The following is a 72,089-nucleotide window of genomic DNA, read 5'->3' on the forward strand; positions in this document are numbered from 1 at the left end:
TATACTTTATCCATGGATCTTCATCCAGAAGAGCTTTTCGCAATTCGTTCCACCAGCACATGCGGGTTTGTAAATGTTCTTGCGGTAAATAACTTCTAAAAGGCCCTACCCTTTCGAGCTTGTGAGTGCTAGAGTCCCAATAAGAATTTCTTGCTTGCTGCTTTTAAAAATGTCATCTTTTTAATAAAAGCATGCCTCCTGTTTGGAGCAGCCGCAGTTCGGTTTTAATATGCACAGTTTTGATCAGCCAACCACAGCCACGCCTTTCGTAATTGCTCAGCCACCCACAGCTCGCACCTTTCGTACATCGCTGCTGCCCTTGCAGGTAGCCGGGTAGTCCGGATAGCCATCGCCGCCATCGCGACTGATCGCGACCGCTTTGTTGGCGGAGTCCACTTCCGCGAGTTTTCGCATACCACCGCATTCCTCTTTTGCGTGCGTGCTGTGCAGAGGCACTGTGGATTGCTTGAATTTTTGACTTCTCGTGTAGCAATGGCCAGCGTCAAGAAGCGCAAGAACCTTGACTTTGCGACGAAGTTGAAAGCCCAGTGGTGGGAAACCTGCGCCAATCTGCGCCAACTGGCAATTGCTGCTCCACACTGCTCCAACAGGGTCTTTTTTGCCTAATTTGCGCCATTGCTGCGCCACAGCGTGGTTTTAGGAACCGAAACTAATGTTTCGTGGGCAGCGCGCTTCGTGAGTGGATGCACGTCGGGGTCGCCATCTTGAGCTGCTGCATTTGTTAATGGCGCCACTAGCGTCCCAGCCGTCGTGACAGCCGACGCAATAATATCAGTGGCAATGGTACAGGAGCACTAGCACCCTAGCTACCCTAGCAGCACTGCAACCTTGCTGCAACCTTCGCTTTCTGCAAGTGATGCGCACTCCTTCGTGCTGATGCTCTAGCGGTCCTGGCAGTGGACGGAGGTGCGTTTGTGTTGTCGCCTAATAAAAGCGTGCAGTATGGTTATGACAGAGCTACGCTTGCTGTGCCGTATGCGTGCGTTTATTGTAATGGCATGAGTGTAGCGTGGTTTCTGTGTGCGCGATCCGCAACGATCAACTCCGCAACAGCGAGCTGCTTTTGTTTCTACAAAGCGGTGCGCGCGTGAACGCGGTCTGGCACAACGAGCAGCAACGATCGGCGGCTAAATGCGTGCAGTAGGCTTAAAGCAGCGCGACGCACAGGCATGCCCGAGAAGTTAGGTGAATATACTTACTGCGACAGGGTTGTCAGCGATACGTCATAGCGGCACGGTCGTCGGTGGCCGCCACCTCACATTCGTTATTTCCCTATGCTTACATCGCTGCAATCGCGCGGAAGTAGGAATCACTTATCGACCGATTTCCGCACTTCTCTAAAAGGCGGAAGACACTGTGGCGTCAGCAAGTTCAGTGGCGCAGTAAAAATTTTATTGCGTAAAACGTTATCGCGGCACGCAGTGTGTGTGTGTGTGTGTGTGTGTGTGTGTGTGTGTGTGTGTGTGTGTGTGTGTGTGTGTGTGTGTGTGTGTGTGTGTGTGTGTGTGTGTCGGGTGTCCCAGCTAACTTGTTCCAAGGGTTAAAAAATGCAATATTAAAGGCAGTTGAGTGAAAGCATTTACATATTGCTGACAGCCACCTTGCGCATTACAGATATTTTTTTTTTGTTTTGTAAATAATTTCTTAATTAGGATTATTTAACTCAATTGCTAAATATTGACTTTAGGCAAGAAGTGGGATTTGCAAAGTTCAAGAGAGTCTTCACAAACCCCCATTGCATTATTTGCGAGAAAGGAAGTCTCACGTGTACCATTTCTTCAGAGCTGCAAAGAAGCCCGAGAAGTATGAAGAAAAAACACGTGACTAGCGGTTTTGCGCGCCGCTATTGTGCTGCTTTCAGCCGTGGTTCGAGCGAATGAAATCAGCTGCCACCGCCACTCGACGGCTTCATCACAGCTAGTTGCAGCGGTAGGCCGATAAGTTCGCGGTTGTTTCTTGGCCCGTGTCAGAGTTGGCGCGCGTGACGGTGCAAGTTTTAGCGAGCGTGGGCCAAGCAACAACCGCCAACTTATCGGCCTACTGCTGCAACGGAGCTGGCGAGTCGCGGTCGCAGCTGATTTCGTTCGGTCAAACGACCGCTATGGTGGCTACCACGGCTGAGAGCAGCACTATCACGGCACGCGAGTGCGCTAGTCACGTGGATTTTTTTTTGTATTATTGCACCTTGAAGAAGAACAAGGCGGATATCGAGGCAAAGGCGGCGGTGCAGCGAATGTCGGTAGCCTGTCGTGTGCGCATTCCTGCCCACGGAAAAATAGAAAAGGCACTCTATGCCTGGTGGTCTCATCCCGGCTGCCGTACCACCCGAAGTGTCTGCGCACGATTTCGTGGAAGCGGACTGCAATGTTCAGGCTGTTGCGAGCCTCGCTGACAAGGACATTGTAGCTGCGGTCGCAGGGACCCAGGATGCCCAGGCCGACAGTTCCAGTGACGAGGCCTCAAGATCATCCGAACGCGGCGGCGGCTACACGCGCGTACTCCGCTGTTGAAGTGGCGGCAGTGTTTGGCTTGATTCGCTGTTGTTGTGGCGACATGGAGGGAACCGGGCTGTCACACCTGGACAGCCTCGATAAGATAAGAGGCCAGCATCTTCAACTTCAGTTCGAAGACTAAGAAGCAGGCCAAGATAAGCGATTTTTTTTTTTTTTGATGCAAATAAGTCGCTCTCTTGCATTGTGTGTGCGGAACTAGTTTTCAATTCTTGAACGCGCCTATTGTAGGTGATCGTCCGCCACTGGTAAGGTCTCGGGGCCTGTATTTTTTTATATAGAATTTTTCATATATGAAACTAATTTGCAATTCCTTTCGAGTTTGATATATCCATGTTCGACTGTATCGCAACGTTGCCGTTGATAATTCAGGTGGCATACTTAACATCCTGATAACAAAGGAGCTGAGGGCCCCTGTTTCATCCACAAGGCATCGTTACCATGCATATTTGGAAGCACAGAAGAGGAAGCAACAAGAAGCGAATGATTCAAGAAAGGCACCTTGTCGAGGAAGAAATTGATAATTTCAGGAGAAAGGGAAACTGGAAGCAACAGTTGCTGATCCAACAACTTCAGCAGATGAATTGGCTTTGAAAGCACGAGAGACAGGTGATGTCATCTACATCGTGATGCCAAACAGAATCAGGAAAATGGCAAAAAGCAAGACAGAAGAACGGCTAACATCATCCAAGGAATAATGGCAAAACATCTGGAGCTTTTGTGAACGCTTACCACCTGTCTCAGTGGTAGTCCTAAACTCGTCTTAGTCCATTCATAATGCGAGTCGTTTTCTCGGTGTTCAGTGAATGTGTTGTTTTTTATGACTGGTACCAGGTCACTTACTGAGATGTGTCCTTGAAAAAAACTTTTGGGCCTTGAAATTCCTTAAAAACCCTGGAATTTCTGCCTTCAAAATCAATACAAATCCTGAGTACGTCAATGATGTGTGAAAATTTTGGAGTACTTTTTTTAACACCTTGAATGAATACCTGCAAAGGAAACAACTTGATGTTCACGTCACATTGTGGAACAACTGTAGGGTGTCAAGCAGATATCGGACATGTCACATTCTTGAGTCACAGCACAGCGGACGACCTCTTGCAGAAGTTGACGGAAACACCCACTTTTTTTTTTCCCTGAGCAAGATCGTGCTGCTCTGATGGGCAACCCGATTGCCCACTGGAGTCTTTTCAACAAGTTACAGCAGCACATGAAAAATCACTTGTTCAGTGCTTGGATATTGGTTCATGTGGCTTGCGCACAGTGCATAATGCTTACAAAGCAGGAATGCAGGCGACGAGCTGGTCAGTCGATAGCTACCTAGGGTTGCCATTACGTGCTAGGGTTGCCACCTGTCAGTTTATTTTTATCCCTTCAAGTGTAGTGATCGTTAGAATAGAGCATATTGTTGCATGTGCAAGTATATATGAATATCCTATATTTCTGTGGCATATGCACAGTATACATTTTAAGGTTCGTTTGTGTCTGTGAAGACACTGACCTGGTGTATTCAGACGCAAAGAAGGGCTCTTTATGGACGAAGTATGTGCGGATCCTTTTCAGTGCAGCACATTCAGAGCTGTGACCAAGACCTGACTTTTGTACAAGTGTCATTTTGATCATGTGTATTTGTATGCCTGCAATTAGGCTGGTCAGTTAGCTCAGTGTTGCGCTTTTGTGAACATGTACGTTAGGTAAATTTATTTTGCTTAAGGGAAGCAAATAATGTTACATTAAATGGCACTGCATGCCAAAGATTTAACGTGATGTCTGTTGTAGGACATTAATTTCATCTCTTAAGAACCGCCCCCTCCCTCTGCTTCGAAGGGCCGGTTTTATTTTTGGGGAAAGGTGGCAACGCCAGTACTGGAGAGAGAGCCCTGGTGTGGGAGCATTTGAAGCACCACACCAAAGCAGTGGGTCGCCACAGGCTACCCGTGCCGCAATGTAGAGCGTATGAGAATGTCGGTGCTTTTCTAAAGGACCCAGCTTGCACTTGCGAAACTGAGCTATTCCCTAAACATTGCAATGGTTGTGCAGCCTTTCTTGACTGTTTTTCAGAGAGATTCTCCCAAGATATTTGTTCTTTTTTAAATAGAGCTTGAAAGTGTTTTGAGGAGCCTCCTTGCAAGGTTCCACCGGCCGCCGTAGGCTCTAATGTGACGTCAGGTTAAGACAAGTTGTGAACGCGGCGTTATCTCGCTTTTGCCTTAAAATATTAGATTTATAGGAATTCAGGAAAGAAAACAATAACACAGCAGTTATTGCGCTCTGACTTTTATACTGTGCTTGTACAGCACGTGATCTGCTTGGTTCCGCTTTCAAGCACATCCGGCTCCGTGCTCAGTCGCGTGCAATTCCATGTTGTCTTCGCTCACACGGTGCAGTCAGTGTCCAAGTTTTTTCGTGCTGATTGCGTGAAGCCGTGTTTTACGGCTTTTTCGGGTTGCTTAGTCCTCGCTATGCCAACCGCGTGCGTCGTCAGACAGTGCCGTACAACTTATCAAAGTGGAAACGACATTCGCTTTCACAAGCTGCCCAGCGAGCCACAGCGCAGAGCAGTGTGGCTTCGAGCCATCAATCGCGATGACCCCGATGATATGGGAACACAAGTTGGTTTCGTTTGTTCCGACCACTTTGTGCGGGAACACTATGAAACCAACCTCAAGATCCTTCGAAGTCTCGGTTTTGACACGAAAAACGCTCGTCTCAAACGTGACGCCGTCCAGACGCAGAACCTCTCGCTCGGTGCACCACCAAGAAAGCGGGGGAGATCTGAGGCAAGTTTGTAGTATGAAAATTGTTATAGTTACCACACGCACGCTTCCAAGCACGCGCATAGCTCGCACGCGCCTCGCGAGGAATGGAGTCAAAGCAGGCCGGCGTACGGCTCAAAGCCCAAGAGCCGACTCCGCTTGAGCAGACGACGCTGTAGTGCAGGGAGGTCGGTTATGTTGAAACGGCGCGGTTTGTATGCGCGCATTTATGGTGACGTCGTACAGCGCCGCAATCACGTGCCGCATCGGAACAGTATGATTCTACGAACCTCGGTCAACTATAGCTAAGTAAACATCGCTGTCGTCGCCATGTTTTGTCGACAACGGAGACTTTTCATTGGCTACTTAAAGTGACGTCGGCTGTACAGTTGAGGGGAACGTGAGCAGGGAAATCGAAATTGTGTTTTTATAGTTATTAAATGAACGGTTACGATGAAACGACTGAATGTTTATTATTGAATGGATGGCCAGGATTACGAATACACATGCAGTTGAAAATTTTCGGAAAACGTTTCACGACCCCTTTAATTGAAATATGTCGTGTGAGTCACATATTTCATAATAACGTCCTTACTAGATTGAAACTCCTGAAATCTAGTATTTGAAGGTACAAGACCCAAAGGCATATCATAGAGCTCCCATTATTTTAGATTTTGGCATTCAAGAGCATTTACACCATGATCGGAATACTAGCTCACTTAATTAATGCCAGCAGACTCGCGAGTTGACTCACTCAGGCTCACTCAGGTTCAGGCCAAACGGCTAGTCTGAGTCCGAGTGAGTCCGGCTGAGCAAAATGTTGGCGAGTTTGAGTCAGAGTGAGTTCGGTTGAGAAAAAGTTGAGTCTGAAGCTTTCACAGCAAAATTATATTCTTGAGTGAGTCTGAGTGAGTTGGGAAATTTTTGCCGACCTATGCTGAATTCAATTCCTAGAGGAATCTATTTCAGAAGGAAATTGCCTCAAGTTGTTTTAGGTGACTGTAAGGTAACAAAAAAATCATTTGAGTTGTTACATACACATGGTTTATTCGTGAGTAACAGCAAGATAAATAAAAATTATGCGTTGGAAATAAGTTTGTGTAGTTCAGACATACAAAAATAAGTGTGCTAAGTGGCATTAAGGCCCGTATTCACAAACCAACCTTATCCTTATCTATCGCCCTCTTTTCCATTTCGGCGCCTTAAGAAGATATGTGGGCCTTTGAAAAATATTTTTCAAAATTTGAGTTAGAATGATGAAAATTTCAAGGTTTATGTAGTTTTGTATGCTGATCTTAAATACACAGCTTGTTTTAATGTATGTTATACCATTCTTCCTTAACAGAGACATTTTGGTAAAAATCTTTTGTCATCTTTCCAAAAAAATGTACTGCATAGTTTTTGCTAAACTCCATGTCATTATAACCTACTGTAACCAAGGAGTGCCAAACAACAAGTTTCGTCATTCTAGCTTGTCTAGAACAAAGGTTGTAGGCATTTGAAGTTCATGTTTGCAGTACCAGCTCGATTACTTTGATCAAAAGTGACATTTGTTTTAATAAATAACATTATCTTGCATTACTTGGTAGTAATACGGCACTTACCAAACACTTAGGTTCTAAACAAAAGAAGAATGATTAAAATTGGACTTGTGGAAGCTGAGAAAACTTGATCAGAAGATTGCACACTGGCTGAAAAAATGAAACTGAGAAAATCAGAAAAAACGCAAAGCATTGTTTTTAAGGGGGGAAGAGGCACTTTGACATGAAGCATCTTTTTATTTAAGTTAGGATGATGAAAACTTCGGTGATCATGTATTTACATGTGTAAATATCAAATATGAACTCAGTTTTTATGTAGCCCTTATGACAATTTTTTAAATTAATCATTCATTAAGATTTCGTTTAATCACCTTTTTGATATATTGGCTACTCGGATCCTGTTGAATTAAATGTTATTGGATTCTACAGTTATCAAAGAGTGCAAATAGCAAATTTTATGGTTCTAGCTTTCCTACAACGTAAGTTATGAAGCTTCAAAGTTCGCCATTCGATTACCGAGAAAATATATTTTTGTTATTTTCTCTCTTGTAAAAACTTACGCTTTTCTATAGTAACATATGACACTTTGTTGCACTCACTAAACATCCAGCTTTTCAGTAATACAAAAATGATCAAAATCAAGTGCACCAAAGCTGAGAAACGCTCGCTAAAAAATGAAAGGTGGCCAAAAAATTGAAACAGAAAAAAGCAAAAAACAAAGCTCTGTATCTTCAAGGAGCGCTACACAAGTGAAAATGCTTTACTTTGCAAATAAATGCCTTAGAAGACACCAGGAGAGTAGTTTATCACATTTTCCAATCGAAACGGCCCCAGTGCATGTCCTTTCAAGCAGTTTGTTGATTGCGGAGAAGTCGACGATGCCGTAGTTAGCCGCCGACGGGTCAGAGCCCTCGCACGCTGTTGCGAGCGTGCGCAGCTTGTGCTCGCTAGCGGAAGTTGCCGATAAGCCGGAGATCTTATCTTCAGTCTTTTTCTGCTGTTGGGGCGCACGATCGGCGCTAGTCAAGAACGTCGTGTCGATCCTCTACCACGCTGCCTATCACTGTCGTCGTCGAGGCGGCCGCCGACACAGGTGAAGTCGGCATTTCGACCGATGAATCGCGTTCCCCCGCCACGCCGTCCTCCGCTGGATGCGCTTCTGATGCACCCGAGCCGTGATCTCGCTTTTTTTTTTTTCGAATTTATGAGCGCTGCGCAACTTTCGATGTGGCTTCGCCACGATCAAAGTTCCAAAACGCGGCCGAGAGCGTAGGCCTAATTCACTCCCGGCGGCTGCGGCGCACTTTGTCTAGCTCGCTTGGCGCCGTGCCAGTAAGCCGCCGCAACGTGCAGTCTTTGTTGAGGATGATAAAAACGCCTGCTCCAGTTTCTTGCCAGTTTGCGTGGGTTGGAACTTTACGGACGAAAATCGACGAGAACAACACAGTTATACTACGGTGACATCACTTGCCGCTTTGCGTGCACTGTAGGAGACAGCGCGAGAGGCCCGACGAATCGGAACGCGTTATTTAGTCATGTGGGCTCACTGTGCCAATGGGCTCACGCGGAGGGACCTTTTTTTGGCGCGGATTTTCTACATGAATTCTGAGTGGACGGAAACAAGGGCGGCGGGATATTCAAGAAAAAGCGCGGCTCTTTCGAATGCGACCAAGATGGCTGCCGTAGGGAACGTAGAACGGCAACAGCGCAGCGCTGAATAAGCCCGTTTTTTACGCGTTCATCGCTAAAAATTTAGCTCGCTGATGGCACATAAAATGCTGTCACCGCTAAAATACTGATCTAAGACGAATGAAAATTGGCGAGGTTATGCATCAGTAGCGGCAGAATCCAAATAAAACATTTTCAAAAATTCGATTTTTTTTAATGATTTTCGGTCTCAAAGACCCGCTTCCCCCCCGTTTCATAAACAAACCTTATGCCTCAATTCAACCTTTTGCTTAACATTATCGCCGTGATAAGGCGGCCATTCGATAAGGTAGCCCGGCAGTACCTTAAAGGGGTCATGAAGCACCCCTTGGGCTGATAGAAAAAACACATCCTGCGGAAAGCTGACACGGCTATGAACTGCTCTGCCAAATATTACAGTCGTGCGCGCCGCGTAATGGCCACAAGCGGAGCGCGAAGTTGCCGTTTCCCCAGGCACCCTCTTTTCAAACAGAGGCCGGTTCTCACTCTCGTCGGTGGGCGGGGCGTCTGTCCGCTGTACGTCGCAAGAGACATAGCATGCTTATTGGCCGATAGCCGACGTAAATCGAGAGCGGCGTTCGGATCACATGCGCTTCTTGCCGGCGCCGCACTCCTCAGTACACGGTAGCCGCACTCGCGCAAGCGAATCACAGCGGGAGAGCGATCGCGTTTCATGACGCGCGCTGGCGTAACTTCTTTCCCCCATGCCATCCCTCCCTGTCTAGCTTCCAGTGCGCTCGTCGGCACGAGAAAAGAGAGAAAGCGCTGGGAGCGTGCGCCAAACCCCCGTAACTCCGCTGATTCTTGACGGATTCGAGAAATTTTTGTGGCAATCGATTCGGGAGGCAGTACACTCCGATACTGAGGCCATTAGATCATTACTTGGAAAAGTGGTTCATGACCCCTTTAAGGCACCACTTATGCGGCATGGTATGGCTGATTACGCAAGAAGCTTTACAGTGTCATTAAAGAAAAGGTGACGTACGTGATTGGCGTCCATATGTGCAATTAACGCTGCGAGTGTTCGGCAACCATCAAAATTCTATGGATGAGTTCAATGACGATGTGTTGCTGAGCAGATTCCACTTCTCGAAGTGAGCACTTCATGTACCCAAACTTGCCGCTGGAAATGGCCCCCACTGCGTCGGTTTTATTCGTACCACCGCTCCCTCAGCTGCTGGTGGCGCTCTGTTTCTACGGCGCAGGTACTTTTCGAATCATGAATAGTGACTTCCACACTGCCCCGCATTATTAAACGTGTGAAAAAATCAGTCGGGGTACCGTGCGGAAGCAGACATGTTTCACTGCAGGATGGGATATTTTTACCCATTTTTGCACTCGCGTAGCCACTGCTCGGTGCGCAGCCGCACGTCGCTTTTGCTGCTTTGAGCTGCTCACGCTTCATCGTGGTGTCCTTCAGTAACACCGCATGCTATCACAATTTTTCACTATCACAATGCGATGCTTTCAAGTCGATGAGGAGCGCAGGATTTTCAGTGAAATTCAATTTTCACCTTTCTGTCACTTTCACTGACAAGCGTATGTATGATCCATGCAAACAGCCACACTCACACACGCAGGCAGACTGACAGAAACCGCTCGCAACTCCGCACCCCTGTCGGTGCCCTCGTAGAAACCAGCGCTTCAGGAACTGGCGCGTCTGTCTCCACATGTGCCGGCGCTGCTACGCGAGCCGCCGGTTGCTATGGCAACGGTAAAACGTTAACAAAGAAAACGACCAAACGGCACGGCCAGACGAGGCACGTTGTTACCGAAACTTGCACGGGTATGCATTCCTGCATTTTTCTTATTGAGCATACAGCTTTTTTTCTTGCTAATAAACTAACAATGAGCCAGTAAAGGTTCATAGCCTCGCTACCATGCTCGTTCCTTAGGACGACAAGGCCGCCTTCCATAAGGCTGCCTTAAAACCGAATCAGGAGAGTTTTTGAAACGCACGGTGACCTTTTCTTATCCTTACACTTTTCACTTCCTTCCAAAAGGCTGCCTTATAGCATTAAGATTGTGAATACAGTCGAACCCGGGTATATCCAACTCGCCAAAAAACGTTTATTAGTTCGATATATGGCATAATTCGATATAGGCCCGCTATAGAATTTGATGACACAAAGGCACATACCTATAAAAAAAGTACTCCCTACTCTGGAACAAAATAGTCCTGGATTTTCTTCTGTTTCAACGACTTTGCTGCCTGCGACAGCACGCACGCCTCCACGTTGTCCAACGAGGCGGAGCAGCCTTCCATATTCATGCAATAGCGCCGGACCAACGCAATTGCACTAATCACTTCGGAGGATGTAGGCAACGGGCCATCGTCAATTTCCTTATTGCTGTCGCTTTGGCTCGTGGTCGGTACGACTTCTGCAACGTAGTCCTCATCTTGTAGCTGGCCCGTGATGGTGACATCGTCTGGACTGACGAACTCGTCGAATGTCGATCCGTACGTGGCGTCGACGTCAGACTTCTCACCGCGCTCGACTCTATTTGATATCGAGTTTCGCGGCGAACGGCAAAGTCTTCCTCTTTGCAGAAGCCATGACGACAGCGCGCCAAGAAAGTTCACAGAGCGCTAACAGGCAATACCACCAGCACGGACCATGCTGAATCAGGACTTGAGGAAAAGAGGCAGCAGCAGTCACGCAAGCATAAAGAAAAAATGGCGCTCACTTGTACCGCCTCCGCGCCTCGGAGAAAGCACGACGACCTCTGATTGGCTGTAAGCGCTGCAAGCAGGCCAGGATCATTTTTTGCAGGGGGGTGTTCGCCTGTGCACAGCCGGGTCTAAACCACTTTTTCTAGGGTGGCGCCGGCAGTTTTCCCCGCCGCCGCGAGGGAAAGCCAACTTGCTGAGGCACTTTTGAGGCCCATGGAGTTTGATATATCGGTTGTCGTTGCTATTTTTGTTCGATGTAACAGTAACTTTTGCTATATATTCCATACCTGCCAAGTCTCCCGGATTACCCGGGAGACTGCCGGATTTTGAACGTTTCTCCCGGTTGTACGGGTCATAGAGAAATCTCCCGGAAATCCAGTTTTGCCCCGCGCGTCCAGTACTTTGTCTGGCCGCATGAGCAAAGTTGTCTGGCCACGTAGTAGAAAGGATTCTTCTTCTTCTTTTTAACGATGGTAGAAAGGTTCAACTCAGTTTCATTGCGCATGAAGTAGCTGTGCAGTTTGCGCCGCAGTCCAGCACTTAAAAGGGCAGCCGTTAACGATGTCTTTCGAGATAGCGCGTTCGCCAGCGCTCGCGACCGTCCCCGTCTCAACGGGGCGCCCCTTATGGTCCATTGCCCGATGAAATAACTGGTAAGCAAGCGACGACAGGCCTCGCACGCGGAGCGATGTTATCGCATGTGCCCTTCGCGCGACGGCGACGGCCGGGACGTTTCATCTCTGCTTCAACCGCGTTCGTCCCTAGCGCTAGCGCGCTTTTACTCGCACGTGAAACAGACGATGCGTAAGCGATGTTGTCGGTTTGGACTCTGTACAGGTCAGCGGCAGACCGCAAAATCCCGTTGACAGTGTCCATATAATTGCTATCGCAGTACCCCCCCCCCCCCCGTTGGGTAGATCTCCCGGATTCCGTTTCTCCAAACTTGGCAGGTATGATATTCTCAATGTAAATATACCGTGTTTAGAAATTGTTCGATATACGGGATAATTCGATATAAACGGGTTCGATATAGTCGGGCTCGACTGTACAGGCCTAAGTTGAAACAAGGGGGGGGGGGGGGGGGAGAAAAGCCACTTTTGATCCAGTCAGCATAGTCTCGCCGAGTACGCTTTTGAGATGTCGCTCACTCATCAACATCCGAGTCTTAACTCGCAAGTAACTCCTGGTATGACGGGCTGATATTTATTGAATCGGATTTTGATTCAGCAGTCGAGCGGCAATACGGAGGAATCGCCGCTATATAATGATATAGCCAAATTCTATCAAATCGAAGGCGAATTTTACCACCGCCTCACAGTAAACTCAACAGAGCTGAGTCCGTTGCTTGGAGGCGATTACAGACAGAAACCTATCCGAATCCCGTGCAATTACTTTTCACCCTGAGATATACACGAGCGACACATGGAAGCTATGCAAGTCGGCTAGAGCCACCCTACAACACATGTTGTGGGGATGTCCAAAATATCAAGATCGCATGGCAGTCTCCCCAGAGGATCTACGGGCACGGTGGTCGACCGCGCTGCTCAGTTCAGAACTGACGGAACAATTTGGGCCATCCAGCGAGCCGTGGAGGCATCGCGGGAGCAACAGCTCCAAGTGGCCATCTAGGCGGCCCCAGGCCCGGGCCTTCCATTCGCCGGATCTTAAATAAAGTTATTTCACTCACTCAGTACATTCAGTTCTGCCAAGAAAAACGGCATGAACTACAAAACTGTGAAAAAGACCAGGAATGCCTTGACGATATCTTAGGAATGCCTTGACGTTGCCTTATGAAGCATGACTCATCGTTCTCGGATCACATGGGGAGTGCTGAAGTTTATTCTCTTGCTTAGCCATGGACAGGCTTCAGTAGAAAGAGGTTTCACGGTAAACAAGCAGACCGCGATCGGAAATTTGGCAGAGCTCTCATATATCTCTCAACGAGTCACCTGGAAGGCTGTGAAAACCCATGGTGGGCTGCTTAACATTTCGCTTTTGAAAGAACTGAAGCCATCAGTGAGCCAAGCTAGGCATAGAAATGCGTTATACAGAGAAGGAAGCTGTGGCACAGCAGGCAACCTTGTAACGAGAACAGCTCTAGCTAGAGCATGCAAGGGACGACGAGAAAGCTCCAAAAATATCTGAAGTGCTTGCTGGAGTCGGTGGATCGCTTTTTCGGAAGACACCGAAGCCGAAAAAAATTGCATGACCTGTCAAGAAAAACAGTTTCCGTCGAACAGCTAAAGAAAAAGAGGTGGAGATAGCTGCTCTGGAAAAAGAAATTAGTGCGGAAGTAGAGCTCCTTTCTAAAGTCATGTGCAGAAATAAAATTACGCTAACATTCCTTAAATTTTTCCTTTCTGCATCCTTGAAATGTCCTTGAATGTTAAGTCAAGTATCGTGTACGAACTCAGTGCTTCGTTTAAGAACAATCATTTCAAACAGTACATTAGTACCTGTGATGATAATGGCTTTTATTGCGGCCGTAACCTCCGTGGCCACCGCACTGCTTGAGGAGCAAGTTGCTGACATCTAAGACCACACCCGCTTCATTGTCATAACAAGTATAGATATCATTATTCAAATGGTCTCGCGCTCAGTTCATCGTACTCGCGAATGAAATATGGACATATTGGTCTCGCAGGATCGCACAACTTTTCGCATATATAAGACACCGTCGTAAAAGATGCACCAGCGTAAAAATATCGGAAGCAAAGAGGCGTCTTATACAACGGCAAATGCGGTAGATATATGTGGATGAAAATAGATGTAATATAAATTTTACTTCACGTTTCCTGTTTTGTTTCAGGTGGCCTACAAAGTGCAGCCAGGGCTTCTCCTGCACAGCCTGCGCCGCCACCTCTGAGCTCCCAGGATCCCGAAATTGACACGGACACAGAGTCGAGAGGTACGAGTGAGTGTTTTGGCAGTGAGGGGTTTAAAGCACAGAATTAGTTTGTGGCAGAAGAGCGCAGAAGTTCTTGAACGTCCCGAGAAGTCGCAGCACAGTGCATTTTTGCCAGAGACTGAACTGAGACCAGTGCACCGTAAAACAATAAAAACCTTGGAGCTGCAGAGAAGCTGCGCGAAATGCAAAGGAACGAGTCTCGTACATCAAAGGCCTCATCAGTGTGCGCCTGTAGGGTTAGCACAAGAGCACTTTCTGGCAGAATTCTTGGAGATCTTCCAACTGAACCGCTTGGCGTGACAGAAGTCCGGCTTGCTAAAGTTTGTTAAAGAGAAAACTCCTCCCGAAGTGCCTGCAACTAGGCCAGAGCTTTTGAACGGACGCATGCAGAGGAGGAGGGTTTTGAAAAGTGACATGAAATGTTTTGTGGCAAAACAGCCATTGTACGAAATATATTGTACCACATCTTGATCTATAGCCGGGTAGGCTAGTAGTGGATCCATTGCATGAAACGGTATGTAATGACGGGAAAGCAAAGGACGAAATAAAATATATTGTAGCAAAACAGCCATTTTTGCTAGTCGGTAACGGTTCATATCTTAAAGCAAAAAGGTGCACTGCGGAATCAAGGACATGAGAAGGGAGGAACCAACGACACACAGCGCACACTCGCAACTGAAGGTTTATTGAAAGAGCACACATAAATATGTTACAAAAACATTTATGCGTGCTCTTTCAATAAACCTTCAGTTGCGAGTATGCGCTGTGTGTCGTCGGTTCCTCCCTTCTTATGTTATGTCCTTGTTCCCGCAGTGCGCCTTTTTGCTTTAAGATATGAGGAAACAAAAAGCATCCACATCGTAAAGGTTTAAAATGAGCAACTACGTATAAAGCGATATTTGTCTAATACAATGAAGGTAAATAATTACATGCGGTGCTTACTGAAAAATCAGAAGTGCTAAGACAATAATTCTTTAAGGGGTACCGACACCTTCTTTCGAAGGCGAGCTTACTCTGCCATACAAATCTCCTGTGGGTATAGACGGCTGTGAGCAAGTGTGAAGCTCAGCAAATGCTGATAAGATATTTTAATTTGATATTAGTCAATTTTTCCATGGCACACCTACTCTCATCGACTCTAGCTTGACGTCAGGCTACAGTACTAATTCGGGTGACTTACGCAGCGGTCTAGCGAGTTGTGATGTCAGGTACCAAAACTTCCAAGATGGCCTCTTGTGCGTCACCAAAACATTCAAAACATCTGCTTGTGTGTCACCAATGGAGTCGGTGCAAAGCGGCCATGGAAACTTTATTATATATTGTGTGAGCATGTGACGAGAAGCTCATACCGTGTTGCGACGCCAGGTTACAGTAGGAACCGAAACTAGCTTTTCAAAACATTTCGAGCCTGAAAGAAGGGCATGATATCAAGATCCCTAAAGAGTGGAGCCGATGGGCCGGTTGCAGGTGGGAAGGTCGTAATTCTTGTCGTGCTCTTATAACTTGGCAGTGCGACAGGTAGGTATCGCCCCATGATTGTATACCATAGCTCATATGGCAACTAAATATGCTGAAATATATGAAATGCAGTATTCCTTCGCTAATACTAGATCGCGCCTTCAGCAATGTTATTCAACCAATCAACAACATTTTGCATAGATGGTCAGTGTGGAATACCCAATGAAAGTCCGAGTCGAGTATAGCTCCCAAATATTTATAAGCGGTGATGTGTTCGATGGTTACTCCATTAAGGCGGAGATTGCAGTTATCCGGGGTGGGTGTGCGGTTTAAAACGAAAATGATATACTTTGTTTTATTTGTATTTATAGTAAGTGTATTGCTGGCAAACCATCTCATTGTATTGTTCCGGGCTTCATTTGCAAGGAGTTCTCCTGTTTCAATGGAACGGTGCATTGCAGTGTCATTTGCATAGAGTGCAGCCTTTGAATGCCCAACATGTGAAGGATAACACTGATAAACGAGGAAAAAAAAGGTCCAAGTACGGAACCCTGCACTGCTCCAGCTCTTACGCATTTAATGTCTCATTTCATTTGAGCTGTTCGTGTGTACTGTGTACGATTGCTCGGGTAGCTGCTTAAGAACTTTATTGTTATGCCATGAAATCCATACTGCTGAAGCTTGCAGATGAGTTGGTCAACGGAATCAATTGCCTTTTTATGTCAATAAATATACCCAGGCAAATTTCGCCATTGTTCAATGCTGGTTAATCACTTTTGACACTAAGATGACAGCTGTAGATGTCAGTTTGCTGCGGAAACCATGTTGGTGTCTTGATAAAGTGTTTCATTCAGTCATTCTTTTCGCTGTGAGTTTTTCAAAGAGTGTTTATGCAAGAGAGTACTGTAATGGGATGATAATTTGATAGGTGATTATGGTCACCAGTTCCTATATATTGGCACTACCTTACCAAGCTTTAACTGGTCTGGGTAAATGCCTGTGCAGAACGATGGATTAAAAATGAGTGTCAGTAGGTGTCCAAGTAATTCGATATTGTGTTTTATTACGGTAGCTGTTGTTTCATAGTGCCCAACAGCCTTGTTCACAGCCATGTCTTCGACGGTCATTAGTACTTCAGATGAAGTAATTTCTCCGAACGCGAAGGTGTCGTCTTGTATTGGTGGCAGGATAGATCAGTGTTATCAGTTGTCAAGAGACTTTGGGCTGTAGTAACAAAAAAATCATTCAACTTATTCAGAAGGTCAGCTTCACTGTATTTAAGGCTATACAGATCTGGAACAATTATGCGTTTTTGGGATGGCTTAATAACGAAGTTAATTGTGCGCCACACTTCTCTAGACATGCCTTTCGTTTGGATGAAATAATTGCTGCAATATTCTTTGTTTTGTTCTTGCATCAGCGAGAGGAATAGATTCCTCGTTATCTTGTACGGTTCTTTATAGCAAACTTTTGCACGATTTTGTTTCATCTTGCACAGCCAATATGCTCTTCAACTTCAATTATACTCAAGGTAGCATTAGTCATCCATGGAGGTATCTGTGCTGATAGGTATGCATTTCTGTATGAGGTATGCTCATTCTGGATTCTTGCAGACTCTTGGACTCCTTCCCTCTGGAGGCAAAAGCGGGCTGCGCTCGTAAAAGCTCCTGCAAAGAGGTCCACAAAGGCTCCAAGGACTCGTCCCGAGGTCACCAAGCGGCCTCTGCTTGTTAGGGCTAGCGAGGAATCCTCTGAAGCTGCTAAAGGTGAGAGTAAATTTTTTGTATAATGTTTACACTGGTCAGCCGTGTTTGTGGTGAGAGTGACTACAGGCAGAAATATTTTGCACTGTACGACATTGGAAAGGAGTTTATGCAATCATGAATGCTGTTAAAGGGACACCGAAGCAATTTTAGAAAAAGAAATGGGGTTACGGTGTGATGTTAAGTAATTTCGTGTGGTGAGCTCGAAAAACACGCCGAAAATTTGCATAAACAAGCCCGCGCAACTGTATTTTGGCAAAAACACGCGGCCAGCACCTGGGACAGCGCCGCACATCTCTCCGTGGCTACAATTGGTCGAAGCTTCGTGACGTCATCGGGGGTGCCTGCAAGGCTGCTGGCTGCACATAGCAGCAGGCGATAGTGTGCAGTTGGGGTTTTTTCGTTTGAAATTAGCGCATAGTTGTTAATACGGCGATCTGTCGCCATCGCAGTGAGTATGATGTAGTACATCTGTATTTTTAGTCAGTCGATTGTGTATACAAGCGATGACAAAACGTGCTGCCATTGCCGATTACACGGCAGAGGAAAGCGCGCCCCCAACCCGCAACTTCCACCCGTGCTCTGTAGAGGCTGATAGTTATTGAATTTGTCAATAATCGCCACGTCCCTATGAAGAACCAGCGCTGGAGTTTTCGCGGACATGAAGCGCTGCTGCCCTGTCGGGTCTGGCCGGAAACACTTTGGCATACAAATACGGGTGGCTACTAACGTGAACCATGGTGTCGTGCACGTGCACAGTGATCAAACGAGAGAAAAGAGGCATTGAGGCCGGCTGTATTGTATTCACAAATGCCACAATCAAGGTTTTATTTATTAACTGAAAAACTAAAAAATTAATAATAATCCAGAGCATAGTTGACTCCCTTCGGCCTCGCTTTCCACCGATGCACATGAAATGGCGCTCTAGAAGACATCACAAGCTTTTTATTTAAAGCTGGCCTTCGGAAACTTAAAGGAAGTACACGACAGCTTATGTTGCGTGTGTATCACGCCATGCATTACGTATATTATACCTCGCTGTTATGTGCACAGCTCTTGACCAGTTGCAATACTGCTGCTAGAATAACCATGTTGCTTACGAATGTTGCTTACTGATCACACAGTGCATGTCAAACATGGAACCACCATGAGGTCAATTACCACTAGGTTCCTCAAAGGCATTTTTTTGTGTCTGGCTTAGACGATGAGACGATGGCCCACCGCAAGTTAGCAAATGGTCTGCAGGAGATGGCGGGTCGACGTCTTCAAGGCATGACCACAGCGGCATGTTTGTATTTCCGCTGGCACCACTGATCTCCACTTTACGCCGGCCTTTCTTGTGCAGGTTGTCTTGCACATTTATTTCACGCTTCACCGTCAGGTTGAAAAACTTTTTTTTAAGACTGCGATACGGTCATTTAGTGGGCACATACTAGCCGTTGAAGACACAGTAAAAGAAAGCGTGTAGTGAAACAGCGTCAGTAATATAATACGAGAGTCGTAACTACCAATTACACAAATGCTATGTGCTTGCTCGAAACAACTGTCATGGGGCCAAATGTTACCTCAGTGCTGCCTGAGGCACTAATTTTATTTCAAAGTGAGCGCATAACGAGCGCACTGCATATGGCGTGCTAACGCAGTTCCAACTCACTTACCTGTAAACTTATGTCATATGCAGGGGTGGAAGTGCTGTGCCATTTGCGCCATGCTGCGCCAATCCGCTTCTGCTGCGCCATTCTGCTCCAAAACGCATTATTGCACCAAAACTGCTCCCAGGCAGCCTTTGATGCCTTCATGTGCCACTGTCATCCTTGGCGTGGTGCGCCCGAGCGAGCTCATATCAACCTGGCACGCTCTCCGTGACATTCGTTACGGCACGAATAAGCTAGCGAACGGTAAAGGGCAGGAGAGAGCTACAACGTAGCTGCTCAGTCACTTTTCCATTGTCACACCGGTGGTGACGGAATTTTGAGATTTCAGTTCTCTCGTCTTCACATTTGTACATTTCAGCTGGTGTTTCGTTAATATGAACATCAAAAAAAGTCCTTGGAATTGTAGTTTGGTTTAGCTATGCGGTGCATTGCTTATCTCTATTTTCCTCTGGGTTAATTCTCACCTTGGCTGTGGGGCTTTAAGAACGGGAGCATTAGCTTTTTAAACCCACGAAACACGGAACCTTCATAAAACATTCTATAGAGGTTTATAGAGGTTTTAAACGTTTTAAAGAAGTTTTATAGAGGTTTTGTGTGTCATGGGAAGTTATTTTTGTCGAGTCTCATTGTGTTTAGAATGAAGGTAATCTTTATTAGCTTAAATCGTCTTTCTTCAGTTGTTGTTCATGTCAGCTGCAAAACATGAACGTTTTTCATTCGTGTGAGGTCTACCGTAAAATTCAGAGCAACCCCCCCCCCCCAACTAGCCAAAATACCGGCAAAGTGGAGGGAAGCAGGGGGCGGATTCCCGGAACGGCACGTAAATTCAAAATGGCAGCGAAACATTTTGCTCCGAAAAAGAAAAAAAAAGATGCATGCGGACTTCCTCACGAGACTTCCCGCTTTCCTTTGTGGCACAACGCATAACAACGGCCCTCAAGGCTCAAGCACAACAAATGCAGTGGCAACGCGATCAAACCGCGGGAAGCATGACATGGAAGCACCTCCGATGATGTGCAAACGCAGCAACGCTAAGCAACAAACACCGGTCTCGAAGGCCTTATATTAGCTGACTACATTGTCATAGTTACGATCTTGGAATACAGATCTCGAAGGCCATCCTTTTGCATACGAGACTTCCCGCTTTCCTTTGTGGCACGATGCATAACAACGGCCCTCAAGGCTCAAGCACAACAAATGCAGTGGCAACGCGATCAAACCGCGGGAAGCATGACATGGAAGCACCTCCGATGATGTGCAAACGCAGCAACGCTAAGCAACAAACACCGGTCTCGAAGGCCTTATATTAGCTCACTACATTGTCATAGTTACGATCTTGGAATACAGATCTCGAAGGCCATCCTGTTGCATACGAGACTTCCCGCTTTCCTTTGTGGCACGACGCATAACAACGGCCCTCAAGGCTCAAGCACAACAAATGCAGTGGCAACGCGATCAAACCGCGGGAAGCATGACATGGAAGCACCTCTGATGATGTGCAAACGCAGCAACGCTAAGCAACAAACACCGGTCTTGAAGGCCTTATATTGCTGACTACATTGTCATAGTTACGATCTTGGAATACAGATCTCGAAGGCCATCCTTTTGCATACGAGACTTCCCGCTTTCCTTTGTGGCACGACGCATAACAACGGCCCTCAAGGCTCAAGCACAACAAATGCAGTGGCAACGCGATCAAACCGCGGGAAGCATGACATGGAAGCACCTCTGATGGTGTGCAAACGCAGCAACGCTAAGCAACAAACACCGGTCTCGAAGGCCTTATATTAGCTGACTACATTGTCATAGTTACCATCTTGGAATACAGATCTCGAAGGCCATCCTGTTGCATACGGGACCCTGAAAATCGTCATAGGTGTCTTGCGCTAAGTGTGGGGTGCGATCATTATTCGGGAGAACAAAGAATCAAATTTTTACTACAAATTTCACCAACAGGTGCTTGGTGATTGGGCTGCTAAGCAGGATTGGATGGGATTTAATGAGGCTACTGTTGCATTGACGCTACATAATCGGGTACGAAGAAAAGGCGGGGGGGGGGGGGTGCTGCTGCACTTCACATGCCGATCCAAACAACCAACCACGCTGAACTGCCCCTTTATTTCCAACACTCAACCCTAACCCTTCACACTTTACTCCCCCCTCTCTTCTCCCAGTCCCGATGATGATGATCGTGCCATCACGTAACGCCCTCTCTCAGCCACTCTCACAAATTAACATTGAAATTTGAAACGGCGCTTCCTCGAAATTTTACGGTAGTCGGAGTGTAGCTATCCAAAGCATCGCTTACCTCTTGTTTTATCTGAGTTACTGCTGCACAAGCTGTGATGCTTTAAACTTGGAAACATATTAATTTTTGGAAGTATGGTCGGTTCATCAATATTCAATGTTTAGTAAAAACCATTTGAATTTTTTGTGTTTACCAGAAATATAAATTTCAATTAACAATGATGTTTTACCCTAGAAATGTGCCCCAAAACTAAATTGCATTGCTCAGTCTAGTGGTTATGGCGCTCGACTGCTGACCCGAAGGTCGCGGGATCGAATCCCGGCCGCGGCGGCTGCATTTTCGATGGAGGCGAAAATGTCGGAGGCCCGTGTACTTAGATTTAGGTGCACGTTAAAGAACCCCAGGTGGTCGAAATTTCCGGAGCCCTCCTCTACAGCGTCTCTCATAATCATATCGTGGTTTTGGGACGTTAAACCCCAGATATTATTAAATTGCATTGCTCCAAAACACACTTTTTGGTGCTCCAAAGCTGCTCCAAAACTCCCCATTTACTGCTCCAAATCTGCTCCAAAACAGCATCCGCCTTTCGGCACGCGCCTCGTGCCCCTTTACTCAGGGCAAATACAGTCGAGTCCACTTATAACAATATTGAGGTGCCATGAAAATATCATTGTTGTAACAGATTATTGTTAAAAGCGGGTTATGCCAAAAATAAAGAAAACGTGACAAACAAGAGCATTTGATGAGGGGACAGCATTTAATGCTGTCCCGCTTAGTTCATCGTACTCTCGAATGAAATATGGACATATTGGTCTTGCAGAATCGCAGAACTTTTCGCATATATAAGACGCACCAGTGAAAAATATCTGAAGCAAAGGTGCGTCTGATACAACGGGAAATGCGCTAGATATATTTGAATAGATGTACTATAATTGTGACTTCGCGTTTCCTGTATTGTTTCAGGTGGCCTGCAAAATGAAGCCAGGGCTTCTGTTGTACAGCCTCCGCCGAGACCTGTGAGCTTCCAGGATTCCGAGATTGACGAGGACACCGATTCGACAGGCACGAGTGAGTGTTTGGCAGTGAGGCACAGAATTAGTACAGAATTAGTTAGCGGCAGAAGTTCTTTAACGTCCCGTGAAATCACAGCACAGCAGATATTTACCAGAGATAGAAGCGAGAGCTGTGCACTGCAAAACAATGAAAAACCTCGGAACTGCAGAGATGTCGCGCGAAATGCAAAGGAACGAGTCTCGTATGTCAAAGGCCTCGCCGGTGTGTGCCTCTAGGGTTAAGCCTAAGAGCGCTTTCTGGCAGAATTCGGGGAGATCTTCGAACTGAACTGCTTGGCTGGACAGAAGTCTGGTTTGCAAATGTTTGCTAAAGAGAAAACTCCTCCTGAAGTGCCTACAACTAGGCCAGAGCCTTTGAACATGACGGGTGCAGAGGAGGAGGATATTGAAGTGACATGAAATGTTTTGTGGTAAAACAGCCATTGTACGAAATATATTGTACCGCATCTGGATTTATAGCCAGGTAGGCTAGTAGTGGATCCATTGCATAAAACGGTATGTAATGACGTGAAAGCAAAGGACGAATTAAAAAGCATTCACATCATAAAGGTCTAAAATAAGCAAATATGTATAAAGCGATATTTGTCTAATACAGTGAAGGTAAATAATTGCATGCGGTGCATACTGAACAATCAGAAGTGCAAAGGCAATAATTCTTAAAGGGGTACTGACACCTTTTTTCGAAGGCGAGTTTACTCTGCCATACAAATCTCCTGTATGCAGGGACGGCTGCGAGCAAGTGTGAAGCTCAGAAAATGCTGCTAAGATATTTTATTTGGATAAGAAAGTCAATTTTTCTATGGAGCACCTACCGGCATCGACTCTAGCTTGATGTCAGGCTGCAGTACAAATTCTGGTGACTTCACGAAGCAGTCTGGCTAGTTGTGATGATGTCAGGGACCAAACTCCCAAGATGGCCCCTTGTGCGTCACTGAGCCTGATGGCCCCTTGAGCCTGAGTGAAGCGCATGATATCAAGATCGCCAAAGAGCGGAGCAGATGGGGCGGTTGCAGGTGGGAAGGTCGTAATTCTTATCGCCCTCTTCTGTAATATACTCATAACTTTGCAGTGCAACGGGTAGGTATGACCCCATGATTGTATACAATAGGTCATATGGCAACGAAATATGCTGAAATATATAAACGCAGTATTCTTTTGCTAAAATGGGATCGTGCCTTAAAGCAATGTTAGACAACCATTCGACGTTTTGCATAGATGGTCAGTGTGGAATACCCAATGAAAGTCACTTTAGTATCACTCCCAAATTTTTATACGTCTTGATGCGTTCTATGGTTACTCCATTAAGGCGGAGAGTTATCCGGGGTGGGGCTGCGGTTTCAGACGAAAATGCTATACTTTGTGTTATTTGTATTTATGGTGAGTGTAATGCTGGCAAACCATCTCATTGTATTGTTCAGGGCTTCATTTGCAAGGAGTTCTCCCGTTTCAATGGAACAGTGTGTTATCAAAAGGGCAGTGTTATTCGCGTAGAGTACAGCCTTTGAATGTGCAAGATATGAAGGATAACACTAATAAACAACGAAAAAAGGTCAAGTACCGAGCCCTGCAGGACTCCAGCTGTTATGCATTTAAATGTCTCATTTCGTTTGTGCTATTCGTGTGGATTGTGTACCATTGCTCGGGTACTTAATTGCAGAACTTACAGTAATTCCGCTCCTGTGCCAAAGTGCGCCAAACTGTATTTACTGCGCCAACCTGATAACGTTGACGAAAATTGTGCCACGCTGTGCCAGCGTCTCGGGTTTGGGGCTGAATCACCGGCAATCGCACCGCCGGCGCCTCAAAACATGTGCGGCTTGATCTTGGGGCCGTCAAAGTTAAAACCACGGGCCAACAACTATTCTGCTGAATAAACAGCGCTCGCACTTGCGTGCCGAGTAAGCCATGATGCCATGCACGGTGCCAACGCAGCTTCTGTTGTGCAAGTCGGCTTGGCAGCAAAATGCGCTCTCCGCAGAGGCCCGTGACGTCTAGGCCAATCAGCAGCGTGAAAATGGGGCGGCGATTCATCGACGGACGTCGTTTGTTCCAGAAACACTGCTGATAGCTCGTTTCAAGCGTCGCACGGCATATAATGAAAGCAGTGTTTAGTAATAACTACACGTGTGCCACTAAAATGTCTGTCACTTCTATTTCTGGACATCGCGGAATGAAATCTGGGATCACTAGCAATAGATATATGGAAGAATATCGAATTTTCCGTGCTTTGCGTCTAATGAAGAGCACATGAACTGTGGGAACGCATTGACACTTTTCCTCAGATATACTTTATCCATGGATCTTCATCCAGAAGAAATTTTTCGTAATTCCTTGCACCAGCACATCCGGGTTTGTAATCGCTCTGCAGTAAATACCCCTTAAAAGCCCTGCCCTTTCGAGCTCGTGACTGCTAGGTTTCAGATTCGAATTTTTTGCTTGCTTTTTTTAAAAAAATGTCAGTTTCACCGCAAGGGTAAAGCAATGAATGGGATAGCAGGGATCCGACTTCGCGTAACTCTAAAAAAACGTTGGTGTGAGGGAATACGGCCGCTCCAGGGAAGAGATGCTCTTTCCGCACAGTCTGTTCGCATTGAGAGCGGAGCATGTAGAAGGGTATAATGAGCCACCTGCGCATGGCTGCCCATACCGCGCATGGCTGCCCATACCGCGCATGGCTGCCCATACCGCGCGCGCCAGCGATTGCGACCCCACCCTTAAAATCAAAGTTCAAAGTTGCTGCTCTAGCGACACCCCCCTCCCCCTCGCATCTTTTCAATGCATGTTCAAGACAGGTGGGGTGTTTCCTCTGCTTCGACGGCAGGCCTCCCGAGCAGGGTGATGTTATCGCATGCGCCCTTTGAGCGACAGAGATGGGCCGGCTCGTTTAGTATCTGCTTGAGCCGCGTTCGTCGGCCCCACTCATGTGCTTTTACGCGCGGTAGAACATACGACGCACGGGGGGATGCTATCAATTTGGACTTTATACGGGACATGACGGCACAAAAACCCGTCGAGAGTGTTTATAGAATTGCTGTTGCAATAAAATGTCATCTGAGCAACAAAAACATGCCTCCTGGTCGAAGCAGCCGTAATTGCGTTTTAATATGCGCCGCTGTCAGTAGCGGGCCCGTCACTGACGGCCCACTGTGAAGCGGCTATGCCATGTTGTCTGCCCCTCGCTTTCCAGGGCTAATAGCCGACGGTTAAAAAAAACTTTCACTTAAGGGTGAAGCAACGAATGCGATACCAACAAATTGTATTGTTATAGGAAGTAAAGCTCACAGCTAACTCTTTTGGATCCGATCTCGAGTAACTCGGCAAAACGCTGGTTTAAGGGAATAAGGCTGCACCAGGAACCGAATTGGTTTTCATGCTGCGAGTTTTCTAAATGCGAAGTAAGTGTTGAGAGCACAGCAAGTTTACGAGCTGTCTCTTGATGCCTCGAGATAGTGTGCACCAGTGACTGCGCCCTTCGAGCGATGCAGTCTCTATCACCCCACCCCTTGCGTCCCTTCATGCTCCTAAGGAAAGGCGGGCGGGTGGGGCGTTTCCTCTCTGTTTGATGAGCAATCGACGGCAGGCCCGCACGCGGGATGTTATCGCATGCGCTCTCCCCGCGACGGTGATGGCCGGCTCGTTTAATCTCTGCTTCAGCCATGTTCGACACCAGCACTCGCGAGCTTTTACCCGCGGTTAGAATGCTCCTGGTGATGTTATCAATTTGGACTTTGTACGGAAAATTACGGCAAACGGTGACGGCAAAAACCCAACGAGAGTGTCCATATCACAGTAAAAATAAAAATAAAATTGAGGAGCCATTCTAATCTCAGTGGATGATAAATGAAGCTGTTTCGCACATGGCACAGAGGTGAAGGTGGCATGGTGGAGAACAGTTTGGTATGCAAGGCCAGGTTGTTAACAGTCAGGCTGTTATTGTTCAATACGCAATATTAATGCGAAAGCCTATGCTTCATCAAACACGAAAATTGACCGGTGGCGGCGTCAATCGATTTATGCAAAAATAATCATCACGTGATGGCGTCGTCATGACGTCATAGATTGTCTGAATTTGTGACATCATCATGGCGTCATACAGTAGACTCCCGTTAAGACGAACTCGAAGGGATCGCGATCAACTGTTTGTCTTATCAGTAGTTCTGCTTATCAGAAGTGCGCCCAAAAAGAGATGCTAACATGCCAAGTTCATCCAAATATGTTACTTGAAAACACTGACCGGAGTAGACTTACAATAGGGGCAAAAAGACAAGAAAAAGCAATTATTTGGCTCATCTAGAGAAAAAACTACAAGCAGAGTATTTACACGAACCGTACGAGCACCTGATTTCGCGGGTCCAAAAATAAAAAATTTCATGAAGATACTGCTACCACATTTTAATGGTAAAACTGTAGCACGCTCTTATGTTGACGATTACAAAAAAGAGAGAGAGAGAGAAGCACAATTTATCTTCAAATAATGTAAATTTATTCTCCTGGCAGTTCCTTTTCTTCTGTGAGCCTGTTTTGCTGGCTCTAAGATCGCTTCTAGATACGCCTCGGTGGCGTACTGTTGCCTTGACAGTCATGATACACTGAGTTGCTTAAGAAAGCCTGCAAGGTTTTCTTCGAGGTTCGGATATTTTCCTGTTTTCGACCCGTAGTAACTTTTCCTGATCGACGTGCAGTTGAAGATATCCCATTGCGCTACTCACGGTCACAAGCCTCGCGCGCACGAAAAAGACATGACGCAGCTATATCCAGTGTACAAAATAGCCTTCCCTTGTCGTGCACTTCCATAATCAAAATGGCTCATCACAATTTGCACTTCACTGGAAACAGGTACAACGCGCACAGTTCCTACGCGAACCAACAAACCAACGCGAACAGACCATAAAACGTGGTCGGCCGCCATTGTATGATGGCAATGACAATGCACCTGATCCCTCTGACGGGAGTGCACCACAAACGTGGTTTCGGTTTCATACTCGATTGTAATGCACAGACAATTTTGTTCCCGTGGCTTTTTCTTTATTTTTTCCCCTACACTCACCTTGCGTTTGCCCCCCTTGGTGGAGCTCTTGTGTTCTGTTCTCCTTTGTAGCTGGGAAACAGAACGAGGGGCGGGGGGATACAAAAGGACGCAATGGCTTGGGGGTCAAAGTTGTAAATCCCCCTACTCTTTTTGTTGCTTTCTTTGCTGATAAAGCCCGCACCTCCCCCAGCCAGTGAAGGGGATACCGGCTTTATCCGCCAACAGTTCTTTTTCATTTATCTCGCGCCCTCTGCGTCGCGATTTGCTTCGCGTTTTGCTCCGGAAGTGCTTTTTTTTTCTCTTTTGCTTTTTCTCGGTCACCTGAATGCTCCACCATGACTGCAGTGTTCGTTTCGCAGTATCGCCAGCGTTGTTGATCACCCGCGAAAGTTCGTCTTAACAGAAGAGTACAGTTAGGCGGTTCGTCTTAAGCGAATTTTTTTCGCATTGAGTCGATGGGAAACTAAACAAATGGTTCTCTGTTGTTCGGCATAAGCGAGAATTAGTCTTAACCGAGTTCGTCTTAACGGGAGTTCACTGTATGTTGTAATGTCACGTGATGACGTCATCACGTGACATCGTCGCTTTGCACCGTTTCCGTGATCGGTGCGTCGATCATGGAGGCAGTGCAAAAACAATGTGAGGTGCAGAAAGCTTGCAGAGAGGGAGGGGGAGGATCAACACATCGATCGAGAAGAACCTGGCTTTTGCCTTGGAGCCGTCTTATGGGAATGCATTAGGAACATTGTGACTTCCTGGCATTGATGCACTGTTGTACGTCATGGCGTTTGTCTACCACGTATATAGACTGTTATTTCATAAAGTAAAATTTTACTGATCCGGTATTCTGTTTATTTGCTAGTGTCGAAAATAATCACCGAAGAGGTTAATCCAGGACACTCAACTGTATGAGCCCTTATTTTTGCATTATCGAGTAAAATATGCTGTTCTTCTAAGCTGATTATTTCCATGAGATTTGCGATGAATTGAAATATTTCTAGCTCTTCATAAGACCCATAATAATTATTCAGGTGCTTGAATGTTAATGCAATTTGCTTGTCTAGTGCACTTCAAGATGTAAAATTAAGTGCTCCAGAGTGCTCCCAGATGCAAAATGATCTGCTCCAAAGTGCTCCAAGATAGAAAGTGCTGCTGCTCCAAAGAGCTCCAACATGGAAATTTTGCTGCTCCAAAAATTGCTCCAAATCGGAAGTCCTCGGTAGCATCACTGTAATTGTTGTGCCATGAAATCTATACGACTTAAGCTTCATTGTGGGCGAAGCGCAAGACACTGTCTTGTGTCTAGCACCTGTAGCGCCTGTCCTGTGTCGTTCTCCTCTTTTTCGTCTACGTTTCTTGCGCTTCTCCCACAATGAATCCTCACCATCTAGCCCAATTTGCAGTTCTGTTCCGCTGAAGCTTGCAGATGAGTTGGTCAACGGAATCAATTGCTTTTTTGATGTCAATAAATATACCCAAGCACATTTCGCAATTGTTCAATGCATGGTTAATGACTTTTGGACACTAAAGTGACAGCTGTGGATGTCAGTTTCTGCGAAAACCATGTTCGCGTCTTGATAAAGAGTTTCATTCAGTCATTCTTTTCGTTATGAGTTTTTCAAAGAGTGTGTTTATGCAAGAGAGTACTGTAATCGGATGATAATTTGATAGGTGATTATGGTCACCAGTCTTATATATTGGTACTACCTTACCAAGTTTTAACTGGTTTGGGTAAATCCCTGTGGTGAAGATTAAAAATGCTTGTCAGTAGGTGCCAGAGTAATTCGATACTGTGTTTTATTAGGGTAGCTGTTGTTTCATAGTGCCCAAGTGCCTTGTTCACAGCCATCTCTTTGACGGTCTTTAGTACTTCAGATGAAGTAATTTCTCCGAACGCGAAGGTGTCGTCTTGTATTGGTGGCAAGATAGATCGGTATTATCAGTTCTGAAGAGACTTTGGGCTGTAGTAACAAAAAAATCATTAAACTTATTCGGAAGGTCGGCTTCGCTGTATTCAAGGCTGTACAGATCTGGAACAATTACACGTTTTTGGGATGGCTTAATAATGAAGTTAGTTATGTGCCACACCTCTCTAGACATGCCTTTAGCTTGGGTAATTAATTGCTGCAATATTCTTTGTTTTGTTCTTGCATCAGCGAGAGGAATAGATTCCTCGTTATCTTGTACTGTTCTTTATAGCAAACATTTGCACAATTTTGTTTCATCTTGCACAGTCAATGTGCTCTTAGAGTTTAATTATACTCAAGGTAGCATAAGTCATCCACGGAGATATCGGTGTTGATAGGTATGCATTTCTGTATGAGGTATGCTCATTCTGAATTCTTGCAGATTCTTGGACTCCTTCCCTCTCGAGGCAAAAGTGGGCTGTGCTCCCAAAAGCTGCTGCAAAGAGGTCCAAGAAGGCTCCTTCAACAACTCCTCCCGAGGTCTCCAAGCGGCCTCTGATTGTAAGGCCTAGAAAGGAACCTTCTGAACCACCTAAAGGTGAGAGTGAAATTTTTGTATAATGTTTACACTGGTTAACCATGTTGCTGGTGAGAGTGACTACAGGCAGAAATATTTTGCCCTGTATGACATTGGAAAGGAGTTTATGTAATCATGAACGCTCTTCAAAGACACTGAAGCAATTTTTGAAAAAAAAAACAAGGGGTTACTGTGTGATGTTATATAATTTGGTGCGGCGAGCTCGAAAAACACGTCGAAAATTTGCATAAACAAGCGCGCGCAACTGTATTTTGGCAAAAACACACAGCACGCGCCTGGGACGGCGCCGCACATCTCTCTGCCGCTACGATTGGTCAAAGCTTCGTGACGTCATCGGGGTGCCTGCAAAGCTGCTGGCTGCACATAGCAGCAGGCGATAGCGTGCAATTGGTGGTTTTTTGTTTGAAATAAGTGCATAGTTGTTAATATGGCGATCTGTGGCTGTCGCAGTGAGCTTGATGTAGTACATCTGTACATTTAGTCAGTCGATCGTGTACACGAGCAGTCATTTACGCATCATTTACTTGCGCACGCACATTGGAAAAGCAGGACGAGTCATCCGCTCTTTAGCCGCAGCCTTTATGTTCTGTGTCATCGTTTCCAAACGCTCCATGCAAGAGAGCCGCAATTTTTTTTCTACGCTTTGCATGTATTGGCGGTGCTCATCACAAGATGCAAATTTGCAATTCACACATACTTAAACGGCCACTCCAGGGACTGAAGCGGTTGGTTTTTGTGCTGTAGATGAAACCGCACCCTTACCATCAAAGTTCGGTCTGCTCAAGCGACAACCCTCCCCCCTCCCTCCCACACACCCATGCGTTCCTTTGTGCTCCTTCAAGATAGGCCAGGCATTTCCCCTTTGCTGAGCAGCAATAGATGGCAGCCCTCGCACACTGGGTGATGCTATCGCTTGCGCCCTCAGCATGATGGAGATGGCTGGCTCGTTTCATCTCCGCTTCAGCCACTTTCGTCGCCAGCGCTTGCTAGCTTTTACCCGTGGGTAGAACATACATTGAGGGGGTGATGTCATCAATTCGGATTTCATACGGATAATGAAGGCAACAGTTACTGGTACAAAAGAAGTTAGGGAGGGCACGTGTTCTGAAGTGGACATGACAAGTGCAAACTATCAACTGAATTTATTGAAAAAACATGAAGGAAAATAGAATTCAAGGAAAGGGAATGACCAATTTATGGTTCATTCTCTTTCCCTAGCCCAATACCTCGCTTTGCTAACGGAAAATACACTTTGAAATCCGTGACTTAACGTACGGGTATTTTGGTGTGAAATATAAGCATGAAAATTTGGCCTTGATTTTCCTATTTTTTAAAGGGGTCATGAAGCACCCCTTGGGCTTGTTGAAAAAACACATCCTGCGGAAAGCTGACACGGCTATGAACTGCTCAGCCAAATATTGCAGCCGTGCGCGCCGCGTAAAGGCTACAAGCGGACCGCGAAGTTGCGGTTTTCTCAGGCGCCCTCTTTTCAAACAGAGGCCGGTTCTCACTCTCGTCGGTGGGCGGGGCGTCTGCCGATTGACGTCGCGATCTGCATCGCCGCGTCGCAAAAGACATAGCATCCTCATGGCTGATAGCCGACGTAAATCGAGAGCGGCGTTAGGATCAGATGCGCCTCTTGCCACGGGGTGCCGCCACTTGCCGGCGCTGCACTCCTCAGTACACGGTAGCCGCGCTCGCGCACGCGAATCACAGCAGGAGAGCGATCGCGTTTCATGACGCGCGCTGACGTAACTTCTTACCCCCGTGCCATCACTCCCTGTCTAGCTTCCAGTGCGCTTGTCGGCACGAGAAAAGAGAAAAAGCGCTGAGAGCGTGCGCCCAAACCCCGTAACTCCGCTCATTCCTGATGGATTCGAGAAATTTTTGCGGCAATCGATTCGGGAGGCAGTAAACTTCGATACTGAGGTCATTAGGTCATTACTTGGAAAAGTGGTTCATGACCCCTCAAAGAAACCTATGATGGTGAAATTTACATCATTAGTTCTCAAAGTAAAATATGTCAATCTAAACAGATTCATTGTGTTTAGTGTTTAAAGGACTCCAGGTGATCAAATATAATCAGAAGATTTTCACTGTGGCATCTCTAATTGCCCACTGTTCCTTTAGGAAGTCAAGCCCCTCAAATCAAATCAAATTTTTATTTCCACCGTGTACAATTCTACAGATGGAGGACAATGGTAAAAAGCTTCCAATAGGCGGCTTCGGCTAGTCCGCAGCCGAACGTAATTTATGGCATATGGGCAACAGCAATGAAAAACAGTCAATGAGCAAAAAACATATGATTAGCACAGAATAAAAGTAATACACCATAGCCTAAAAAAAAAAAGAAGCATAAAAGAATACAAAGCCACGATAAATGAACTCTGTTTTCTTTAACAATCTTAGATCTAAGTTTAGCTGAGGAACAACCAAACAAATCAAAACTGAAGATGGTTTAACAGTGATGGCAAAGAATAATACTAGAGCTGTGCGAATAGCAATATTTTGAGTGCAAATTGAATCGAATAATTTTCGAATAATTCTCGATTTTTCTAATACTTCGAAGCGAAATTACAAAAAAAAAGTTGCAGAGGATTCCTAAGCATATTCTAAATTAAATTCTAAAAACATTATAGCTTCGCAATGGCGCAACCGGGCACCACCATTTTGGGCTCATCGGAAAGAGCATTTCTGAGTCTTCAAATTTCCCGCCGCAGCTAGGTCCTCTATTCAGAAACAAGCCTACAAAAAACAAATGTGTAAAGTTCGTTTTGAGGTGTCCCATTGGCTGCATCCGTGATGTTGCTCCAGCACGCCTCGTCATTGGTCTGATGCACGCTCCTGGAGAGTGTCTGCCGCTTGCGCATCGCGAGGTCACTGTTGAACCGCGCAGCTTAGCCCTTTCAGTCACGAATTATGATGCAGTGTCTGCAAATGCATAAAATCTCCATGGTATGATTTCAAGGCACTCAGTAACACATTCCAAGAAATAAAATGAAGGAATGTGCTGTTTTGCGTGAGTTACAGTAATTAATGCTAATTAGCGTGTAATTAAATATCTAATTATTCTCTAATCAGTCAGCTTCACTCTTTGCATAAAAGGAATCAACTATTAGGCCCAAAATGCATGCACAGATTGTTTTTTGGTTGTATGCTTTTCGAGCGAAGAAACAGAATATTCTTGACGTTGGTCCTGGAACGTCGCACGTCGAACGATCGTCGAGCATGGTAGTTTCTCTAGCAAAGTGATCATCTGCAGCGACATACAGCATAATGAAATTAAATGAGCGTTAGTTGTCCACTCAGGAAGCCTGCACGAATGTGCACACTAACTTTCAGGTCATTTGAAGAAACACGTGGTGCGTGACGCGACTTCGAAGTTGATGTGTACAATTGTACACACCGTGACTGAAAGGGTTAGTGACGCATTCGCTCGTTCTGTGTTCACGGGTCGACGATCACTTAGAATATAATTACGCTTTAGTTTGGCAGCTGCAAGTGAAGCGTCAATCATCAGATTACGATAGTGCGCCGCGCTCGTCGCGAACATTGCAGACACGCATCAGGACTGACTCGTGGGACCTGCAGTTAGAGGTTCTGCTTGTCAGCACTTTGGACCTTGTGATGAAGACCATCGTTGAACGACTCTTTGTACTGGCAATCGAGCATGACGTACTTTGAAACATCAGGCACCGCGGCCACGCACACCGCAATCGAGCTTACTGCTCGAAGCTTGTGGTTAGGCCTAACTCGCACTAGTTGCGGCTTTTTTGCAAAAGCGAAGAAGCTGCAATGTACTTCGTCGCAAGCAACGAATGTCATCGCCCGCTGGCTCCTCGGAATCGTGGATGGGCACTTGAGGCATCGACAGCAGACCGCCCGGCCAAGCTCTTCGCATAGTGACCGCTCAGATCACTGGTGGAGGCGGCTAGCAGCTTCGCACGTCGGTGCCCCATAACGCAAGACCAAGCATTTTGCATGCTGATTTATCGTTGTTATATTTGTTTTCCATTATAAAAACTGTTACATTTATTTTCCGGAGGTTCGAATAGTAAAATTTTGGTGCGAATCGAATAGCAAAGACTATTAGAAAAATATTATGAAGTTCGAATATTCGCACACCCCTAAATAATACAAATGCGCCATGCAGGCCCGTAGCCAGGGATTTTTTTCAGGGGGAGGGGGTGGGGGTGGGCGGCCCAACTGCCGAAAACCTTCACTATTGCAGAAAAACACTGATTTCCATTTATTTTCGGTAAAACAATCCCCCCCCCCCCCTCCCGGCTACGGGCCTGGCTCCATGCCAGCATTCAAACTTCGTTCTAAATGGCCTAGACTATGTAAGTTTTGTATATTATGCCTTGCTTCATATTTAAATCTAGAACTCAACCGATAATAGTATAGTTTATGAGCTGTAAATAACGCGAGTTTTATGGAAGAAGCCCGTGGTTGTTGCGTTATACCCAGCATTGCAAACATTACATAGATATCGTTTCTGCATAACATTAGTTTTTGTAGATTAGAGACTGTGGTCATACCCCAGACAAGTTAACAATAGTTCGCATGTGAATAGGAAAGAGAATTGTAAACAGTTATTTTAAGTTTTGGAGAGAGAATGTATCTGACCTGACCTACTATTCCAGTTATGCGAGCTAGTTTTGAACACCAAGGCATTTAAAGTGCTCAACAATATCAACTGGAAGGGAATTAAAAGTGCTGTCTGCATGAGGAGGGATAGGTTTATTCTTGACTTGAAAGACAACAGCCTTTGTTTTATTTTCGTTAATCATCATTGAGTTGAATGATGGCCGCTGTTGCAGTTGAGCTAAGGTGTCATTACAATAAGAGATGAGGTAGTCGATGCTATTGCCAGAGAAAAATATGGTTGTGTCATCTGCATATGTGATAAAGATGGTGTTATTATTAATGCTAACAATATCATTTATGTAAAGGTGTAACGATGCAAAAAAGAAAATGTGAGGTGGCTATCCTTTGCAGAATCGAGCTCACCACCCTTTAAACATTGTGGAAATATGGCCTTAGAGGTTGCATGGTCATGCCTCTCTAACGTTTCTAATAATACCCGCCATGGTGGTCTAGTGGTTACGGTGCTCAACTGCTGACCTGAATGTCGCAGGATTGAATCCCGGCCGCATTTTCGATGGAGGTGAAAATGCTTGAGGCCCGTGTACTTTGATGTAGGTGCACGTAAAAGAACCCCAGGTGGTCAAAATTTCCAGCTCCCAAATCACATCAAGGTTTTGGGACGTTAAACCCCAACAATTATTATATTAGTGTTTTGAATAATATTGTCACGAGCGAAGAGGGGCAGCAAACGACGAAGACGAAGTGCTGAGCGGAACGCGCTTGGACTGCAGCAGCGTTGTACGCTTTTACTGTCAAATATACCCTGTGTACAGTAGACTCTCAATAAACGAAAATCTCTTAAATGAAATTGCTGCTTAAATGGAACAACTGCCTCTAACATGATTGGTTTTGTGCTTGAATTCTGCACCCCTTTTCATCTCTTAGTAAACGAAACTCCTGTTAAATGAAACATATTTTCCTGGTCCCTTCAGCTTTCGTTTAACAGGAGCCTACTGTATATAGTTTATTCCCCGTAACATCTTTGGTGGAGGTGCGGGGTACTACTCGCTATAAAGCACCAGGAACTGGATCTTCGCAGCGGACGGCGCGTTGCAGCTGCCACGATGACAGACCAAGCGACCCAGTGTGAACAAGATCCGTCAGGCCCACAGCCGATCGTTGTGGTGCACACCCTGGCACATTTAACGGCACAAGTGGCGTGGACGTCGACGACTGGCTGGCTCTGTATGAGCGCGTCAGCAGCAGCAACCACTGGGACCCAACGTTGATGCTGGCCAACATCCTCTTCTACTTGCGTGGCACTGAAAAACTCTGGTACGAGACGCATGAAGAAGAGTTGACAAGTTGGGATGTCTGCAAGCAAAAATTACGAGATTTTTTTGGGAAGCCTATCGGATGACAAGCAGCTGCAAGGAAAGAGCTCGCAACTCGTGTCCAGACTTCCACAGAGCCGTACATCGCGTACATCCAGGACATGTTGGCTTTGTGCCGCAAGATAGACAAGGACATGCCTGAAGAGGACAAGGTCGGACACATACTAAAGGGAATTGCCGATGACGCCTTTAATTTTCTGCTGTGCAAGGATTGCTCGACTGTGGAGTCGGTCATTGCAGAATGTCGTCGCTTCGAACAGGCAAAAAATAGGCGCATCATTCACCGGTGTGACTGTCTTCCCAACACGGCGGCTGCGTCCTGCTGCGAAGATTTACCCACGCTACATCAACTACCAGCTCCGGAAAACGTCACCAGGATTGTCCGTCGCGAACTCGAGGCTATGGCTCCTGTTATGTCCAACGACAACACTACCGGAAACAATCTCGCTACTGTTTCATTAATACAGGCCATGGTGCGCCAAGAGATCGCGAATACAGTCGATCCCGGATATATCGAACTCGAAGGGGACCGCGAAATAGTTCGATATATCGATAATTCGAAATACGAAATATGCGTATTTAAGGCTTTAATTAAAGCACTGCAGGCCTCGACACAGTTTTCTGAAATAGTAAAAAGCGGGAACACGACGATTCGCTCACATATGCTAAAGAACAAGGCGAGAACTTCTTTTGCAAGTTAGCGTACTTTATTTCGCATGAAAGAAGTCCGTCAACTTGTCTTGCTTCTTGCGCGCCGTGAATTCACCAAGTCATCCTCAATATCATTGAAGCTTTCCAAATAAGTAAATTCAGCACCTTCCGCCACAACAGCGGTGATTGACGCTGAACGCTGATGCGAGCTCTGTAGCGCGGTAAAGGGTAAGCAGTGGCAGCGGCGGCTGGCACCTTCAAACCGCACGGGTCCATTTCCGCAGCACCGACAACGTCAGCTCTGATCTCGGCATCGATGCAGTCAGAAACAGCTACGTCGTTATCTGCACCGATGAAGTCACTCGCTGTGCTCCCGTCCGATACGGCGCCCGGAAACGCTAATAAGTCGCAAAATTCACCGACGCACCGTACGCCGTAGTCGGCGGTCATGACGCGCCCAAAGTCGTCACCTGGCACCAAGGCCCGTAAGGAAACAGTGCACGACGGTGCTTTACTTCACGTCGTTCCAAGCACCGGTCATCATTTTTATCGCTACGAGCGGGACAATGTTTAGTTCGGCTCCCGAATGACGATTTATCAAGAACGAAGCGCAAAGTACACATTCCGCTGCACGAATAAACATTTCTCCACCGTCGACATGTTGGCGATACCGATGGCACTTGTGGCTTTGCAGAAAGCAGCCGCTACTTTGGCGAGAAATGCGAAAAAAAGCGTAGCCTCTGAGATCAGCGTTTTAAAACCGAAAACACTAAATACGTCGCGAGGTTGCGGATCTCGAAGGCCATGCTTTGCGGACCCGCATGCCATCGTGCGCGAACAGACAAGGAAGGGAATGCAAACATTACAAGGCTGCCAAGTCACTTCGAATTCTCATTTTGGTACCCTCGGCAATCAGCCTCTTTGAAAAACGCTAGCCCATGTGTTAAAACCTGCGGACCGCGCGTCAAATATACCGGTGAACTGACATGCGCTGCGCAACGAACTAGAGCAACGCAATTTCGTCACCTGCGCGCGACGAAGGATTGGAACTTATAAGAACGCGGCCGAAAAATGATCTATAGCTGTTAGGAAAAATGCATTTTCTGGGCTTCGGCGCGGCGCAGCGTTCGATATTGCAGATGTTTCGCTGTGCGGGAGTTCGATATACGTGCACACCAGCCCCATACTTTTGCATGGGAAATTCAAGGGGATTTCTCAACTGTTCGATATATCCAATAATTCGATATATCCGAGTTCGATATATCCGGGATCGACTGTATGGGCATTTCACCAAACCTTCAAAGTGTCAATGCTACTCCCAACTCGGCTTCTCCAGTCATTGCTGCTGCTACTCCGACCCTCCCCTCCGCGAAGCGACAAAACCCAGCCGAATGGCGTACACCTGATGATCGGCCCATATGTTTCACATGCCATCGGATAGGACGCATAGCCCGCCATTGCCGCAGCCGTTGGACCTCATCACCTCGACCAAGCTTCTACAATTGGGGATCCCGCTCCGAATGTGCGCCATATGCTCCGTCCTTTCGCGCTGAGACAAGTGCGGAGCGTTTTTCGGAACATCGAACCAGCCGATCGCCATCGCCCCAGCGTCGCCAGTCCCGCTCGCCCCCACCTCGCCGCTCTCGGTCTCCCTTTGACCGCCACTCGGGAAACTAGCCGGTGCAGCCCCCGGAGGTGACGCTGCATACACGACTCGGACTGAAAAACCTCTCATTACTCCGGACAAGCGACGTAACCTTCTTGAAATTCTCGTTGATGGTTTACCTGTGACTGCTCTTATTGATACCGGTGCACAAATATCTGTCATGAGCTCAAACCTCCGCCGCCGCCTCCAAAAAGTTCTGACGCCCGCGATTGCTCCTACCGTCCGTATAGCCGATGGGAGTACTCCTGCTGTACTAGGAATGTGCACTGCGCGAATCACAATTTCTGATCATCACACGTCAGTTCTGTTTGCTGTACTAGAAAATTGCTCTCATGACCTCATCCTTGGTATTGACTTTCTTACCACACCCGCTGCGCTATCGACTGCTCTGCAGGACTTCTTCGGCTAGAACTCCCTTCGTTCTCAGATGCCGCTCCTGCCGGCCCACCTCGTCTACAATCCCTCGAGTTCCTTCGACTTCCGCCGCAAGCCGCAGTTCAAGTCCAGTTCTCGCCATTCCCACCAGTACCCGATGGTGATTATGTTGCTGTCCCGATTCCTGACGTCGCCATGACGCGCAATGTCACGCTGCCCAACACGGTGGTGACAGTTACAGCCAATCAAACTTCTTTTCCCGTCCTAAATTTTGGCTTCTCGACGCAAGTTCTTCCTCGCGGCATGTCACTTGCACATCTGACACCACTGGCCGACTATACAGTTTCCGCTTTGACCACAGATGCGACCCCAGATTTTTCAATGCCGTCATTCGCTTCACGTTCCTCTTGCGACCGCTTCACGCCAATGATATCCGACGAGCTCACTTCAGAGCAAGTCTCTGCTCTCCGCCGCCTCCTCGTCTCCTACCAGGACATCATTGACTTCGGCGACCGTAATTTGGGCCAGACATCCGTGGTCACCCATCGCATTAATACCGGTGATGCTCGACCCATTCACAGACGGCCATACCGTGTGTCAGCACCGGAGCGTGTTATTATACAACGGGAGGTGGATAAAATGCTTCATAAGGGCATAATCGAACCCTCTTCCAGTCCCTGGTTCTCCCCTGTTGTCCTTGTTAAAAAGGGCAATAGCTGGAGATTCTGTGTTGACTACCGCTATCTCAACCATATTACCAAGAAAGATGTGTATCCTCTCCCGCGTATCGACGACGCACTCGATCTTGCATGGCGCCAGATATTTCTCGTCAATCGACCTGCGCTCAGGGTACTGGCAGATTGCTGTGGACAACCAAGACAGAGAGAAGACTGCCTTCGTGACCCCTGATGGACTTTATCAGTTTAAGGTTGTCATGAGTAAAGAGGCACGGGGCGCGTGCCGGACAGCGCAATGCGTCAATGGTGTGCGGGGAATGGAAAAGTACCCGATGGTGTGCACCCCCGCCACGTCGACGCAAGCCATTGGCCGGAGAAAGGCGCGTGCCACGCGACCCGAGCTGAGGTGTGGGACCACAGAAGAAGAGTTGGGCATTGTTCGGTGGAGTCGTCGAGGAGCAAGGTGGTGCAGGCCAGCGTTGCGTCCGCGACGGGAACAGCAGGGCTGAGTTCTGGAGGCAGCGTTTTGCATGCCCCGGGAGGGTGGCCGTCGACCTCGGGGTCTACCGAGCGAGGCGTCCTGGGCTTACGGCAGCCTCAGCACGCAGTTCTCGTGGCACCTGCAGCACTACCACAGCTCGGCAAGACGACGGCGACCCACCGACAATCACCGGATAGCCACGTCGACAGTTCGACCCGGTGGCACCAAGGGGAGGCCAGGAGTTAGGCCTAACTGGACGAGACGGATGTTCTCGATGAAGGGCCGGAGGATCGGCGACGAGGAAGACTAGCGACGCGGCGGATCGACGACGACGACCCCAAGACGTCAACAGCAGCTGCGACGACTGGGCAGGGCGTCGATCTCCGCATCGAATCGAGGCGACGGGCAACTCGAACCGTAAGAACGTTCGATTCGCGTAGCGAGACTGAGGCGCCATAGTGGCCAGACTGTGGAGTCTATAGGAGTTAAGCATAGCCTGTAGGCTTTGCGATTTGTTAGAGATTGCGCGCTATAGCGTCACTTTTTCTAACGTTACATTTTGATGTAAATTTTTGGTGTTAACTTCTTGTTTGCAGTGTTGAGTTCTATAAAGTGTGTTTGTCGTGACGCCACGGTCTCCGGCCTCGTTCTCTCTCCCAACTCCATCACACATTGCAAGCGCTCCCGAGATACGTGACATAATAAGTGGCGAGCCTGTGCCAGGATTTTTCCAGCGTTTGGGCCCAGTCACGTACCGTCGGGGGTTGCAAGGATGGATTGGGAGAAATTGGCGGCCGTGGCCAGAGACTGCGAAATGAATAAGGAGGAGACGATGAGGTTTTTCGAGAACGCTCAGAAAGAGCGCGAAAGAGAGTACGAGCGTGAGAAGGAGCGTGCGCGTGAGGCGCGGGAGCAGCACGAGCGCGAGAAGCAGATTCTCGAGCTCAAGTTGAAGTTAGCTGAAATAAATGTCGCTCCGCGCAACGACGGTAGTCGCGCGAGTACCCCGACGACGGCGTTGGCCAACTCGTCTACTCCCACGCCGAGACAAATTTGCCCAAGAAAGCTAATGGCACCCTTCGATGAGCGAAGGGACGACCTCGATGCCTATTTGCATCGGTTTGAGAGAATCGCCGTAGGGCAAGGCTGGGAGAGAAGCGAGTGGGCAAATGCCTTGAGTCTGTGTCTCATGGGAGAGGCCTTAAGTGTGTTTGGCCGCATGCCAGCAGAAGAATCTCTAGATTACGATATAGTTAAAAAGACTTTATTAGAGAGGTTCAGGTTGACGGCTGAAGGGTTTCGGGAGAAGTTCCGAACGTGTAAGCCCGAAGATTCAGAAACTGGCAAGCAGTTTGTGTGTCGGCTAGCTAACTATTTTGATCGCTGGATAGAGCTGTCTGAGACAGAAAAGACCTATGAAGGGGTCCGCGACAGAATGGTTGCTGAGCAATTCCTCAACAGGTGCAGCAAAAACTTAGCGGTATTTTTGAAAGAGAGGAAGCTAAGCACAGTAGAGGAGATGGCAAAGCAAGCGGACCAGTTCGTAGAGGCTCAGGGTCTAAGGAACTTAGAAAAAGGCGACAGAGACGATTATAAGGAAGAAGAGAGCAACAGTGAGGCCCCAAGGGGTAAACAAAGGGCACAGCAGCGGTGTTTCTTGTGCAATCGACTAGGGCATATACAGTAAAATCTCGGTATAACGAACTTCAGGGGACCGCGGAAAAATGTTCGTTATTCTGAAAGGTCGTTATAGTGAAAGCCCAAAAATTTACCATAACAATAGAATTTCAGTAACGCAAACGTCCTACCTTTGCAACGGTACGTCCTTGAACTCGTTTCTCACAACAATGCACACGTGAACGTCAGACAAGGCACGTTTATTTGAAATAGTCCGTGATCGTTTTTTTGACGGGTGCAGCACAAACTCTGCGTCACGAACGATTCTAGACCGTCCGCATTTTTATCCGCCGCTTCGGTCGCTGTTCCGCTTTTTTCTATGAATATGCGGAGTTTCCTCAAGTAGTCCAACGCATCTGTGGCCGACATGGACTCGTCGCGATCTTCGGGTGCTACCGTGACATCGTCGTCCATGTCATCGCTGCAATCCTTTAAGGCCCAACTGCATGCACGCGAGTTTTGAGCGACGGCCGACAGGATTTGCTGTCGCGGAGGGCCATCCATCGCCGTTGCTTGTCGCAGGGGTGCAATCGCGAAACGATGCTATTTCCGATCCCACACAGCTGGCTGATCGCGCTGATAACGCGGACGGACCGTCGTTCTGACCACTGGCCAAGCGCGAAAAGCACGAAAGGCATTGGAATCTGAAATAGAATCGTTCCGCAATAGCATCCCAGGTTTCTGGAAAGCCAGAAAACATCGCTTGTCGCCCGGAAGTGAGCATGACGATATCCAACAACATGGCAGCATCTCTGACCCTCGCTTCGGTTGCAATTTGCTTGTGATGCTTCCAATCGGCGCACACTTCAAGGAATGCAAGTTATAGACTACCTTATTTACAGCCCCATCTCACGCGGAGAGCAAGGCAGCGGCCGTATTTTGTCGTTATTTATGATCGACGGTTCGTTTTGACGTTTCGGTGGTAGCTTGCTGCATTGGTGGTAGCTTGCTGCAATGTCAACATCGTCGTCGTGTGAGGTAGCCCTTCTCCCTGCGAAGCAACGATGTGAGGCGCTGCGGCTTTTCTTAAACGTTCTATGACAGCAAGAGGAAACGTTGTCGAGATGCGCCTCGTGGACTAACCCCAACATAACGCAGTTTGCAAAGTGCGACGTAGCGTAGGCAGCGTACGCTTCCGGGCGCCCCATGGGATCACAGCAGATACTACTGCCGCGGTTAAACATAAGATTGCGAAAAAAGGAAGTCCCGAAACGCTTTTATGGTATCTTTATCTCAAACAAGACAATAATAAATTTGGCATGTTGTCATTCATCTACTCTGTAATTCTTTTTCGTAATTTGCCTGCGTGCGCGCAATAGTTTCCAATCGAGCAGCGCAACGGAGCCCGTTTGTCACAGTAGCCTTCGCTTGAAAGTCGCGTGGTATGCATGCGGTTGGGCCTTTAAAAACCTGATGCGTTGTCGCCTCCGCAACGAAAGGGGAAAAAAAAAAAGTTCTCCGCCCGCGTCTTTCTCCTCCCGTGCCATCTCAGGTTTTAGCGGGAGGGCGTCCGCTCTTCGCGCTGCGTCGTCTGCTACCTTACAGCTCCGACTGCCATGACCGATACACTGAAATCGAAGAATCCTCGCATTTCGGGATATAAGTTCGTAGTACTGAGGTGTTGTTAAGATTACACGGGAATTAAATAACGATCGTTATTCTGAAATGTTCGTTATTCTGAAGTTTGTAGTAGTGAAATATTTTTACATTGAAACTATAAGCAGTCGGCACGGGATTTCTTAAAAGTTCGTTAATTTGAAATGTTCGTTAATGTGGTGTTCGTTGTAACGAGATTTGACTGTAGCTATGAACTGCCGCACTAGCACTAGTCAACAAGAATCCCACGTTACCTGCCAATTGTGTCAGAAAAGAGGGCACAAAGCGAACGAGTGTAGGAATAGACCGGTAGAGCATACTGCATGTGCAGTGAGGTCAGAAGGGAAGGAAGAGGTAGTTGGTGCAGTGATAGATAGGTCGGAAGGTGTTAATATGCCAGTTGTGGAAGGTAAACGGCAAACGGGTAACGGTGCTGAGGGACTCAGGAGCGGATACTGTGTTAGTGAGGAGAAGTCTGGTGAATAAAAAGGATTTCACAGGGAGAATAGGCACAGTGGTCTTTGTAGATGGATCCAAGAAGGAGTTACCCGAGGCGAAAATAAGGTTAGATACTCCTTATTTCGTAGGTGTACTCACAGCGAAGTGTATGGAAGATCCCATCTATGATGTGATATTGGGAAATAGGCCAGGGGTAAGAAGGGTGGATGACACAGTACAGCGTGAGAAATATGCTAAACAAAGGAAACAGGTAACTGGAAGCCCCAAGAGCAGTGAAGCTAGTAGGGGAAGTGGGAATAGCGAGGCACGAGGCAAGGATAGAGTGCCAATGTTGGAGTGTGTAGGTGTAACCTCTGAGGAGTTCTCAAATGAACAGAGGAGGGACAGAACTCTGAGGCGCGCGATAGATAGGATTGGCCGTAAACCAACCAGAGAGGGATGTAGGGACGGAGTGTCCTACGAATCACTCAAGGAGTTAATTTTCCGTAAGTTTTGGAAAAGAGGGACACTAATTAGACAACTAATGGTGCCCGCATGTTATAGACGGGTCATTTTAGAGCATTGGTATGCGAATGGGTTCAGAGACACACAGAACCTGCGTAGGGAAGTGACGAAGGAGGCATTTTGGCCAGGCATACAGAAAGATGTCAAGCACTTTGTGATTAGTCACCAATGAAGCGTCCAATTGTGACATTGTGTAGTATCGTACCTGGTAGATTATAGTGTTCTGGACAATGAACATGTGGTTGGTAGAACTCATGATAGTGGTGTTGTATGAACTATGTGCGGTGAAGTAAATTGTGAGTGAAAGTGCGTGACAAAGTGGGGAAGGGAAGGTGTGCATAAGTCAAGCAAGGAAAATGGAGCACAAGCTACAAGACACTATCAGAAGAGCAGAGGGCCATAACCATAAGGAGGAGGACAGAAGCAGTTTTTTAAGAAAAAACTCTTAAAAGGGGGCCCAATGTCATGAGTAAAGAGGCACGGGGCGCGTGCCGGACAGCGCAATGCGTCGATGGTGTGCGGGGAATGGAAAAGTACCCGATGGTGTGCACCCCCGCCACGTCGACGCAAGCCATTGGCCGGAGAAAGGCGCGTGCCACGCGACCTGAGCTGAGGTGTGGGACCACAGAAGAAGAGTTGGGCATTGTTCGGTGGAGTCGTCGAGGAGCAAGGTGGTGCAGGCCAGCATCGCGTCCGCGACGGGAACAGCAGGGCTGAGTTCTGGAGGCAGCGTTTTGCATGCCCCGGGAGGGTGGCCGTCGACCTCGGGGTCTACCGAGCGAGGCGTCCTGGGCTTGCGGCAGCCTCAGCACGCAGTTCTCGTGGCACCTGCAGCACTACCAGAGCTCGGCAAGACGACGGCGACCCACCGACAATCACCGGATAGCCACGTCGACAGTTCGACCCGGTGGCACCAAGGGGAGGCCAGGAGTTAGGCCTAACTGGACGAGACGGATGTTCTCGATGAAGGGCCGGAGGATCGGCGACGAGGAAGACTAGCGACGCGGCGGATCGACGACGACGACCCCAAGACGTCAACAGCAGCTGCGACGACTGGGCAGGGCGTCGATCTTCGCATCGAATCGAGGCGACGGGCAACTCGAACCGTAAGAACGTTCGATTCGCGTAGCGAGACTGAGGCGCCATAGTGGCCAGACTTTGGAGTCTATAGGAGTTAAGCATAGCCTGTAGGCTTTGCGATTTGTTAGAGATTGCGCGCTATAGCGTCACTTTTTCTAACGTTACATTTTGATGTAAATTTTTGGTGTTAACTTCTTGTTTGCAGTGTTGAGTTCTATAAAGTGTGTTTGTCGTGACGCCACGGTCTCCGGCCTCGCTCTCTCTCCCAACTCCATCACACATTGCAAGCGCTCCCGAGATACGTGACAAAGGTGATGCCGTTTGGCTTGTGTAATGCTCCCGCGACTTTCGAGCGCATGATGGACTCTCTCCTTCGCGGCATGAAGTGGTCCATCTGTCTTTGCTACCTGGACGATGTTATTGTTTTTTCCACCACCTTCGAAAACCACCTTACTCGCCTGTCCACAGTGCTTGATGTTTTCCAACGCCAAATCTGCGTACTAGGCCATCTTGTTGACACTGCGAGCGTGCAACCAGACCCTGGGAAAGTCTGAGCAGTTCGAGATTTCCCAACTCCCCGCTCGGCCAAGGACGTCCGCAGTTTTCTTGGACTGTGCTCCTACTTCCGTCGCTTTGTCCAGAACTTCGCCGACGTGGCCCGTCCTCTGACCTGCCTACTGAAAAACGACGTTGCATTCACTTAGGGCCAACAACAAGCGCACGCTTTCTCATCCCTCGTTGCCATCCTCACCAACCCGCCAGTTCTGGCACACTTCGACCCTTCGGCCACTACTGAGCTTCGTACCGATGCCACTGGCCACGGTATAGGCGCAGTGCTTGCACAACAGTAACAGGGCATGCACCGCGTCGTCGCGTACGCAAGCCGCCCTTTGTCTCCTTCGGAACAAAATTATTCGATCACCGAACGAGAGTGCTTAGCTCTCGTCTGGGATATCATGAAATTCCGACCGTACCTGTATGGCAGACACTTCACGGTTATTACAGACCATCATGCGCTTTGCTGGCTCTTCTCTTCTGGATCCTTCTCTTCTGCATTTTGCCTGCCTTGTGAAGATTCCGTGCTACCAATGTTGTGGGTGTGACTAGTAGCTTCGATGAAGACGGGTTCTCTGTGAAAACATTGGCTCCAACCTTCCCTTGTTCATTAACTAGTAATTATATTTTAAAATGATGCATTTGTAGCTGGAAGCTATGCCTGTGGACAATTAGCAGCATCATTTGGAGTCTGTACCACCTTGTGCCTGTACATAGTTCAGTGTAGTACGTCATTGTCTCCCACACACTGCCTCTTTCTCTCTTCTTGCCTTTCTTTCTTTAGTCTACATTAGAATAGCAGGACAGAGGCAGAGCACCTCTGGTCAACCATTATTATACTCCAGGTGTGGTTTGCATAACATAATAAGAGGAAATTTAGAAAATGTGGTCCTTGAATTTCGCTATGTTAAGTGCGTTTTGGGATTCTTTGCAACTTAGCATGTTAAAGTTGCGTTTTTACTTTTTCATAGGACGATCGTCTCCCCCGCTGGTTGACAACGGCGCAAGAATGGTGCTGAGACCACAGTCACGAAAAAATTATTCAGTGTATGTATTTTCTCATTTTCTCTTTAAAACAGTTCTTGCGTTTGTTGCGCCCTTACTGTCTTTTACATGTGTTAGCCAGAAATACCTTAACATTTAGTAGTGCTATAATTTCTCTTTATAAAAATCTATGTTATGGTTAACACATAAACTGTTAAAGCTAACTATCTGCCTTTATTTGCTGCGTAGTGCATGGACAGCAACAGATGTACGTACATTGAAAATTATGTATTTCTTTTAATGGGTAACCAATTTATGCTTCATTATCTGCTGGTTTTCGTTAAGGCTGTTTGACGAACATAAATGACAGGTGGTAACATGAAAATCATGGCATGCACGTCGTGTAAGACATGATTTACATAACACTGTCTTGGTGAGCTTCCGGCTGTTTTGTTAACTGGATATATACCATAATTGGTATGGCATGACATCAATGCGTGACGAATATAAATGACAGGTTATGCATTATATGTACCAGAATACAGTAGAACCCCGCTGATATGATTTTGAAGGGACCGTAGAAAATAAACGTAAGAGACGGGAAACGCAAGAGCCGAAAAACAGGAAAAACGACAAAATATTTAGGGGTACAGAATTTTATTTCAATGCTTACGAGCAGCACGAAAATTGGCGCGCTCAGCCACGATCTAGTCGATGGATAGAAACGCGGAGCTGGGGTCGGCCTCATCCACAGAAATGTAATCAACGTATGTGATTTTTTTAACACCAACAGCTGTAGGCATGAAAGAACGAAGCACACGCAATCACGACCGGCGCGGCGAGTCCGACCGCGAACCGCGCGCACGACCATGCGAGCTCCAACCAGCTCGAACTCCTCCCATCCTCCGACAAATAACGATGATGATGAGTCTACGCCAACGCGATGGCAGAAGTGAATGCCAATCTCAAAGGCCTTGCTTTCGCAAGCAATTACATCATAGACGCCATGTTTGTGTAATACAAATCTCAAAGGCTATGCTTTAGTCAATAGTAAATGCCAATCTCGAAGGCCTTGCTTTCGCGAGCAATTACGTCATGGACGCCATCTTTGCAGTGCGAATCTCGAAGGCGATGCATTTGCTTGCATCAATCGAAAGATCTTGTTGTTTGCACCTCTCGGCTAATGTTACGGTCAAACCAGGCCAAGCTGCGTGAAAATGAACCAATGACCGCTCTCTTCGGTAGTCACTCGGTCGGCTCCGAGCGCACTTCGCGACGTATCATACAGGAACGGTCCGACAGTTACGACGTAACAGCGGGGTTCCCAATACATTGTATCCTATGGGAGCTATGCTGGGACCGGCGGAAAACGACGTAACAGCCGGGAAAACGCAGCACTGAGGAACGTAACAGCGGGGTTCTACTGTATATGTTTTATTAGCATGGTGTATACCACATTGTAAATGCCTGCATACATGCATGACAAACGTGCAATATTAGTGGACTAGATACCATGACATGAATGATTTCATTTGGCTCAAAGACAAACAAGGCGATGTATGCAGCTCTTTGCTGGCTGCTTCGCATTACATTCATTCCCACAGTGTGTGGGATCTGCTAGTGTTATTTCATAAAGTACAATTTGATTGATGTGGTGTTTGTGTCAAATAATCACCGAAGAGGTTAATCCAGAACACTCTACTGCATGAGCCCTTATTTTTGCATTATCGAGTGAAATATGGAGTTCTCTTGAGGTTATTTTTTCCATGTGATTTGCAATGAATTGAAATTTTTCTAGCTCTTCTCAAGAGCCCCATAATAATATTCAAGTGCTTGAATGCTTAATGCCATTTGCTTCTCTAGTGCACTCCAGGATTCAAAATTAGCTGCTCCAGAGTGCTCCCAGATGCAATATTAGCTGCTCCAGAGGGCTCCAAGATGGAAATTTCTGCTGCTGCAAAGTTCTCCAAAATGAAAATTTTGCTGCTTCAAAAATTGCTACAAATCAGAAGTCCTTGGTAGCATCACTGTAATCATGAAAAGTTGTTTTTAAGGGGCACTAAAGTGAAACAGTGACTGTGTTTATATTGATAAATTGTACTCTGAGAAATCTGATGTCGCTAATTTCACCATCACATGTTCATTCAGATAGAAAATCAAGTTCAGTTCCATTTTTAAATTTCGCGCCGAAATCGCAGTGTGTGAAGTCACGGATTTAAAGTGTATTCATATTTTGGCAACACTGGCTCAATGAAATTTTCTGAAACTTCGTACGTTAAGTCTATGGCCCCCTCAGAGGACAATGTAGTTTAGGAACTACGTGTGACCTAGTAGACGCCGCCAAAACCTATGATGTCATGGCGTTTGTTGCAGAAATTTCAAGGTGGCAGCGCCACCCGCATTTTATTTTCGCACACTTCCTCGCTTACCAAGAGTCTCCTCGTGGTAAGAGTGGTGTTTTCGAGATTGTGAAACTGTAATTCACTAATATGCAAAGAATCGTTTTTCTCTTTAGTGTCCCTTTTAAAGGAATCTGATAAAATTATGGCAATCAAGCTACTGCAAATTACCAGTTTGGAATGGCCACACACATTCAAATTAGCAGTTTCGAATGGCCACACACATTGCAGTGCATTCCATGTTACACAATTTCTTTTTTTATATTGTCTTGATTTCTTATTTACTTATTGTAAATTGCCAAGCAAGCACCTTCTTCCGCTTTTCGGGAGATTTGAGATATGCGCCAATGACTGAGCAAGCACCCATCCCACTCCCCTCCCGCCATTTTTTTTTTTTTTCCAACCTGTTCTCCGCTACAGAATCCGGCAGCAGCGGTTTCTAAGAACCCAAGTTCTGAGAGTCTGTAGATATGCGCACAATTTCTTAGTACCTATGTAGTGTGGTGCCTCGGGGTGTGGTGCCTCGGAGTGTGGTGCCACGGACACAAGCGAAGAATAAGTACGTGGGACTAGCGCCACACGTGGCGCTTGTCCTGTGTACTTATTCTTCGCTTGTGTCCGTGTTTCTTTGCACTACCTGCATTAACACGAGTTCCCACAAACTAGCCCAGTTATCCGTTCTCGTAAGCCGCAAAATACGAGCATGCTTGACCAGCCGCTGGTATTAATGGGCAGACAAGAGCGGTGTGAATGGTGCTGCCTCTAACACTGGCATCAGTGTACGCTACGACAGTGGCATCATCCAGGTCGTCGGCACGATAAAGACGGGAAACTTGGGCGTTTGCCTGGCGTGGAACCGGGCTGCAAAGGCGACCAAGAGGTTTTTCACTCAGTTGCATTCTGTTCCATGGGGCGATAGTGGTTGTCTCTGAAGCTGGATTGTAAATTTCTTTACCCATGTGCCGTGCCAACGTAGTCACTGAGCGGAATGTTGATGGCTTGAGGTTACGAGCACGGCGATGCTGATGTACTAACTCTTTGATAGTGTTGAGTTGGGACTCCTGTTGCAGTGTTGTCAAGTTCTGCTCTGCAGTGTTGCTAAGTTCTGTTAAGTCTATCTATGGCCCGCATGGCTTTGTGGTTAATCACCTTCAGGTGAGCCCATTCAGTCACCGTTAGGTCATGAAACTGGGCACAGCAGACGAGCCTTGGTCGCAATATGGAACGCACAAGGAGGCGAGCCATGTTGGTGTTAGCGCCGCCAGATTCCTTCGCAATCCGGTGTATAAGATGTATTGTTTCTGAAGCCAGTTGTTTTGCACTCTTGACCCAAGGTCCTGCAAATAAAGTGGCAGCAATTCCTAGGCTAAGTACACAGAAATTTGAAGCCTCATGTAGTGGCTGCTGATCCAAAATTAACTGCACAGGCCGAAATCCCAGTAGACAACGGCCATACAGTAAAACCTCGGTAATTTGTACTCGGTTAATTGGGAATCCCGGATAATTTGTATTATTTGCGCGGTCCCAAATTTTTACATGTAAATTTAACCGGATAATTGGTGCGGCCAGTCTGCGACTTCCCGGTTAATTGGCACACTTGGCCGCGACTTCCAAGATATGCAAAGGGTGTTGCGAATCTCGGAGGCTGTAACTAAAACATGCATTTTTTTTTTTGATGTACGGATCTCGAAGGCCATGTTTTTTTTTACCGGAAATACGTCGTAGACGCCATGTTTTAGTAATTGCCAGGCGGCGATGCGTGCGGTTGCGATCATGATCATCATCATCTCAACAGCGATGTTAGCCACTCTAGCGAAGTGAATGTTTTGTGGAGTCTTTGTGCCATTTGGATGTCGGCTGGCGAGCATTGTGCAATTCGGTGAGACTGCTCCATTTGTCTCCTGTCTCCGCTTGAGTGTCTTCCCTGTGAATTAGTTGATTGAGGTGTGCTTGGAAGGAAGATGCCGAAGTACAAGAGCTTGTCCCTGCACGAAAAGGTGTGCTTAATTGAAGAGGCCAGCAAGTCGACGGCGTCGAAAACGGCTCTCGCCGAAAAGCACCACGTGCCTCTGTCAACGCTGTGCAACATCATCAAGAATAAGGAGAAAATTCTCGATGCTTACAGCAAGACGCACTCGTCAAAGCGTACACGAGTACGCCCGCCTACGTACGCCGACGTTGAAGCAGCTCTGATCGACTGGCTGCAGAAAGCCAACGCAGCACACCTTCCTGTGAATGGGACCATATTGCGTGAGAAGGCCAACCAGCTGGCGCTGCAACTTGGACATTCTGAGTTTAAATGCAGCAATGGATGGTTTTGCCGATTTAAGGAGCGCAACAACCTGACATTCGTGACTGTTTGTGGCGAGAGTGGCAGCGCGGATCAGTCTGTTGTCAACGGCTGGAAGCAGCACACCTTGGCTCCACTACTCACCAAGTACGAAGCAGCAGATGTTTACAACCTTGATGAAGCTGCTCTGTTCTACAAAATGTTGCCTACGAAGACGTTCGCTTTGAAGGAGGCAGACATTAAGGGGCGGAAACAGAACAAAGATAGAATCACTGTTTTGTTTGGTGCAAGCATGTGCGGTGAGCACAAGCTGCCACTGCTTGTTATTGGGAAGACAGAAAAGCCTCGTTGTTTCAAAAATGCACGACTGCCATCCAAGGATGACCTGATCTATAAAACAACAAGAAAGCTTGGATGACGGCTGCACTCTTTGAAGAATACGTGCGGCACCTTGACCGCAAGTTTGCGGCCGCAGGGCGCAGCGTTTTGTTCGTCGTCGATAATTGCCCAGCTCACGGCGACATTCAGAACCTGCAGGCAATCAGGCTGGTCTTTCTATCCCCGAACACGACGTCGCTATCGCAGCCGATGGACCAGGGCGTCATACACCATACCAGGAAAATATATCGCTACAATCTGTTGAAGCGAATGCTCCTTTGCTATGACAACGGAAAGGAGTATAACATTGACCTCCTCGGTGGTATTTGCCTCATTGTTCACGCATGGAGGCAGGTGGAGGCCACCGTTATTCGACGGTGTTTTGAGCACGCCGGTTTTGTGAAAGAAGAGGCAACCTCCGCTGAGTTTGCTGTCACCGCTGTCACTTGCCCGTTTGACGAAGAAGGGGAGACTCTCTGCGCTCGATATGAGGCTTTGCACGCGGACGAGGAGTGCACTCCAATCGGATTCTCCGAGTACGCAAATGTCGAGTGCACAGTGCAGACGTGTTACGCCGACATCGACAGCGAGATAGCTGCGAGATCGACCGATTCGGCCTCTAATGTTGACAGCGATGACGAGCCCTCCCGAGCACCCCCTTTGGCGGATGTCATCGATGCCTTGAGTGTTGTGCGCAGCTTCGTCGAGTGCAACGGCGGCGAGGCTGAGATGCTGCGCCTCATTGACAGGCTGGAAAATATGACTTTCAGTGCTGGGAACTACCGAACGCGTCAGTCACGCATGGAGGAATTTTTCTCCAAGTAGGCTGACTTGCCACAATAAAGGTGTGACTTCCGTACATCACGTTTTCTGGCTGATTTCTTTGATTTCGCGTTGTTTCGGATAATTGGGAATCCCGCTTAATTGGGATATTTTTCTCGGTCCCGAGGCCTTCGAATTAACGAGGTTTTACTGTACTTGTTCGCTACCGACATAAACGTACTTTTTTCTTTAGAGGTTTCAAGCCCTATCTGGGTACACCAATTATGAGTTATGTCTAGGGCCTCTTGGAAAGCTTCTTCTTGGCGGCAGATTTCAGGATGCACTAAAATGTGATGTCATCTGCGCACATGTATTTTGCATGATGTATTGCTGCCAGCTTTCTTGCCATTGGGAGTAAAGCAACGTTAAAAAGAACTGGTGCAAGCACAGATCCCATGTGGAACATTTGAAGAACGTCTTTCCCCCTTGTCATAACATAAATATATCATGAGGATCCCCTCCGGCTCTGTAAAAACAGTAAAATGCATGCTCATTCAGTAAGGCATTTCATTAAAAGCACAGGTGTGCATTCTTCTTCAAGGCTCTTCTGCCTGCCGCCATCTTGAATTCTGGTTCTCGACCGAGCAAGGGCACCCCCTGCACAGCTTGTTGGATTATTTTTCATCACAGGAAGGGTGGGGGTGGGGGGAGACACACTTGCTCTGGAATTTACGGTATTCATATATCCACGTTCTCACAATGGTCGGAGTCTTATTTCCAGTAGGAATATGCTGCTTCTGCAATTACAAAAGATATTGCATTATGATCATTTCCGACTACCAACTGCTAGTCGTGCTTTTGTTTGGGCAGCAAAACACTGTTGCAAGTGCGCACTGAAATTCTACTGGCATTTTAATGAACCCTTGCGCTATGCCGTCATGACACGCCAGTCATAATTAACGTGTGCGAAAGGTGCTTTGCTTTATTTCTGATGTTTCTCTTTGTTTCTTTGACAGGAAAGAATATGTCAAGAGCATCATGGATGCATTTTATGCGCGGACAGGTAGGTTGCTTCATAAGTAATGTGGCCTGAACACTTTCCTGTTACTAGTATGTACTGGAGTCCACGGGCTGCCTGTACATGCAGTGCTGCCCATATGCACTCATGGAAGCAAGGTGTTGCATTGTAGTACAGCATGAAAGTGGAGTTGTTTTGAGTAGCATTACCGTTTCAGGTCACCAGTGAGCGTGTCTGTAGAGAAACCTAACTCCAGCTGGGCGCTGCCAGCCTGCATGCTTTTTTGTGCTTTGGTATTGACACACTCAGCCAGTTTCAGCATGCCGGGATTGCAGCACCCCACTGGAGTGGCGGTGAACTACAGGCTGGCCCATTTGGAGACCAGAAAGGATAATTCTAACTCAAAAGCATTCTGACCCTCTCGCTATAATAAAGTGCAACACCCTTCCATGGCTAAAACACGTTGGCAGGCTAGTTGGTTTGCATCCGTGAAGAGTGAGTAAGCGTAATGCAGAACTATCGGTAAATTGACTATCGATAGTGTAAATAAACTATTGATAGTACTAATATCGACAAACTATCGATAGTCCAATCGGTAGTACCCTCGGTAATATTACTAGTGATATTACTGCCACGCATGTTAATTGCTTTGATTTGATGTATTTGGGTTTCACCCGCAGACTGTTAGCAGCGTTTGATGCAGACCGTGCCGCAATGTTTGAAAAGCTTCGCGATTGTTTGAGATCATTTTGTTAAGATTACGTGCTGGACTTGAATATTCAAGTTTATTCAAAAGCTTACGCGAGTACCAGCGATAACGCCGGAAGGTTCGATGACTGATGTATAAAAGGCGACGCGTTCCACCGATTATCAGATTACTCGACGGCCGGCAACTGTTCTTGTCGCCGTCAGTGCGCAGTGTGTATCGCTTGTATTTCGAGTTTTGATTTTCTGGGCACAAGTTCGGCCAAATAAAGAGCTTCGTATTTCAGTCTTGCTGCAGCATTCTTCACCATCACAACTGTGTGACTATCTATAGTGGTGCAAATAACGATGCTGTTGCTGGCTGGCCAAATTGCCAAAATATTTGCGATAGCCTGCTATCAGCTTCACTTAATTTATGAGCAAATTTTTTGCGAGAGAAATTATTCCCGCAGTGAAAATGGCGGCATATGTCCATCAATACATTCATATTCAAAAGCAACCAGTTATATCTTGCAATTAACAAACTTAGTTCTTGATCATTCTTTTTATTTTGAAATCATAAAATGCAGTACCAATTTGAAGCCACGCAGTTCCATCCCATGTAACGGCTTTCTTTCCGCTACAGCTGAATATGATCATGTGTCAGCGAAGTACTCTGGTGAAGAACACAAGCATGTCAACTTTCTTGCCCTTCAGCATGCTCCTCTGGCTCCACTATGTACCACGCGCACTGGGAACCAAGTTTATTCTGCAATGAGTCCGCGCTGTTAATTTTATACTCTCGATAGTACTTTCTATTGATAGCGCTATTGATAGTATTTTTTACCATCGATAGTTCGATAGTGACTCGGCTATCGATAGTATCGATAGTACCATCCACAGTTCTGCATCACTAGCTACTAGACAGGGACGTAGAAAGAAAACGCACATTGACACAGCGCTACTTTCAACTGATATTTTATTTTCGCATGAACCGATAAATATATACCGAGCGAGTGGAAACGGAAACAACTAATGGACAATCAGTGGGTATATTGCTGAACCGAACACCTGTTTAGGGCAATATCACGACATAGCAAAAAATATTACCGCGACAAAGCAAGATATTGCAACTCTTTTTGGAAAGCGAGAAGGAAGGCTAGCTAATGCACATTTCTTATAATCTAGTAATTTCATAGGCCTCAACAATTTCTCTTGTCATCTTACTATGTGCCTTATACCAGATAGAGGTGTTTTCAAACAAGGGCACGGAGCCACAATCTCGGCATTGAATGCCCAAATGACCCAAGATTGCTTTTGTGACGTTATAATGGTGCTCTTATAGTCTCTGGTTGATACATCTGCCGGTCTGACCAACGTACATCCCTTTATACGAAAGTGGAATGGTATAAACAACGTTACAAGTACAGTTTACAAAAAGTGTTTGATGATTAATATGATATGCGTTTACCTTGTTGCTCTTTAAGTTTGCCTGTTGACATAACTTCTGTAGACGGTCAGGAGCTGAAAAGACCAAAAGGTGTGTATCAGAGGGAGCTGATGATGTGCTTACGCATTCCTGTCCCCTCACAGGAAAGTTCTCCTTGATTAGCAAGGTCTGGGTATGGGCTAGTTGGTATTCCAGTTCAAATTGTGATCCTTGACTAGAACTGTTAAGTACATGAAGGACCATTCTCACACACTTGTACCCACTGATAAAGAAGGTGGTTTTGTTTTGTTGAACAGGACCACGTATAATTCAAGGGCTCATAGAGCGATATCTTCTACTTTTCAGGTGCATAAAGACTTTCTTAAGGAAGTGCAAAACGACGCGAAAAAGTTATGCAAAAGCTTCAAACTAGATCATTTATCCCTGGTCCACCGAAAAGAGCATAATGGTCACCTTGACTTTTCTGCTGCGAAAACGCACAAACCTGATTGTCCTTTCCGGGTGATAGTCTCGGAAAACGCAAGCTGGCAGAAACATTTAGCAACGTACTTGAAGCTCTTGCGAATTGACGATTCATTTTTGGTAAGCAATGCCAAACAAGTGGTAGAATTCTCTAAAGACAAACAAGACAGGAACCTTGTTGCCTTCTCTATCGATGTAAAAGATCTTTACTATTCTATGCCGCAGAATGACTTGATGAAATGTGTAGCTCTTTGCATGGACAAGTTTGCAGCAGTACAATTTCACAATGCTTCTGGATTAACATGCAACCAGTTTCTGGAGCTTCTTAGTTTTTATGTTAAAGGACCCCTGACACCAAAATTGAAACCTCGAGATGTTTGTGTTGTTTGACTTTCCTGTATACAGGGGCACATCTGACCGATTATTAGTGACGAACGTTGTCTTTAAGATATCTTAATTTGGTTTTAAAGTAAGCGTGGAGTGCTCACTTGAGTTGGCTGCACCTCGCGACATCCTGGTATGACGTAGATAGAGGCCCCGCATGACGAGTAAAGCAAGTATTGTGGACGTCACAGAAGGTTTGCGGGGCGCACGTGCACAATACGACGACAGGCGAGGCCTATTGTTCCGCACCGCTCTTGCTTTGTTGTCGGCCTGCTCTCGAGGTAGTTTTCCTGAGGGGACACGCGCTTAACAGGTTTAACCCATTCCGAGGCACCCACATACTTTCAATCTCTACCGCGCGCGGGGCCCCGATTTGAAAACCGCGGTTTCAACGTCACCACAGCTTGTGTGCACGTGGTCCTTGATGCTCCCCCGCATGGGGCGCCAGTTTCTTGTGGTTTTTAGCTAAAATGGTCGCAATTACCTACGCTAGAATGAGTTATGCGATACGCTAGAGCATTTACGATTTATCTTAGGGATTGCCAGACACAAAGCTACAATTTACAGTAAAAAAGTCAACATAAATTTTGCTGTCAGGGCTCCTTTAAGGGGGGACACGGGTCTTTGAGACCGAAAATCAGAAAAAAAATCGAATTCTTAAAAATGTTTTATTTGGATTCTGTCGCTACTGATGCATAACGTCGCCAATTTTAATGAGTCTTAGATCAGTATTTTAGCCGTGACAGCATTTTATGTGCCATCAGCGAGCTAAATTTTTAGTGATGAACGCGTAAAAAATGGGCTTATTCAGCGCCGCGCTGATGCCGTTCTCAGTTCCCTACGGCAGCCATCTTGGTCGCATTCGAAAGAGCCGCGCTTTTTCTTGAATATCCCGCCGCCCTTGTTTCCGTCCACTCAGAATTCACGTAGAAAATCCGTGCCAAAAAAAGGTCCCACCGCGTGAGCCCATTGGCACAGTGAGCACACGTGACTAAATAACGCTTTCCGATTCGTCGGGCCTCCCGCGCTGTCTGCTGCAGCGCACGCAAAGCGGCAAGTTTCTCGCCGTAGTGTCACTGTGTTGTTCTCGTCGATTTACGTCCGTAAAGTTCCAACCCACGCAAGCTGGCAAGAAATTGGAGCAGGCGTTTTTGATGATCCTCAACAAAGACTGCACGTTGCGGCGGCGTACCGGCCTGGATCAGACGAAGTGCGCCGCAGCCGCCGGGAGTGAATTAGGCCTACGCTCTCGGCCGCGTTTTGGAACTTTAATCGTGGCGAAGCCATATCGAAAGTTGCGCAGCGCTCATAAATTCGAAAAAAAAAAAGAGATCACGGCTCGGGTGCATCAGAAGCGCATCCAGCGGAGGACGGCGTGGCGGCGGAACGCGATTCATCGGTCGAAATGCCGACTTCACCTGTGTTGGCGGCCGCCTCGACGAGGTCAGTGATAGGCAGCGTGGTAGAAGGATCGACAGGATGTTCTTGACTAGTGCCGATCGTGCGCAACAGCAGATACAGACTGAAGATAAGATCTCCAGCTTATCGGCAACTTCCACTAGCGAGCGCAAGCTGCAGACGCTCGCAACAGCGTGCGAGGGCTCTGACCCGACGGCGGCTAACTACGGTATTGTCGACTTCTCCGCAATCAACAAACTGCTTGAAAGGACATGCAATGGGGCCGTTTCGATTGGAAAATGTGATAAACTACTCTCCTGGTGTCTTATAAGGCATTTATTTGCAAAGTAAAGCATTTTTACTTGTGTAGCGCTCTTTGAAGATAGAGTTTTGTTTTTTGCTTTTTTCTCAGTTTCAATTTTTTGGCCACCTTTCATTCTTCTGGCAAGCGTTTCTCAGCTTTGGTACACTCGGTTTTGATCATTTTTGTATTACTGAAAAACTGGATGTTTAGTGAGTGCAACAAAGTGTCATATGTTACTATAGAAAAGCGTAAATTTTTTCCAGAGAGAAAATAACAAATATATTTTCTCGGTAGTCGAATGACGAACTTTGAAGCTTCATAACTTACGTTGTAGGAAAGCTAGAACCATAAAATTTGCTATTTGCACTCTTTGATAACTGTAGAATCCAATAACATTTAATTCAACAGGATCCGAGTAGCCAATTTATTAAAAAGGTGATCAAATGAAATTTTAATTAATGATTATATAAAAAATAGTCGTAAGGGCTACATAAAAACTGAGTTCATATTTGATATTTACACATTTAAATACATGATCACTGAAGTTTTCATCATCCTAACTTAAATAAAAAGATGCTTTATGTCAAAGTGCCTCCTCCCCCCTTAACTCTATTTACACGACATGGGCTGGCACTGTTGTTAAACAACAAAATGGTATCCGTATTGGGTCATGCATTGCTCCCTGCTTAAGTGACTTGTACCTAGCCAGTCATGACCAGGTTCTTCATGAACGCCTGTAAAATAACCCTGACGTTGTGCATGTGTTCAAATTTGTGGATGATTATTTAGTTATTTTGAACAATGAATCATGTAGTTTTGACTTGGTGGTCTCAAAAATCATAACCTCATTCACAGAAGCGTTGTCCCCTTTCTTGTTGACGCCTGAAGTGCCCGAGGACAATTTTATCAGAGTTTTAGACTTGGGACTGTACTCTTCGCCACAGAAAGTTTGCTGAAGCTATGAGCCGAGAGGCAACAAGCCCATCCTGTCATTTCCGCTCATTCAAAGCTTGTGAAACGTGCAATAGTACAATCTTGTTTCAATAATTCCCTTATGAAGTCGTGTGACTACAAGGTGGAAGCCAGTTTCCTGGATCAGACCAAGTGCTTAGCAGAGTCTGGTTACCCATTAGGTATGCTCAGCTCTGTCGCAGAGGGCTTGAGCAAAAAGCTTAAAAGCTCATAAAAGGGCAACAGCCGTGGTGTCGGAACTAAGAAAATTGCTGTTTTGCCATACATGCGTTGCATTTCGCACAATCTCGGAAGAATTGCGGGAAAGTCGGGGGTGGACATGGTCTTTTCCGCTCTTGACCGTGTACAGGGGTTATGTCAACAGGTAAATTTAGAGAGCAACAAGGCATACTAACCCATATATGCCCAAACTCAGAAAAAGTGACAAAACAAATATTTTTTTTCAGAAAAAGGATACTTCTACCCTCAAAAGAAACCACAAGTTCTTTATTTACTGCCAGGTAAACGCAACACTGTTTTTCAAGCCGTCCTATACATATAGGATACTGGGCATTAGGCGTGCTATGTGCGGGTGTGCTAAGCCTTGAAACATTTCATGTGCACACCGACATAGCGCTTCTTCCTCTCCATGACGTATTTCATACAAAGCACGCGTTTTCCCAAAGAAAGTGGCCGGCATTTCACGTGCACGTCTTCCTTACCAGCAAAACGGTAAGTTGGGCCAGTTGGTTGGGATTCATTTTTTCTCTTGGGGACAGCGCAACACACACGAGAACAAGAGAAGGAAACGGACAACACGGCGCTGACTCGCAACTGATATTTTATTGAAAAAAGGTGAAACATATACAGTAAAAGCTCGTTAATTCGACTCTCGTTAATTCGGAAAATCGGTTAATTCGGACACGTCATCTGGTCCCTGTAAATATACGCATCACTCTATGAGACTGGGCGCTCGTTATTTCGGACAGATTTGACCGCAAATCGGATAATTCGGCGACTTTCGGGCCGCTGGCGAGGCTCGAAAACGAAAAAAGAACAATTTGGAACAGAAGTGAAGCTCAAACGCAGCATCGCCATGGACATCAATTATCGACTTGGCTTGGATTGAGACTGGTTGAACGCCTTTTTTTCGCATGTGGGTTTTGTTGCTTTGTTCCCGTTGGTGTGCTGCATCGTTGATCGCCGATTTATCGAGGAAAGTTTCAGTACGGCTCCTTTAGCTTGATCGTTGCTGGTGCTTTTGTGCCGACTTCTCGTGCGACCGCACTCTCCGCCGATGGCAACGCCGGCGAAGCGGCCCAAGTACGAGGCCAAGGACTTCACCACCAAAGTAGAAATTTTGCGTGCTCTGAATAACGGGCTCTCCCGACAAGAAGTGATGAAGAGTGATGAAAGGGGATCCTTCAATCGGCGGCAAGAAGCAAGGAACGAGTAACCGTACTTTTATCCCCAACGTGACGGGAACAGAGCGCTTGCCGCTTCTCGTTATCGGAAAGGTTCAAAAGCCACGCTGCTTTAAGAACAACAATCTTCCCGTGGATTACCGTGCCAACCGAAAAGCGTGGATGACGGGTGAAACTTTTGCGGTATGCAGACATCATGCGAGCTGCTGAGCACCTTGAAGGGCTCAGAAAAATTGTGTCCGCGCGAATTTCTGCTCGAAAACACAAGCATCCGCGATTACTTTGTTAAGTAAGGTATGTTGAAAAAACTCGTGCATTTATTGTGTTTATTTCGACCATTCGATAATTCGGACATTCGGTTAATTCGGACATTTTTTCCGGTCCCTAGAAATCCGAATTAACGAGCTTTTACTGTATGTACAAATTGCATTCAACTTACCATGACTTCTTTCACACAAAGCACGCGTTTGCCCGGTGAAAGCAGTCGGCACGCGGCAGCATGAAAAGCAAGCAATGTCTAGGCTTGCACACGTTGAGAATAAGGCCTGCTTGATGTGCTGTAGGAGGCACTGGACATCAGCTAAAGAAATAGCGTTTAGTTAGAGTGCATCAAAGAAGCGTCCTATATGTAGGACACTATATGGGTTAATCATGAAACACTTTTTGTAAATTGTACTCGGAACGTTGTCTATGCCATTCCGCTTTCGTGTAAAGGGATGTATGTTGGTCAGACTGGCAGATGTATCAACCAGAGACTAAAAGAGCACCATTATAACATCACAAAAGCAATCTTGGGTCATTTGGGCATTCATTGCTGAGATTGTGGCTCCATGCCCTTGTTTGAAAACACCTCTATCCCGTATAAGGCGCATAGTGAGATGACGAGAAATTGTTGAGGCCTACGAAATTACTAGATTAGAAGAAATGTGCATTAGCCAGCCTTCCCTCTCACTTTCCCCAAAAGAGTTGCAGTATCTTGGTTTGTCGCGGTAATATTTTTTGCTATGTCGTAATGTTGCCCTGTACACGTGTTCGGTTGAGCGATATACCCACTGATTGTCCATTTGTTGTTTCTGTTGTTTGCACTCGCTTGGCATATATTTATCGGTTCAAGCGAAAATATCAGTTGAAAGTAGCGCTGTGTCCTTGTTTGTTTTCTTTCTACATCCCTGTCTAGTCACGCTTACTCACTCTTTGTGGACCCTTCCATGGGCATCTCTGCATATATCGGCCACCATGTGTTCTAACTTTGGTATTTCAGTCCACGAGTACTGCACTACATGCGGTGCACTTATCTGACCTGCACTTGCATCTCATTGTCTCCAGATGTTAAAGGCATTTCTCGGGACCTTCGGAACACCAGAGGGCCGAGGGAATCGTCAAAACAACGTTGTCCTGCCAAGAAGGGAGCCTTCCCCGAGCCAGCTTGCCCTGGCGACGAAGCTGATGAGCATTTTATGAAAGAAGCGCTTCCCAAACTTGTAAAGGCAAAAAGTCCATGGGCCCAGCCTGGACCGTCCCCCACGACAGGTAGCCCAAAATCCTTGCAGCGTGATGAGGCAAAGGGCTCGAATGCTTCTGAACGGAATCGGGGAAGAGGAACACGCAGCTCCGCCAAAGACCAAAGGCCTGCCACAGTTGAAGAAAATGAGCCTCCGGGGTATTGTCAGACTCGCTACAATTTGCGAAGCAGACCCGGTAGAACTCCATCACAAGAAGCGACAACCAGTAAGCCTGAGAGGCCGAAAGAATCGCCCAAACTACATAGTCGTGCCGCAAGCAGCGCCTTCCCTGAGCCAGCTTGCTCTGGTGACACAGACTATGAGCATTTTGAGTTTCCAAAACGTGTAAAGGCAAAAAGCCCATGGGCCCCAAAGGCTCCTTCGACTCCCAGGGTGTCCAAGCTGACCGTGCTTGAAAAGCATGGCAAAGAACCTCCTAAGGCACCTAAAGGTAAGAGTGCATTTTTCGGATAAAGTTTATAACTGGTCAACCATGTTGCTGGTGCGAGTGACTACAGACAGAATTACACTGCCTGAAATTGGAAAAGAGCTTATGCAATAGTGAACGCTCTAAAGTATTTTTTGCACGTTTGCCATGCTTGTTGCCCAAGGTCAAATTAGCTGCACACTGCTTATGGCACTTAATGGTGTCAGCATCAGCTTGAAGTGGCTGGCGCTTAAGACGAAGTCAATTTAGACTGTCAACAAAATTGCCAGCCTGTAGTTGCAAAGCTGCCACACTTGACCTTAAGAGGAGGCGTAGTAAGCTATGAAATCGAGGCTTAAGATTGGTGGGCATGTTGCGCTTGCTTTTACACACCTGCTTAGCTTAATGTCATGGATTTTGAAGTCAGCTCACGTCTGTTAAATTGTTTATGGGAAGAAACATGAGTTGCCTTTTACAGGCTACAAAAACTCGACCAAGCAAGTTTAAAATTCCTATGCCTAAACAAGACACACCAACATGAAGGCTTCAGCACAAAAGGAAACATGACCCCTGTTTTGCCAAGCGAACGACTATCAAGGCTAGCACAAGTGTTAAGGAGACATGTTCAACTGGGAGGCCAAGCCAGATTCGTTTAATCCGATCCATGTAAAGTGAAGAAATGCTCGGATGTTTCTCAAAGCACCCACACACAATTTGCACAGGACAACCACTGAACTGATTTGATAATCAATATGTTGCATTTGAAAGAAAGCTGAATTCCACTGACCTTCAGAAAAAGTATTATCTTTAAAACCTCACAGATTTTGTAAGAAACTTGGAACGCAAGGTTTACAAATCTGTCTCCAATTTTGTTCGTGCTGCCTTTAGGGCATGTGTGTTGTAAAGTCTCCAAGAGCCAAATTTCTTGAGCTTGTCAATAGTATGGACCTGCTTGCAGCAGTTCAATTCACTCGTGCAACTGATGGATAATGGCAGCGATCGTTCAAGCAGCCTTTACGTGAATGTTGCTTTATGCAAATATTTTTGTCTGTGAGAGATTGTTGTTGCTGTGGCTTGATAAGTGTCTCTTTTCAGTGTCTCTACTACATAAACTTTCCAGATTTTTCATTAACTGAGTGTTTGAGCAACCTATCACTTTGTAGTGTCTTTCACAAAACCTTTGCAGTATTTTACTTCGACTGTAATATGCTTAAACCGCTGCGGTTGAAAAGTGCACTGAAGCTTAGTGTTGATAGTGTCATTCATTGATTTCATGCTGAACGTGTCACGAATTTATGGACCGTCAGTGTGTAAAACTTATGCAATGGGGCAGCTTTGTCAATTTGCAACTAGTACTTGGTAAGCCTTAATACAAATGACTATGAGTGGCCAAATATTCGAAAATTTCGAATAACAAATCAAGTAGCATTCTATTCGATTCGGTACTCGAATCCAGTAGTACATATTCAAAGTGCCGAATATTTTTCGAATAGTTTTTGAATAACCAGAACAGACGGGAGAACCCCAAAAGCACAACACTCTTTGGGAATAGCTAAAGCCTATTTTTGTTCTTTCAATAAATTACCAAGGCGCATGCAGCTCAAGCTATTGCGGTACTGACGCTATATTGATTACCAGATGAAGGCGATTTTTCTGAAGACTCCACTGTTACTAACTCAGTTGCATTGTATTAATCATGCAGTTCCTGTCATCATCTAGTAATTACTGAACGTGGGAACTACGACTGCGTTCAGCTTCATGAATAAAAGACGAAAGTGTTGGTTTGCGTGAATTGCGCTTAAGCTTTAAAACTGTTTACGTTCTTTTTGGTGCCGAGGCTGATGTTGTGATCACAGGTTTATCCGTTTCATTACATCTTTAGCTGTAATCGTGGTGTTCGCTTCAAAATTGTTTAGTCATTATGTCTCAATTTTATTTAAAAGGAGGTGATCAGGTATCACCTTGAGTACTGTAGTCCCCATTCTATTTCAACCTACAGATGCAAAATATTTCGAAGGCCCTAGTCATCTATGGTGTATCTGGTGTATCTATGTATGCAAATCACATGAATAAATACTCAACGTAAAGCCAAGGATGCCTTTGTATAGACAAGTTCTATATTTTGTTAATATAACTGCACTATGATAGACGTGCTTGGATTCATAAATGTGATATAAGTAATTCTTACTTCATGGTTGATATATTATTTCAGGAGCCAAAGATGCCGTTGCACAGACAAGTAAATTTTATAATGACTAATGCGTTTTTTTTAAATTTTTAACATAACTACATGATATTCCGTATTTTCCAGTATCCAAGTCGCACCTTTGTATAAGACTCACCCCCTACATTTTTTTTACTTTCCCGGGAAAAAATTATATGACGTACCTCTGTTCAAGACTCATCTGTTTTTAACTCTGTCAACATAATAAAACGCGACGATGCACGCAAAGTAAATTCATCGCGAAATGCGTAGTCACGCACAGCACTGAATACAGTGATTCCACTCTGTGCCAACTGCGCCAAAGTGCGGCAAATTGGATTTACTGCGCCATTCTGATAATATCGGCGAAAATTGCACCAAACTGCGCCAGAGTATTGGGATTTGGGGGCGTCTATCACCAGCAGTCTTACCGCCGGCACGTCATAACATGTGCAGCTTGAGCTTGGGGCCGTCAATGTTACAGCCACGGGCCAAGAAATATTCTGCTGAATTAGCTGGCCTGGTGTCCCAAGTAAGCCATGACGCTATGCACAGTGCTTACGCGACTTCGTTTCTGCAAGTCAGCTCCACGGCAAAACGCGCTCTCCGCAGAGACTCGTGACGTCTAGGCGAATCGGCAGCATGAAAGTGTGGCAGGGATTCATCGGCGAATGTCGTCTGTTCCAGAAACGCGCTGCTAATGGCTCGTCTCAAGCGTCGCACGGCGCATAATGAAAGCAGTGTTCAGTAACGATTACACGCATGCCGCTAAAATGTCTGTCACTTCTGTTTCTGGACAATGAAATCTGGGATCACTAACAATAGATATATATGGAACAATATCGAATTTTCTGTGCTGCACGTCTATGGAGGAGCACCTCAACGGTGAGAATGCATTGACACTTTTCTTCAAATATACTTTATCCATAGGTCTTCATCCAGCAGAGCTTTTTCGTAATTCCTTGCACCAGTACATCTGGGTTTGTAATCGCTCTGCGGTAAATACCCCCTAAAAGAGCCTGCCCTTTCGAGCTCGCGAGTGCTAGGGTCCCAATTCAAATTTTTGCTTGCTTTTTTAAAAATGTCATCTCATTAATACAAATTAGATGTTTTGTTATACGAAGTAAGGCTAGCAGCGAATCCTTTTGGACCCGATCTCGCAATTCTCAACAAAACGCTGATTTAAGGGAATATGATCGCTCCAGGAACTGAACCAGTTTTCGTACTGTCAATTCTCTGAATGCAAAGCTAGCGTGGAGAAGACGGCAACTTTACGAGACTTCTCCTGATGCCTTGAGGTGCACGCGCGCCAGCGACGCAGTCACCCCCCCTCCCCCTAACGCATCCCTTCATGCTCCTTATGAAAGACGGGCGAGATGTTTCCTCTTTCTTTGATAAGCAATCGATGGCAGGCCCACACATGGGATTGCGTTATCGCATACGCTCTCCGTGTGACGAAGACGGCTGGCTTGTTTAATCTCCGCTTCAGCCGCGTTAAATCGTCAGCGCTCGCGAGCTTTTATCCACGTGTAGAATGCACAGGATGTTCTTATCAGTTTGGAGTTTATACGGAAAATGACAGCAACGGCGATGGCAAAAACCCGTTGAGAGTGTCCATATATAATTGCTATCAGGATAAAAAGAAAAAAACTTGAGCCGTATTCCATTCTGCGAAGTGGAAGATCAGTGAAGCTGTTTCAGGCACAGCACAAAGATGACGTGGGGGAGGACAGTTTGGTATCCAAGACAATATTAATGCGAAAGCCTTAGATGCTCCATCAAATGCAAAAATTGACTGTCCGCGGTGTCAAACGATTCATGAAAAAGATATCACGTGATGATGACATCATGATGTCATAGATTATGACGACGTCATCACCAGACATCGTCGCTTTGCGCTGCTTTCGTGATCGGTGCGTTGATCATGGAGGTAGTGCAAAACCAGGTGACGTGCAGAAAGCTTGCTAGAGGGGGAGGGGGAGGATAAATACATCAATCGAGAATAAAAACAGCACCTGGCTTTTGCCTTGGAGTTGTCTTAGGGGAATGCATTAGGGACAGTGCGACTCTTTAGCATTCAGGCACTAATATACGCCGCAGCGTTTGTCTACCACGTCTGCTGATAACCACATCGATGTATTTATAGAATGTTATTCTCTTAGACTACACCAAGCAGGTGTGGTCTAGGACCACACCTGCTTCATTGCTATAACAAGGTTAGATATCTTTCTTATGAATGCTGTTGTGCTCAGTCTATCATACTTGTGAATGAAATATGGACATATCGGTCTTGTAAAATAGCATTACTTTTTCTGTATGTAAGACGCACAAGTGAAAATATTGGAATAAGGTGAGTCTTATACACCAGAAAATACGGTAGATATATGAATAGATGTAATATAATTCTTAATTCATGTTTGCTGTATTCAAAGTGGGTGTTCTTCAAAATGAAGCCAAGACTTCTGTAGCATAGACCAGTAAGCTGCATATTGACCAATGTTTTTGACATAACTGTAATGTGATTGATGGGTTTATGCATATGTGAGCTGTTACTTACTTTATGGTTGCTTTTGTTTCAGGAGACCTCCGACGTGACGTAAAAGATGCCGCTGCACAGACATGTAAGTTGTGTATTAATCTCATTTGTTTACGTACTGTAAAAACCGGAATATACGCGGTTCATTCCACGCCAGCTGTCCCAGCCGGGGCGCTCAACAAAAATCAATTTCTCTGAAAAAATCTGAGAAAATTACGCGCATATAGATATCGGTTCTACAGCATTTTCCCAAAATATTTCGAGCGGCAACAATTTTTCGAGCAAGTGAGCGCCATTGAACTTCTCGAAGTGGTGGAAAACGAGGTACGAAAGAAAAATTCGCTATAAATGGACCGTTTCATGCATTCATTCGACACTTGCTTCTTCGTGTTTTTAGAGCATCGCGCTATTATTATGGGACAGTTGCTTTAGTAGCTTTATATGTTTCACTCCTTAGCACGTAGGCAAAATTTAGTAAATTGCAGCATTTTCAGGAATTTTTTTACAAAAGACGATTTTAGACCAAATACATCAATTATTTTTATGAAACTCTCCATAACACATGCTATCTTCTAAAATTTTTGTTTTGCATGTGTGCGGCACACAGGCTCTAAAATAAAATCCTGAACTTGGAAAAACGCTACATTGGCCTATGTTGAGAAGTCTGTAGCACCCTAAGGTGGTCCAAGAAAAAATAAGCAGAAAAGTGCATACGATCGGGAATCATAACTTTGTCGAAAGAAAGCTTAATCGAAGTAGTTTTTGTTTTAGTCAAGAAAAGATTTTTTGAAATTTAGTCCCACCATTGAATTATTTTGCTATGGGGGCTATACAAACCGACTGTACTTACTGCATAAAAAAAATTGGTAGTGTATTCTCAGCACACGGTTTTCAGTTCCTTTTGTTAGTACTTTATAATGTATTTTATATAACAAGGAGATAATAAGCAGAGGTAAAAATATAACAATACCGTTGGCTTAGATGCCAAAATTCCCCCAATAATGAATCTCGTTACTCAGGTCGTTCAAGGCCAGGCTGTTAGCGTTCAATGCGCAATATTAATGTGAAAGCCTTAGATGCATCATCAAACACGAAAATTGACCGTCGGTGTTGGCGGTGTCAGCAGTAGTGATGCGAAAAAAACCCGTGATGACGTCGTCATGACATCATCGATCGCTAAAACCTGTGACGTTATACACCGTGAAGTCACGTGATGATGTCATCATGCGACATCGTCGCTTTGCACTGCCTCAGTGATCGGTGCGGCGATCATGGAGGCAGTGCAAAACCAGGCGGGGTGCAGAAAGCTTGCAATGCCCCCGATCCTGGTGGCGGTGCACAAAACCACTTTAGTGCAGAAGCCTTTGAGAGGTGGCTGGGGGAGGATCAATACACCGAGTGAGACGAAAAAGAAGGTTTTCATCTTCGAGTTATCTTAGGTGAATGCATAAGGGACCCTGTGAGTATTTTTTTGCGCTGCTCACTACAGGGCACTAGGGGTTTTTCGGCGTCCAGTCGGAATGTCCTAGCTATATGCAGCTTCGCTGTATAGAAAGAGAACGAAGTTTGTTGAATCATCTAGTCCCCCTTTAAACTAACTTTTGGACACTTTCGCGAAAGCTTGACTTTAAAGTGGATCTCCACCTTCCAGGCAACCCGGTGCATGCGCAAACGATAGTCTGGAAGCATTCTGAGAACGCTCTTGCTACAGAGGCCTCAGGGAGAGGGAAGGGAGTGTCAAAGGAAGTTGGCTTTTTGAGGCTAGCTAAGTGGAGTCATGTTGCACCCAGCAACACAGTTGATTGAGAAGAAAAAGGACATGGCTTTCGCCTTCTATTCTTCTTAGGGAAATGCATTAGGGACACCGTAACTGTTCAGCATTGAGGCACTGTTCTACGTCGTGCCATTTATCTACCACGTCTACTGATAACCACATAGATGTATTTAGTGTTAATTTTATTGACCCAGTATTCTGTTATTTGATAGTGTCAAACATTATTGAAGAGATTATTCCAAACACTCAACTGCTTAACGCCCGTATTTTTGTATTATCGGTTGAAATATGGAGAGCTCCGAGATGGTTTTCCCCGTTAGGTTTGGAATGAATCGAAATATTTCTAGCTCTTCATAAGAGCCCCATAATAATTATTCAGGTGCTTGAATGTGAATGCAACTTGCATCCCCTGTGTTCTCCAGGATGTGAAACAGCTGCTCTAGAGTGCTCCTAGATGTAAAATTACCTGCTCCGAAGTGCTCCAAGATGGAAATTTTTGCTGCTCCAAAGTGCTCCAAAATCAAAATTTTGCTGCTCCAAAAATTGCTCCAAATCAGAAGTCCTCGGTAGCATCACTGCAGAAAGTCAAAAGATGGGCTCAAGCATTGTCTTCGTAAAATGTCACAACCGTCTTGGCAGCATTAATTTGGACGCACTTTGAGGTCCCCGGTAGCAGTCACGACACGAGTGCGGCTCCCGGTTAAACTGCGCAACCTTTGTCTCCAGGTCTAGATACGCTGTGGTCTGGCACGGAAACAAAGTTTTGTTCTGATCGCTGTGTGTCGTGATGTGACTGTTCAGTGTACGCCAGTAACAAATGCTTGTGTGCTGCACTTGATCTGCCCGCCGATCATAGCCATATGTGCCGCTGTAACCAGAGCTGCCGGCATCATGGGAAGCAACAAAGAGTACACGGCGAGATTGGAGCAGCGAGAACACCCGTGTAAAGATGAACTTTCAGTTATTTTTGTGACTCACTGCTCCCACTCGCATTCACACGCACTAGCATCCCAACACACCTTTCACACACATCAGACCAGATTTCTTCGTGCCTTCGCGAACTCGATAGCTGTTTTCTGGAACGCTACTGTGAGCTGTCGTCGGCCATCGGTTGAGAACAAGAAAAAAAGCACTTTGGAGCCCAAATAGATTCACAAGACAACAACAAAAGCACAAAATGAGGCTGCCTACGGCACAAGGCTGGTAACAAACAAAGTGACGCTGATGATTGCAATGGCGATGGAGGTGGTTGACTTCAGTTGCCCATGGTAGCCGGACTTGCCAAGTTTTTCTGCCAGTGACCAGTATATAAGACGGGGGTCAACTTTTTAGGGCTGTTTTTTGCAAAAAAGTTCGACCTATATTTTGGTTTTTATGGTATATATATTGATGTAAATGTATTGCATAAACGTGATTTTAAAAAAGTGAGTTCAAATGCAATATCACTGATGCCTTTGATGCATGAATATTACAGAGTCAATACATTTCAACATAATTTCGTTGATAGAAAGTTATTGCTTCCAAGAATAAAAAATTGTCCTTTACCTGTTGTTTGCTTTTTTTGAAAGAATTCGTTTACTGAAAAAAGAAGCATCCTGTTTAGTCGCATGCTCAAACCGACAAGTTTAGATACACACGTTTTCCGCCTTTATAATGCTGTCGCCTTGTGCGCCTGTGCCTGGATTGACATAACAGACGCAGCAATGTTCTGTGAAGCAAATTTTCAAAATTTTGTGAGGGGGGTGGCATATCTGGCTTGATTTCCTTCAAATTATCCAGCTTGTTATTAGAATGCTCAATACCTGCCACTTGGTTCAGAGCATGGTGTAAGAATATTGAGGAGTGTACACTGTGCGCGCCTAAGTGGCCAAAATATGTTCGGTCATGGGTCCATTGAGTGTGGCGCCATCTAATGGCTCTAGGCGGAGAGCACCCGTGAGTAGCCGAACCACGGTGGTGCCGCGTGAGCGCCGCCGTGCCCGACGTGCCCTCTCCTGTTACTCTCTTGATTTCGTCCCTTCACATCACTTGGCGGCTCCGTCAAGCCACACTGCACGCCAAGCAGATGACGCTCTCCGCCACCCACACGCCGACCTTTCGATCTTTGCCGGTCTGAGTCTGAGCACCTGAGTATATTCTTACACTGTGGTTCAGAGTTACGAGCATTTTTTTATAGCTCCCTCTCACATGTTCTTTTGTACCAGACTGTGCAAAGGACTCTTTGCCAGGCTCCGGCTGTTTCAAACGAACAAGCGCAATGCTAAAATCAATTGTTTGAAAGCCGCGCGAAGCAAAGTGCAAAGAGCACAAGAAAAAAATGGAAGTGGTGCGCTGTGCATGGTCATGATGCACTCCTTCACCTCCAGCATTTGGGAGAATGTGATTTTGCTGTGATTGTGTGTTAAATCCCACATCCTACATTTTATTGGTATATTAATTTTGTAAGCATACTTGCATGCTAATTAAATTTGACTGTTGTCTGTATAAACGTATATAAGCGATCATGGAGGTGCAGTGCTAGCTGGCTCCATTGTTGTACTTTTGCTATATTCTCGTGGACCTTAATTCTATAACTACTGCACTGAGTATTGCTTTTTGCTACATCTGAACTAGAGCCACATTTCAATGATATACGCAGATAAAAATTTTGCACCTTTTCCCGAAGGCACATTGCTGTCACCTTGTTCTTGTTTGGTTAGATTAAGTGTTTTTTTGTAATTCACTGTATCAATTAACTTATAAGATTAACTGACTCCTCTCGGGCTCTATACAGGAGTACTTTGCTCCTGTACTTGCCTGCAATTTTAACAAGCAGTATTTCTTGCAGCCTTTATGTGCATGGTCGGCAAGGAAATCACGTTGGACAGAACAGCAAGGAAGCACTTGCGGGAAGGTGAGTGATGGTAGTTTTTCCTATAGTTGGCATTTCTGATAGCTGCCAAACTTTCTTTGACTAGACAAGTATGAATTATCTGGTGAGTACATATTTAAGGATCAAAATAATTCGTGCCTTATAATTTTGCGGAGAAACTAGCCAGAACCTTCATTTGAGGTCAATTTAACCATCAAATTAGTGAAAGTTATCAAAACATGTAGTTCATGTTGTCACGCGTGTTTTGATGTATTTTGGTTTTACCCACAAAGACTGTTAGGAATGCTGTGGGCGCTGACCACACCGCAGTGTTTGAGAAGCTTCACGATTGTTT

The 72,089-nt window shown here is 46.1% G+C and overlaps 1 non-coding gene across 1 annotated transcript; it reads left to right on the plus strand.

Annotated features, from left to right (window-relative positions):
* The first annotated feature begins 22,202 nt into the window (after nucleotides 1–22,202).
* Nucleotides 22,203–46,599, plus strand: LOC119397223 (uncharacterized). Its single transcript, XR_007416494.1, has 3 exons — nucleotides 22,203–22,309; nucleotides 29,693–29,848; nucleotides 46,525–46,599. It is a non-coding gene; the product is annotated as an uncharacterized LOC119397223 (transcript).
* Nucleotides 46,600–72,089: the final 25,490 nt, after the last annotated feature.

The sequence above is a fragment of the Rhipicephalus sanguineus genome, chromosome 6 (assembly GCF_013339695.2).
Source record: "Rhipicephalus sanguineus isolate Rsan-2018 chromosome 6, BIME_Rsan_1.4, whole genome shotgun sequence".
NCBI lineage: Eukaryota > Metazoa > Arthropoda > Arachnida > Ixodida > Ixodidae > Rhipicephalus > Rhipicephalus sanguineus.